General features: G+C 38.7%; 1 protein-coding gene, 2 long non-coding RNA genes and 1 pseudogene across 17 annotated transcripts; 2 read left to right on the top strand and 2 right to left on the bottom strand.

Annotated features, from left to right (window-relative positions):
* Positions 1-38,054: 38,054 nt before the first annotated feature.
* LOC113276408 lies at positions 38,055-41,129 on the top strand. 12 transcript variants are annotated; one of them, XR_003324373.1, is made up of 10 exons: positions 38,055-38,789; positions 38,881-38,929; positions 39,084-39,218; positions 39,295-39,419; positions 39,507-39,589; positions 39,698-39,743; positions 40,136-40,189; positions 40,305-40,360; positions 40,449-40,516; positions 40,825-41,127. It is a non-coding gene; the product is annotated as an uncharacterized LOC113276408 (long non-coding RNA). The 12 variants fall into 12 exon arrangements; XR_003324367.1 differs by having other exon boundaries at positions 38,055-38,326; positions 38,420-38,467; positions 38,627-38,789; positions 39,295-39,743; positions 40,825-41,126; XR_003324369.1 differs by having other exon boundaries at positions 38,055-38,326; positions 38,417-38,467; positions 38,627-38,789; positions 39,295-39,743; positions 40,825-41,126.
* A 4,562-nt stretch (positions 41,130-45,691) lies between these two features.
* Positions 45,692-48,896, top strand: LOC113276407. Of its 3 annotated transcripts, XR_003324361.1 has the most exons (6): positions 45,692-46,042; positions 46,769-47,046; positions 47,493-47,635; positions 48,020-48,150; positions 48,278-48,525; positions 48,759-48,823. It is a non-coding gene; the product is annotated as an uncharacterized LOC113276407 (long non-coding RNA). The 3 variants fall into 3 exon arrangements; XR_003324360.1 differs by having other exon boundaries at positions 46,778-47,046; positions 48,278-48,896; XR_003324359.1 differs by having other exon boundaries at positions 48,278-48,896.
* A 6,716-nt stretch (positions 48,897-55,612) lies between these two features.
* LOC113276405 lies at positions 55,613-57,819 on the bottom strand (annotated as a pseudogene).
* A 152-nt stretch (positions 57,820-57,971) lies between these two features.
* On the bottom strand, positions 57,972-63,676 carry LOC113276404 (protease Do-like 9). 2 transcript variants are annotated; one of them, XM_026526008.1, is made up of 10 exons: positions 63,176-63,676; positions 61,125-61,324; positions 60,853-61,033; positions 60,562-60,753; positions 60,041-60,273; positions 59,794-59,895; positions 59,629-59,679; positions 59,446-59,550; positions 59,243-59,359; positions 57,972-58,341 (listed from the first exon to the last, which is right to left on the bottom strand). In XM_026526008.1, exons 1-9 carry the CDS (start codon positions 63,555-63,557, stop codon positions 59,261-59,263), a joined length of 1,545 nt encoding a protein of 514 aa, XP_026381793.1. In that variant the 5' UTR covers positions 63,558-63,676; the 3' UTR covers positions 57,972-58,341; positions 59,243-59,260. The 2 variants fall into 2 exon arrangements, with proteins under 2 accessions (XP_026381793.1, XP_026381792.1); XM_026526007.1 differs by lacking the exon at positions 57,972-58,341 and having other exon boundaries at positions 58,869-59,359; positions 63,176-63,675.
* Positions 63,677-72,089: the final 8,413 nt, after the last annotated feature.

Raw genomic sequence — 72,089 nt, 5'->3', positions numbered from 1 at the left:
TAATGACACCAAAGTATAGGTATCAATTGAACATGGGATCAGCTAAAATGTAATTCTAGCTCCAATCATAATAAAAGAGTTGGAAATGCACCTGGTCATAGGTGTTGGTATATATAATGTAATGTGTATGTGTATCATAGTAACAACCAATTTTCACATCAACTTTAATGGCAACAAGAACTTTGCCTGGCCAATTCCCTATCTTATCGAGCGCAGCACTGCTCATTTATTTTTTCAAGATAGAACAAAGACGTGGCAAAATCTCTAGATGTACCAAGAGATGATTACACCTTGTTAAATTTCCAAGTAACCCGTGCAAACATGTGGAACATCAAAATGATGAGAATGTAACTGATTGCATATTTTATAGTCTCTAATATATTTGGAAGAAAATATATTTTTGAGAAACTAATGAGTCAATCTAGTGCAATGTAATTCACTATAATATTTGGATTATTGAATCCAATTAGCTCCGACGATGAAATGTTGGAAACTGACTCATACAAGCTTTGGGTATAGCCATAAAGAAACATTGGTTGTGACATGATGATTGTTTTGAAAGAACTCGTACAAATATCACTTTATTTGAGTGAACGAAAATGGGAAAAAGATTGACAGAATGCAAAGTGACGGCATATCTCTCAATAAGTATTTTCTAAATTACTAGATGCACAACCCCCCTTATGATTTTTTGCTTTTAGGTAAGAAAGCATATCACTCATTTTTACAAAGTCTTCAGTAAAACAGGATCGAGACCATCCTAAGATGCAAATGGTAAAAAATCCATATTGCAAAGAAACCAAGGTGAAATTTAGAAAAATATTCATGCAAAATGCGGACCATTAAAGTGACTGATGGATCTGGTGAATATTTTGACATTTTGGACTAGTTATAGTTCCCAAGAAATTTGCGTCTGAAAACTCCTAGCGCATATTACACAATGCAAAGTGCAAAGGCTAACCACCCTTGTTAATGTTATAGAATTTACATCAAAAGGACTTTATGAATATTACATGTTTAATAGGATCAATATAGAGCATCTTATACCCAATGGTCTCGCAGAGGCTACCATCAAAGGTTACAGATGGTGTCTAAGGAATAGGTTATGCGTACCAACCTACCTTTTATTGCTTTGGGGATATGCAATATTACGCGCATCTTTACTTAATTCGTTTTAGAACCCAATATTAGTCAACCTTTTCTGCGTACCAGTTGGTCACCGAATTTAAGCTTGACATTTGTGTTCTTACGCATTTTTGGTTGCACTATATATGTGCCATTACGAGTCCACATCGTACTATGATGGGTCACGAAAATGATTAAGTAATTTTGTTGGATATTTACTCTCAACAATTATCCGCATTTTAAAACCTTTGGCAGGAGATTCCTTACTGCTAGATTTGCAGGTTATCACTTTAATGAGACAGTCTTCCCGTCGTTAGGAGAGATAAGAAAAATTATTTTCTAAGGGAACGACATGAATTGTCGTGGTGTGTTTCCACTGTGTCTCATATTGATTTTTGTACTCCACAAATTTAAATGTGAAGTGACAAAGAATAATAAATTTTCAGAATGTACACTGATGTCGTTAAAGTGACAAGATCACACATACCAGCTGCAAATATTCCTGCAAGGCTATAAATCCTCAATATGGGGTACACCATAGACTAATGTGTTGCAACTACACTTGGCGGAAGTGTAGTTGAGGTCGTGGCTTCATAAAGGAAGATGGAGAGAAGGCACAACCTAATTTGTATCATTAATAAAATCATCTCATTTGATTGTCTCTGACTATGTCCATGAATCAACACTGGAGGACGCTCCGAAGTTGTAAATGATTCTAGAGAACAATGAAATCCTGACAGATTATGAGAATGCACATAAGTCAATGGAAGGATCATGCGTGCATAGTGATGATATAATCCATAAATAGTTGCTCTAGAAATAGAACACAATGAGATCGAACCATGCTTTATTTTGATTAATTTCAAATAATTAACATATTTGGCCTACACAATCCAGGTAGAACTTAGTTCTTTGGAAAATATACGGGTATTTGGTGTGGTAGTGCTAACCAACCAAGTGTAAAGCCTATTGGACATACATAATTAATTTGTCATAAAGCATAATGAGAAGAAAGTAGTCTTAAAGTACAAAGACTCTCCTTGTGGCGCGAGGTTTCTCACAGAGCCCTGGAATTGTTCTCTTGTAATGAACATTATAGAGTTTCGCTACTTAGTTATCTTGGTAATTTCAAAAGGACTTGAAATGCAGCATATGTATGTGGTTGTTACGTATCCCTGAAAGAATCAAGAGATAGAAGATATTTACAAAAGTACTTGATAGACTTTTGTTGCCCAAATCAAATGACTCTAAACCACAGAGTGCGTTTATAGTTAGATAGAATACTCACTTATAGATTCAAGCAATCAGCCGGATGTGGTATACCCGTCTAAGTGGCTATTTGATTTGGAGGGGATAGACAAGGAAGTTATTTTTACCTGCGTATTCATAAGAAAGTTCTTGATTTGGAATTGTAGCTATTTATGTTGATGGTACATACATGATGTGTACTCTTGATGTAATAACAGACTTTAAAAGCTATTTAAAATCCGAATTTGAGATGAAAAATCTAGGGAAAGCTCGATCGAATACTGAACTTGTAGTATATTATTCCACCAGTTTGCATATGTCTAAAGTTGTCAGGCAATTTAACAAAGACATGCATCCTGATAGCACTCCCATGATTAGTCGAGGTTCAAATATAAGTAAGTAACCATTTCATCCAAAGGAACATGACGAAGATGTGTTGGGAGATGAAATTCCCATATCTAAGTACAATAGACACATTGTTGTACTTAGTATAATAATGTACTCTATTAAATTTTACATCCTTAGGGAACTTGTTAGCTAGATATAGCTCCGCGCCAGCGCAACGTCATTGGAATGGTATAGTGAATGTAATCATGTACTTAAAAGTAACCATTGACATAAATTTGTTTTATCCCTACAAAGACATTAAAAGGAATGTTAATGAAAGTGCAATCCAAAAGTTGTTGATTATAAAGGAACAATAATCTTTTCTCCAACGAATGTAATCAGAGGGAGATATGGTAGATTATTTTCTAAGTCATTATCAATATTCAGTTTCAAAAAATACACGACTAAAGGAACTGTCTGGAATCACCCTGAAAGTAATCAGGGAGAGATGTCGATATCAGGGGGAGGATCCAAGAATACGATGTCGACATATTTTACTTCTAAATTTAAGATGTGTTGTACTCTTTTTCCCTTTCATCGAGAATAGTTTTTCCCAAAGGGTTTTGTTACTCGACAAGGTTTTTAGCGAGACAACACTAAACACATCAAGTATGTTGAACGTTGAAGACATAAAGATCGCGTTGATATTACTGAAAATATCTGAATCAAAGAAATGAATGGCGATAATCTGTTAAGAAACGTAACTTCCAGAATCAACAACAGGGTCTTATAAACATTCAATTCACCAAAGTAATGTGTGATAAACTCCCTTTGACTACAGAAGACTAATGAAAATTGTCTGACATCAGGGGGAACATCTAATGGTGTGTTGAACTCTTTTCCTTCACGGAGGTTACTTTTTCCTGCAGGGTTTTATTGCTCGGCAAGGTTTTTAATGAGACAACAACAAATACCGGGAATGTAATTTCCCATTTAAGGTTATTGTCTCTCTCACGAAGATTTTCTTCCCTAGGAGTTGTGAAGCAACTAGTCAACTTCAATGGAGCAAAGTGATCATCTGAAACATATCACCTTTACTTGCATCTGTCACATTGTACTCCTTTCCCTTCGTCAAGGTTTTATCCCACTGGGTTTTCCTTGTCAAAGTTTTAATGAGGCAACGTATACGTATCCAACGATGTTCTAAGTTAAATTAATATTGTACTCTGTTTCTTTAGTTCAGGTTTTGTCCCTCAGGGGTTTTCCTGACGAAGTTTTAACGAGGCAATTAACTTAGACTCATCGATCTTTGAAGATCGTATTGCATGTGATGAACTACATGTAAAATACGAGACAACATGTGAAGTATTACACGTGAAGAGACGTACCAAGGTATTGTCCCACTGAGTTTTTCCTTGTTAAAGTTTTAATGGAGCAATTGTTTTAGACACAATAGTCATCAAGAAGAGAACTACATTTGAAGACCTACATCTGGAGTACTGCATATGAAGTTCTATTGAACCGAACAAGGGGGTATTGTAGGGATTTATATCACGGATGTGCGGCCCAATATAGTGGCTATGGCTTTATTTCTATTGTATATAATGACTGTATCCATGTAACACAGACTACCTCTAATGAATGGAATCTCTTTCTCTTGGTATCTCTTCATCTTTCCCATCCACTGCAACACATAGATCATTTTCGAACAATTTTTAATTTTTTAAATTAATGGAGCTTACCTCTCTGGGGCGCAGAGAACTTGCTTTCAGGTTCATTGTAACAATTTACAAATATGGGCATAAATGGCCAATACGACAAAGCGAACAAGAATAAAATATACTTGAGAAGAAGCAGAAGAAATTTCTGAAGCTATAGGTGTTTTATGTTAGTAAACAAAAAGCTATGAGTATTCATTAATGGAGTATTTACCTTTGGAGGATGCTCAATTTTAGTTTTATAATGCATTCCCCGTATGATTTTTAAGCAAGCTAAGGTGCTATCATAAAACCTTAGTCACCAGGAACTCCTATGGTGTGAGCGTTTTTCAGTGAAAAGTGTGTTTATGCGTACCTCAGTGAGGAACGCGTTGGGAATGCGTTCCTAGCAAGGTAGAAACGCCTTCCTAGCAAGGGAGGAACCTTGCTATAAATTTAACAAATAAAAAGATATTGTGGATATATCAAAGAAGAAGAAAAAAGATCTATTTTTGTAAAGATATAGCAAGAAGATTTTCTAGATTTATTTTGTTTCTTTTGTTTTTTAAATATATTTCTTCTAGCAACAGATAAATAAATATATAAATAACTCTTTCTCCTGCTTATAACCTTTATACCCAGTGCCTTCTATCTATCTTCTATCATATTACGATGAGTGATTCTGATTTACCTACAAACATAGATGACGAAGATGATAACCATGCTTATTATTAGAAAAAGTAAAAATATCGTTAATATATCTATAAAATTTAATTTATATATGATTTGTATTTTACGTTCCCGACACGTTCCTCATTTTTTAGAATTTCACGTATTTTCATTGTGGTACTCGTTCTCGTTCCCGTCCTCGTTCCCGCTCCTGGTGACTAAGCATAAAACCAAATAGAAAAATTCAAAAATAGAAGTACTGAGAGCACACTACGCAAAAAAAAGTATTTATTTACAATGTTCTAATCAGCACACAGTTCTCTTATGAAGCAAGCAACATAGCTCTGAGAAAGTTCTATACTAACGATTTTAGCAAATATAAATACAGGTTTATAATCCATAACCACAAGAAACAAGATATAAAATTAATAACAAGTAAGTACGCTAAGGATTAGTAAATATAAAGTATAAGTTTATAGTTCTAAACCACAAAAAACAGGACATAAAGTTATAAGATCTAATACCCACATTCCAAGCCATATTACTAAGAGGATCATCTCATTACTCTTAACTGGTTTATCCCCTCCGTTTAACTTACAGAAGTTATCCGTGAAGCTACTTATTTAGTCGTGATCAACTGACAGTTCCTTTTCAAGTGCTGCTGCAATAAAGAAAGTGGTACATCATTAAAAGAAAGGGAAGAACACAAAAATAACAATTGAAAAGAAAAGCTTTAATGACAATCAAGGTTGTTAAATGGTGAATCAATTTCAATTTTTATGAGCCGAACCATATGTTGGATGACTGATTATTTATATAAGATAGTAATTTAGTGAATATTTATTATTTTACGTTGGAATTTAGCTTCGTAATATCATTACCTAAAACTTAAGTATGATAATAATAACTTTATGCCGATATAAACTCAAGACCTAATTATATCACCATGTTCTATAGTATAGATCGACGACGCCATACATTGTACACTTACCGTTGTCTGCATCTTTGACAACCAATATCATACATAATATAAAAAGTTCTTTGGCAAGAAAAGATAGGTAAATCTTTCAAAACTACTAGTATTAGACTTGGACTTCTACATCTATCCATGTGTCTCTACAACCTTTTCATTACGACTTAGAGATACACCTCCCAAATCTATATAGGACACCTCAAGTTTCTGTTGGGATCTTGCAACAATAAACAACACGTTAGATGTATAAAAAATAATATGTAAAGAACTAATCTGAAACAACTCTACCGAAATAACTTGAAGAGGGCAGAATCACAGGTTCAACAAGTTGTCCTTAACACATTAGCTCGCGGGTATACTCGAGTTGAGTAATGCTAAACCCCTCACAGCGAAGATATGTCCAGGATAAGGCTGCCCGATATAACTTGAGTTAGCACAATGCAAGTTACCCACTCTTGAACTCAGCAACATAGATGGAAGTAAAACGCCGCACAAACAAAGAAAGAAGATGATAAAAATAATTAGAATTTCGAGTTGTATTTATAGGAAGAAATACTTGCAAATCAAGTTAGGTTTATGTTTTCTTCAAAAACAAGTAAAACACGTAAAAGGAATTTACTCATAAATAAAACTCTTAAGAAATAATTTTGGAATTAATTTCCTAAAGAAAAACTCGCCAAAAATAAATCCGAGACTTGGTGCATGGCATACGCGCATATCGCATGGGTCAAAACATGTATTTTTTTCCCACCCGCTTCACCCATGTTTTATAATACATACATAAGAGTATGATTATATAGTATATCTCCTCTTTAGTTTTCCACAATGTAGGACTAAAGGTTCCATTTCATTCACCCAATAAATGAGTAAGTATCCTTAGACCCTTAGGTCATTAATCAAACCACACCAAGACCATAAAACCTTTTATGAAAACTCATTTTCTCCAACAGTTTCAAACTTAAGATAAAATAATGGACAACGATAACTTGCCTTGGCACTTTTTTTCCAAATGTCTATTATATGTGATCGCTCCAATTAGGGCACCAACTATAGTGATCGCAAGAGTTGGTGTGACATGATTTCTGGACATATTGAGTGTCATGATATTTGTCTCTTCATGTTCCTGAGGATTTAAGACAACATAATATACAGTAAGTTGATGAATAATAACGAATACCGTGACAACCATGCACCAAACAATATGGTTAAAAAAGTTGTGATGAAAGGAGATAGAGAGTGAGGGACAGAAGAAAACCTTGAAATGTTCATAATCATGAACGAGTTTTCCAAGCATCTTGTCAACCCGCTGGAACAATTCAACGACATGTCGAGACTCCTTGGGCGATGACGACAGTGTGTTCTGGAGGTTGGTCTCTGCCGTAACATTGGACAATTCGTCCTTGATGAACATAATAATAATGAGATTACGATTGATCCGTTTTCATTCTAAGACAAAAACAGAAAAAAAAAATGCAGATACAAAAATGAGGTTTAGCTAGGGAGGAGGGGGTTTCAAGAAAATACAGTAAGGGCACCAAATTTCGTTGTAGTGTTTCTGAGACGCTGGTCGATTGTTTTGTATCTAGAACCGTAGACCGTCTTACATATGTTCTTTGCAAGGTTCATCTTATCCATTATTACTCCTATCTTCGATCGATCAATCATTCGTCTGTAAAACAAGGGCTATTAAGCAAAACACAAAATTGGTTTAAAAGACCAAAGTCACAATTCCTGGGTGAAAAGGACATTTAGATTTTGATACTGTTTAAATGAAAAAAAAATGTAAAAATATCCAGGATGTAAACAGTTTCATCCTACCCATTTTCAAATACTTTTTCTTATTTTTAATTTACATCAGGATGCATCCAGTTTCATCCTTGCTATTTGTTAAGTTTAAGTCAGGATGAATCCAGTTTCATCCTTTCTATTTTTTTAGTGTCCATTTCACCCATAATAATTTTTACTCGTCCATTTGAACCATGTTTTAAAAATATTTAGACAAATGACCCATTTTCCGTAAGCAAAACTCTACATATATGGATCAGTAGAACCCACTTTTTGAATATAGATCAGTAGAAACCCACGAAAGTTTCTAAATAGCAAAATGTTTCGAAACAAACCCTAATCTCTCTTAAAAAATCAAAAAAAGACGGCTAAGAAAAGAAATTAGTTTCCTAACAACCAATAGATATATTTTATGGTGTATAAGAGGTGTAATATAATAAATGAGTGTATTGTGTGGCACGTATGCTGTCTCATTTTTTTCTTTAGTTTGATTGAGAACCTTATAAGAAGAGGCATGCTGCCTACAAGCCCGGGTAGTTAAGGCAAAAAGGAAAGAAAAGCATGCTGCCTACAAGCCCAAGTAGTTAGGCAAAAAGGAAAGAAAGGCATGCTGCCTACAAGCCCAAGTAGTTAGGCAAAAAGAAAAGAAAGAAAAATCTCCCGATGTGGATGGTATTAGGGGTGAGTATTTGGCTCATAATCAGCGGATTTAACCGGGACCAATCGCATTTATGCGAATAGCTGACCGAACCGTTCGCTAATGGGTTAGATGCGGATGGGATTTTTGGAAGGGAAAATTAGGGTTAGGTCCTACACATGGGTAACCCATAATATCAGGCCCCTAGTTAAAAGTATTTTAAAACCAACCCCTGAATTAAAATATAATTTTAATAGAAGTCGAAATGGCCAACTTTTCTCTCACACAGACATATTTATTTTCATTTCAGAAGAGAGAAAATAGGTCTCTCTAACACTTATAACTTATCCATATTCATCTAATACTTCAAGATCAAATATGATGATCAATCAATTATGATAGATAATCAAATAAATCTAAATGTATTTCAGGAGAGTTGTTCAAATGTTCATCATCTTATAGGAATATGAATTGTTAGAGCATTGATCTGTCGAACTCGCATGCGTTGCTATCTCAAGCATGTTTATCAATGTTAGTGATCAAAAATATAAGTCTTGATTTCTAGTCTATTATAACTAAGTCTCGGACTAGGATAGAAAGTGTAGTTGAGCTCAAGGACTTCATGGAGATTCATCATACAAGTAAAAGAACTACTCAAGGAACCGGTGGAACTTCTCGACAAAAAGGTATGTGAAGACTTGAACTTAACTATCACTCAAAAGTATATCTACTCTATTCCTACTCTTTGAGACAAGAAGTCGTATGCTATATATATAGACTTGGATTATACACATTTGGTATTTCGAGTCGAGTATACCTCGCCTATCTATATCTCGAAATATGTGTTGGTAAGCTTTTCGCTTCGATCAAGTTTATCTTTACCATGTGACGAAACTCATGATATGTTTCAATCATCTTGAAAATTACTTTGACGAGAAATGGTGTAACAACTACATAACGTCCTCTAAAAATGTTTCAATGATTGAAATGAGAGTCTAGATTACATAACCAATGGTGGACATAAGCATTGTTGTGGAAACACATTTATGTATAAGTCGTATTCCTTGAACCAAAGTTTGCGAACTTTGTTGATCAAGAGAACCGGAAGAATGGCGTGAGCCAAGTCCGCGAACTGCCGAAGTTCTCAAACCCGAGAATTTCTGCTGGAGTTGACAAACTACTTGCGTGAAGCTAAGTCTGCGAACCGGAGAAGTTCTCATACCCGAGAATTTCTGCTGGAGTTTGTAAACTCTGCTCGGTAACTTAAGTCCGCGAACCTAGTCTGCGAACTTGAGAAGGTTATATATATGAAGATGATTTCTGAACTTAAACTTAAAAAGACGAAGGAATGCAGTTTGAAAACCATGGATATAAAAGTTCATAAACCGATTCAAGTGAATCAAATCATCTTTGGTTCAACTGTGTCTTGTGTAGTTGTTTGAGGGTGAAAACAGTTTCTGCTGGTTTCGGTAATTTCGTGTGATGTGGGTGAGAAACAAATCTAAACCCTAAACAATGTACTGCAAGGGACTACTTTAGATTCGAGATATAAATCTGTACAAATCCAGCCTAAACCAATAAATAGTCGTTCCAGACTTGTTTCGGTCACAAAGTGGAGGAGAAGGGTTGGTTTTGGGAAGGGAAGCGAAGAGAGTGTTGAGACCAGAATAGTTGATTCTGGAAGAGTAGTTGTTTTGTGACTTGTATCAGAAAGTGGGAAGCTAACAGATGGGAAAGCTAGGAAACCTTTTCTGATTGTTGTATGCTCCTGACCAAAACTTGTTGTTCAGTGGAAATAGGTAATGCCTATTTATACAAGTCGAAGTGAAACGTACTCTGGTCTCATTAAGAAATGGAAAACGGGTGAGTAAATGGTAGGAGGTGGTAACTGGTAACGCTTGGAATTGATGTTCCATAAAAGAAAGTGTTTCACCATTACTCCCTGTATTTACTAACCGCCTCATCCTTATGACACTTTCTTATAACGGGCGTAGTGTGCGCCGCACGTTGTAAACCGCCAAACCAATACCCAATGAGCATCCCCCAGTTTGTGACATGCATTGATGTCTCGAGTGTTTTCATGGAAACATGTAGCACTTTGTTGTTGTCTGGCAAGTTGAGCTTGGGAGACTTGCCGGCTCGATGGTGACCTTCGACGACCAAGATTTTGCATCTTAAGAGGAAAGGTAGCCGTTGATTATTGCAACCCTTCGTTTGGTAGCCAGTGGCATGATTAGCATGGATTTAAAATGGCCTAGTTTAGGCGCGGCCAAAAGTTAGGGCCAAAGGTTTCCATGCGTTAGCTAGTAACCTTGGACGGCTAAGATCTGCACCTTAGATGAAAAAGTGACCGTTGATTGTTGCAGGCCTTCGTTTTGGTAGCCGCATAGGGAAGGTCGTCATGGTATGGCGCGACAAGGTGGTTGGCATTCCATTGGAACATGTGGCATGACATGCTTTGGCGCGGTTTGGCGTAGCCAAAACTAGGGTTTTGGGCCAAAGGTTACCATGAGTTGTCTGGCGACCTTGGACGGCTAGGATTTGCATCTAGGATTGAAGGGTGGTCGTTGATCGTCGCACGCCTTTGTTTTGGTAGACGCATAGGAAAAGCCGGCATGGTATGGCGCGGCAAGGTGGTTGGCATGCCATTGGCAGCGCGGTTTGGCATGGCCAAGACTAGGGTTTTGGGCCAAAGGTTACCATCCGTTGTCTGGCGACCTTGGACGGATAGGATTTGCATCTAGGATTGAAGGGTGGTCGTTGATCGTCGCACGCCTTCATTTTGGTAGTCGCATAGGGAAGGTCCGCATGGTATGGCGCGACAAGGTGGTTGGCATGCCATTGACACATGTGGCATGGCATGCCTTGGCGCGGTTTGGCGTGGCCAAAACTAGGGTTTTGGGCCAAAGGTTACCAGGCGTTGTCTGGCGACCTTGGACGGCTAGGATTTGCATCTAGGATTGAATGGTGGTCGTTGATCGTCGCACGCCTTCGTTTTGGTAACCGCATAGGGAAGGCCGGCATGGTATGGCGCGGCAAGGTGGTTGGCATTCCATTGGCACATGTGGCATGGCATGCCTTAGCATGGCCAAAAATAGGGTTTTGGGCCAAAAGTAACCATGTGTTGTTTGGCGACCATGGACGGCTAGGATTTGCATCTAGGATGGAAGGGTAGTCGTTGATCGTCGCACGCTTTTGTTTTGTTAGCCGCATAGGGAAGGCCGGCATGGTATGGCGCGGCAAGGTGGTTGGCGTGGCAAGGTGGTTGGCATGGCATGCCTTGGCGCGGTTTGGCGTGGCCAAAACTAGGTTTTTGGACCAAATGTTACCATACTTTGTTTGGCGACCTTGGACGGCTAGATTTGCATCTAGGATGGAAGGGTGGTCGTTGATCGTCGCACGCCTTCGTTTTGGTAGCCGCACAGGGAAAGCCAGCATGGTGGGGCCAAGGAAAATGGCGCGGATGGCTTGGCATAGTGGGTCCAAGGGTTTAGCACATACGACTTGGCATGGTGGGGCCCAGGCAAGGTGCGGTTGGCTTGGCATGGTGGGGCCAAGGGTTTGGCATGCCATTGGCGCATGGTGAGCCTAGCATGGTTTTCCATTGGAACAGTGGTACGGCTGGCATGGTTAGCATGCCTTGGCGCGGATATGTGGCTGGCATGGTTTACCATTGGCACAGTGGTGCGGCTGGCATGGTTGGCATGCCTTGGCGCGGAGATGTGGCTGGCATGATTTGCCATTGGCACAGTGGTGCGGCTGGCATGGTTGGCATGCCTTGGCGCGGAGATGTAGCTGGCATGGTTTTCCATTGGCACAGTGGTGCGGCTGGCATGGTTGGCATGCCTTGGCGCGGAGATGTAGCTGGCATGGTTTGTCATTGGCACAGTGGTGCGTCTGGCATGGTTGGCATGCCTTGGCACGGTAGCATGAGAATTAGGGTTTGGCATAGATGATGTCGGTCAATGTTATGGGTTCTGTCGTGGAACATGACACATAAAAAAAAGGTACCTTGGTAATTCTTACGTAGGCATGCTGATCGATTCAATAAATGTGTTAATGGTCATAGTCACGTCATGTCAGATGTGCGGTTTTACGATTTTAACCCTAAGCTAAAAACCACCATCAACATTAAGTCTCCTGCTTAGCTCGGAACGGGAGCGACGTTGCGAGGTAAGCATAAGATGGTGACAGGCTATGACAAAAATCGAAATAACAAGTCGTGAAAAGATGGTCAGGAAGGTCCGACTAATCTTTTTCGAGAGGTAAAGAGAGTTTGTGATTCCCGTGTTGGCGGCCTTGCATAAATTGTACTGGTGGTGCGGACCGTGGAGTGGTGAGATGAAAATCGTCGGCTTAGTCTGGCCATGCATCACCTTGGCTGGGTTAGGGAACATCGTGATGCTGGCTTGGCGAGTTTGTTGGTTTTTGCGCGACAAGTCATGGCGCGGCATGATGGTGCAAGGCATGACGCGGTTTGGCGAGGCAAGCACGGCGCATACGGTGGTGCAAGACATGACACGGTTTGGTGAGGCAAAAAATGCGCGGATGGCTTGGCCCTGTAGTGACTTGTCTTTGCGGGCATGGTTGTATCTTTTCCTTACGTTACTCACATAGGAAGTTTTTTCTTTATTCAAAACCCCGCAAGTGTTATGCACGCAGAAAGGGGGCGTTATTCCTTCTCTTCATGTCACCTTGTCGGGTTTTTTTTTCAAGTCTCGGTGCTGGCGGCAGAGAAGTAACAATGCGGGAAAGCGTGTCTTAAACATGTACATCCACGTTTTCTCACCAAACCCTAATTTACCTCACTTGGCCAGGCATTCCCTTATGTTCGCTAGTAGAAAACGGTCTCATTAGAATCTGATATCACGCCTCAATCCGCGGCTGGTAGGAGGCTTTCCTTTTCGGGACCTCATCGCTTTGCTGGTTATAAGAGATGATCTTGAATCCTTCATTTGCACAGGTCGTGCTGAAATAGTGTCTATCCTCTATTATGTCTCTGGTTTTGTAGCGCATAATGGGATCTTCCAAGACAGACATGTCTCCAATTTTTTGTGGAGAAACTTTGGAATCGACGAAAACCAGTCTTCTTCTCATGGGGAGGCGTTGAATATAATTGAATCTCTGTTTCGTGAAGCTGGCGAAATCATCCGGGACATACCTTTGGAGAAATAAAGGGAAAGCGGCGAAGCATCCCAGTGCATTGGGAGGATTTGGTGCAACAAAACCTCTTCACGGCCCACTGTTAGGGAGGGACAGTTTTCTTCTCAGTTGAAACGGCGGAAGACCGAGCTTGCGAAACTATTAGGGGAAAATCAATGTGGCTCCCCTGTCCAGGACGGTGTCATAACCCTTGATTCTGATGAATCGGGAAATTCTCCTCGAAAGGTCGCTGAGAAGACTTCCGAGGCAGATGACGATGTTTCAGTTGATGAAACTGAAACAACTTTTGGAAAAGATGGTGAAACTTTTGTCGGTGGCATTGGAGAAGTCGTGATGGCATATGTTGGGTTGGTTGCCGAGGCGGATGTCGGTAAAAAGACGGATGATGTTGCTGCTGAGACGACTTCCGAGTGGGATGTTGAGGCTGCTATTGCTGATGTGGCTTCCGGATGGAACCTTTGCTGCCCGAAAGATTGTTAGGGAAAGTGTTTGAAAAAAAGCTCTGACCGAGGCATTGGCAATTCACACATTAAATTTCTATGACTAGCTTCTTATTCTTTATTGTTTCTATTCGTCGCTTAGTTGTCCTGATATTTTGCAGACTTTTTTTTTTACCTTCCTTGTATTCGCGGCGAAGTTAGGGTTTCTTCAATTATCATCCCGCTTTCGGTTTCTGTCTTCGAATAAAACTTCTCATTTTATTTTATTTTTGAAAGACCCAAGCCTTCCCTTAGAATGGGTTGGTGTTTCTGGTTGTGATTGGATGGTTAATGGCTTCTCAATGATTTGGGATTTGTTTGGTATATTTTTTCTGAGATTTGGAAAACTCATTCGAAAAGAAATGTATGCCTTTTGAATAAAAACGAAACCCTAAAGAAAAATACAAACGGTGCATTCATCTTGGGGAAATACAAATATTAAGCGGGAGGAGAAATTGCTGAAGAAATACTAAAGGGAGGGTGCTGGAAGAGGGTAGTACAACGTTTTAGGGATTGAAAAGCTTGAGCCATCGCGAGTGAACTATCACACCTCCCAGATTGTCTGTGTTGATGAGCTTGCACCAACCTCCCAAAAGAACATCTGCCACCAGATATGGCTCATCTTATTTTTCCTTGGGTGAATCGGTCCGAACAGCTATCTTTACCGTCATCTTCCCAACTTGAAACGAGTTCACTTTGACCACCATATCTCCGATTTGAAACGAGTTCGGGTGTTGTGTAACCGTTTGAATCTTGGTCTCGTCAGTTTCTATGGCAGCTTCCAAATTCGTTGTAAAGCGTTTGAATGGCCCAACCCCCCACTCACATCTCTTGACAGCGTCCGCGCCAGTAATCGCGCTGAGTCCCCATGACGGAATAGGGGAAGAAATAAATGGTTGTAGAGAAGATCGTTCGGCCAAACTTACTTGCGTTTGGAATCTATGAGTTAGCGCCAACAGGTCATCTCCAGGTGTCCCGGTTTTATCGGTAACTCGCCGATGCGGTAGCAAGTGGGATGGTTTGTTGGAGATTCTTTCGAGCATTGACATCGGTAGAGGGGATGTTCCCAATTTCGCCTTGTTGTCGAGTACCCACAAGTGCCCCAATATCATGACGTAACCCAGTTCTTTGACAATGTGGAATTTTCTATGCGTTATAGCATCTCCCATCTTGATCTCAAGGTTAATGTAGTCGTGCGCGTTCAAGGCTTCCCCTCCCGGGTTCTTAATCACGTATGGGGAATGGGTAGCCTCTTGTTTCGTAAATCCTGCATCTTTCAGAGTCTTTAAAGTAACAATCTTGAAGTCAGAGGTCGTGTCAATTAGCGTGTGGTCGAATTAAATACCTCTTAAATAGGACGTGGTCAGCAGTCCCCGGTTTTCCTTTTCGATTACGCTCGCTGAGAGAGCTTGGGCTCTTGGCATGGCTTCCGTGGAGGGAAAAAGGCGTTTACCCGACACGACACGATTGAGATCCGTGAAGATATCTTGGCACTGCACCTTGGAAAGGTAAATAATTTCGCATACGTGTTGCATCATGGATCGCACAGTCTCGTGCACGGAGTCCCTAGAGACTCCACAATTCCTCACCATAAGTGGGTCTCGATGTACTCCCTCATTTCCTAGTTGAAGTTCACCTGCTTCTATCTTTTCTTTGAAGATATGCTTCAGTCTATTGCAATCACTGGTTGGGTGGTGAACAAATATGTGGTAGTGGCAGTATTTGGGGTTTTCCATCTCGGCCTCAGTCGGTGGGCGTCTGGGAGATGGTAGTCTGATAACATCATCTTGAATCCATGCTTCTAAGAGATCGATCACCTCCTCAATAGGAAACAGGAAATCCAGGGTATTTCCTTCAGCTTCGTGATGACGCATGGGAGATTTAGCGGCGGCCTTCCGTGGCGGAGTTGCTCGTCGTGCTGGTGCTTCGCGTTTAGGATGCTGGTCTGCAGCTGGGGCTTTCCTTTTTCCTCCTTCGTTTACTACGCTCACTAAGGAGGGATAAGCTTTGTATTGTTTGTTGATGAGACGTCTATTCCCGCGAGTTTCGCGTACGTCTTCGGCTCTGGTTGGTCTAGATCTTTCTAATAATGCTGGTGTTGTCGTTGCTGATCTCCTGGCAGCCTCATGGAGCTCAGAGAATGTATGGAAACGCAGGTTCTCTAGCAAGGGGCGGTAAATGGGAGCCATACTGTTGATGCATGAATTCACCAGTTGTTGCTCGGTCACGTTTGGGTCATGACAGTCTAGTGCTTGAACCCTGAATCTCTTAACAAAATCATTTGGATGTTCGTTGTCCCGTTGGTACATCCTTTCTAGGTCCGAGAAGGTAACTTGTTCAGACACAAAGAAGTACTTTTTGTAAAATGCGGTAACCATGCCACCCCAGTTGGGGATGCTGTTTGGCGTGATGCTGTTGTACCATGTGTACGCTCTTCAGGTAAGCGATTTCAAAAACTCCCTCAGACGAAGAACGTGATTGTATTCATGTTCGCCTAGGGACTCCAAGAAGCGAGAGACATGATCACGTGCATTTACGGTGCCATCGTACATGGTGAATTGAGGAGAGGAGTATCCTCTTGGAAGAGGAATTCTTTGTATTTCAGGTGGGTAAGGAGGTTGATGCTGATGCATGTCTATTTCATCATTCTTGATTCGATTCCGGAGAAGTTGTTCCAGATCCTCTCGTGTGACAAAATTGGATGGATGACTTCTTTCCAATGGGGTTCTGGCACGAATCTCCTCGTCCGCGGAGACGCGTTCCGCCGAGGTGCTAGCGCCGGGGGTGTTGGAGGCGTTTCTAATCAGCTCTGGGGGGCGTGACTCACGCGGCAGCCGCTCTGTCAAGTCTTTTAAAAAGACGAGTACTTCTTTCTGTGTCGAAACCATATCCGTCTGGGATCTAGCGAGAACCTCCTGCCGTTCCATCAAATCAGCGATGGTGATATAGGGTCGGCTTTCTCTGGTTCCTCTGGTTTTTCGTCTTGTTGGTGGGGTAGTTGGAGTCTTAATGGTGGTTGGAGGTGCCATGTTTGAAGAAGCGTTAGGAGCGGTAGCGGCAGCTCTGACCCTGGTGACTGGTGGCGTAATGCATGAAGGAGCGCTTTCAGTACTGCCAGGATTAGCAAGTTGCGCAGGGACATTATAGGCGGCAGCGGCTCTGGCCCTGGTGATAGGCGGTGTTACACCTGAAGGAGTGCTTTCGGTGTTACTGGGGTCAGTAGGTGGCATAGTGATGCTATTGGAAGTAGCATCAACACCAGGGACAGATTCTGCGTTTGTGTTCTCGACAACTGATCCGGATCTGAGTTCCGCCATGTTGGAGTTGGAAGTGAAAGTTGATATCGGAAATTTGGAAATCGATATTGCAACCGAGAGAATGATCTCCCACTGTGGTCGCTAATTGTTTGAGTGTGAAAACAGTTTCTGCTGGTTTGGGTAATTTCGTGTGATGTGGGTGAGAAACAAATATAAACCCTAAATAATGTACTGCAAGGGAGTACTTTAGATTCGAGAGATCAATCTTTACAAGTTTGGACTAAACCAAGAAACGGTCGTTCCATACTTGCTTAGGTCACAAAGTGGAGGAGAAGGATTGGTTTTGGGGAGGGAAGCGAAGAGAGTGTTGAGACCAGAATAGTTTATTCTGGAAGAGTAGTTGTTTTGTGACTTGTATCAGAAAATGAGAAGCTAACAGATGGGAAAGCTAGCAAACGCTTTCTTATTGTTGTATGCTCTTGACCAGAACTTGTTGTTCGGTGGAAATAGGTAATGCCTATTTATACAAGTCGAAGTGAAACGTACTCTGGTCTCATTAAGAAATGGAAAACGGGTGAGCAAATGGGAGGAGGTGGTAACCGGTAAAGCTTGGAATTGATGTTCCGTAAAAGAAAGCATTTCACCATTACTCCCTGTATTTACTAATCGCCTCATCCTTATGACACTTTCTTATAACGAGCGTAGTGTACGCCGCACGCTGTAAACCGCCAAACAAATACCCAATAAGCATCCCCCAGTTTGTGACATGCGTTGATGTCTCGATTGTTTTCGTGGAAAACATGTAGCACATTGTTGTTGTCTGGCAAGTTGAGCTTGAGAGACTTGTCGGCTTAGTGGTGACCTTCGACGGTCGAGATTTTGCATCTTAAGAGGAAAGGTAGCCGTTGATTATTGCAACCCTTCGTTCGGTAGCCAGTGGCATAAAAGCATGATCAGTATGGATTTAATATGGCCTAGTTTAGGGGCAGACAAACGTTAGGGCCAAATGTTGCCATGCGTTAGCTGGTAATCTTGGACGGCTAAGATCTTCACCTTAGATGAAAAAGTGGTCGTTGATTGTTGCAGGCCTTCGTTTTGGTAGCCGCATAGGGAAGGCCGGTATGGTATGGAGCGGCAAGGTGGTTGGCATGTTATTGTCACATGTGGCATGACATGCCTTGGCGCGGTTTGGCGTGGCCAAAACTAGGATTTTGGGCCAAAGGTTACCATGCATTGTCTGGCGACCTTGGACGGCTAGGATTTGCATCTAGGATTGAAGAGTGGTCGTTGATTGTTGCACGCCTGCGGCTGGCATGCCATTGGCACATTTGGCATGGCATTCCTTGGCACGGTTTGGCGTGGCCAAAACTAGGATTTTGGGCCAAAGGTTACCATGCTTGTCTGGCGAACTTAGACGGCTAGGATTTGCATCTAGGATTTAAGGGTGGTCGTTGATCGTCGCACGCCTTCGTTTTGGTAGCCGCATAGGGAAGGACGACATGGTATGGCGCGGCAAGGTTGTTGGCATGTCACTGGCACATGTCGCATGACATGCCTTGGCGCGGTTTGGCGTGGCCAAAACTAGGGTTTTTGGCCAAAGGTTACCATGCGTTGTATGACGACCTTGGACGGCTAGGATTTGCATCTAGGATTGAATGGTGGCTGTTGATCATCGCACTCCTTCGTTTTGGTAACCTCATAGGGAAGGCCGGCATGGTATGGCGCGGCAAGGTGGTTGGCATGCCATTGGCACATGTGGCATGGCATTGCCTTAGCGCGTTTTGGCGTGGCCAAAACTAGGGTTTTGGGCCAAAGATTACCATGCGCAGTTTGGCGACCTTGGACGGCTAGGATTTGCATCTAGGATGGAAGGGTGGCCGTTGATCGTCGCACACCTTTGTTTTGGTAGCCGCATAGGGAAGTTGGGCATGGTATGGCGCGGCAAGGTGGTTGGCATGCCATTGGAACATGTGGCATGGCATGCCTTGGCGCGGTTTGGCGTGGCCAAAACTAGAGTTTTGGACCAAAGGTTACCATGCGTTGTTTGGCGACCTTGGAAGGCTAGGATTTGCATCTAGGATGGAAAGGTGGTCGTTGATCGTCGCACGCCTTCGTTTTGGTAGCCGCACATGGAAAGCAAGCATGGAGGGGCCAAGGAAAATGGCGCAGATGGCTTGGCATAGTGGGGCCAAGGGTTTGGCACGGACGGCTTGGCATGGTGGGGCCAAGGCAAGGTACGGCTGGCTTGGCATGGTGGGGCCAAGGGTTTGGCATGCCATTGGCGCATGGTGCGGCTAGCATGGTTGGGGCCAAGGTAAGGTGTGGTTGGCTTTGCATGGTGGGGCCAAGGGTTTGGAATGCCATTGGCGCATGGTGCGGCTAGCATGGTTTTCCATTGGCACAGTGGTACGGCTGGCATGGTTAGCATGCCTTGGCACGGAGATGTGGCTGGCATGGTTTGCCATTGGCACAGTGATGCGACTGGCATGGTTGGCATGCCTTGGCGCGGAGATGTGACTGGCATGGTTTGCCATTGGCACAGTGGTGCGTCTGGCATGGTTGGCATACCTTGGCACGGTAGCATGAGAATTAGGGTTTGGCATAGATGATGTCGGTCAATGTTAAGGGTTCTGCCATGGAACATGACACATAAAAAAAAGGTACCCTGGTAATTCTTACGTAGGCATGCTGATCGATTCAATAAATGTGCTAATGGTCATAGTGACGTCATGTCATATGTGCGGTTTTACGATTTTAACTCTAAGCTAAAAACCACCATCAACAGTAGTACATAAGATTTCATTGCAATTGAACAACTCTATAACTAGTTCATTTGAACTAGTTATGGTGAAGAATAACATGGTTGATATGAAATGTGCATATGACTAACCTTTTGGTTAACTATTGTTGAACCAACAAGTGCATACGTTTGGGTACAGTTAACAAACCTAGAAGCGTGCATTGTCAAGTGTGTGTAACATGCTAAGTTTTCGATCTAACGGTTGAGAAATATTAGCTTGAATCTAAATCAGGTTTTCATTTAATGGTGAATTTTGAATGCTTTGTTACTAAGCTAACATTGATTGCAAACCCTGATTTGAAAGACTATATAAAGGAGACATCTAGTATTATGAAAAACTGATCCCCACACCTTACTGTGATACTAGTTTGCGTGCTAGAGTCGATTCTCCTTTAACCTTTGGTTTTCTTCTTCTAAAACCAGGTAAACGACTTAAAGACTTCATTGGGATTGTGAAGCCAGACCGATACTAATTTTATCGTAGTTGTGTGATCTGATCTTGCATCTTTTATCGTACGAGTAAAATCAGATTGATTGGCTTGAGATTGATATCTCTGATAGGCAAGATATAAAAACTAATCACAAACATCTCCGTCTCATTGTTTGTGATTCAGCAATATCTTGTTTCGCTACCATACAATTAATATTATTGTGAGGTGATTGATAACTCTAGGCTGTTCTTCGGGAATATAAGAACGGATTATAAATTGGTTCCTGTTCACCTTAATTATTATCAAAAGATGGAACAAAACCTTTAGGGTTTATCTGTGGGAGACAGATTGATCCTTTGATAGACTTGTCTGTGTGAGACAGATTTGTTTATTGTCAAAGCCTGCGATTTTGGGTCGTAGCAACTCTTAGTTGTGGGTGAGATCAGCTAAGGGAATCAAGTGCACAGTGTCCTGCTGGGATCAGAGGCGTAGGATCATAACTGTACCTTGGATCAGTGGGAGATTGATTGGGGTTCAACTACATTCCAGTCCGAAGTTAGCTTGGAGTAGGCTAGTGTCTATAGCGGTTTAATACAGTGTGTGTTCAATCTGGACTAGGTCCCGGGGTTTTTCTGCATTTGCGATTTCCTCGTTAAAAAAATTTCTGGTGTCTGTGTTATTTCAATTTCCGCATTATATTGTTTTATATTTATAATTGAAATAATACTGGTTGTGTGTTAGATCATCAATTAGAGTAATCCAACCTTTGGTTGTTGATTGTCATTGATCGATCCTTGGATATTGGTCTTTGGTACCATCCAAGTTATTCCTTGTGTTTGATTAAAGACTCGTTGATTTCTATTAGCTTGAGTAAATCAAAACAAGAGAGAGATTTTAACTCCTTGAGATACTTTTACCTAGATTGAGTCTGACTGTCTAGTTGATTCTCTAGAAAGTATTTCGGAGTTAATCCATACATATTGCTAAGTGAAATATTGGGTGGTGTTGTTAGACCCCCGCTTTTTCATGTATATGAACCATTTGAAGAAAAATCGGTTTGGATCATAATTGTACAAAGTACTTATACAAGAACCAATTCATGAACATAATGCCATGGTTTGTAATACTGGGTCACATACCTTAATACATTAAAGTTCCGGGGACTTCAATTTCCAAAAGAACCTGAGTTCATGAGTATGAAAAACACAGTTTATCGATTTTAGAACATAACCCCTTTGTTCGCAAACTGAGTACGCGAACAAGAGTTCCGGACTATGGCTTTGTCCAGCCGTTCGCAAACAGTGAACGCGAACAGGAGTTCCAGACTTGGCCTTGTCTAGTCCGTTCGCAAACAAGGTACGCGAACACAAGTTCCGGACATTTTCACAGATAAACCAGTTCGCGAACAATAGTTCCGGACCTGAACTAGACTTACGCAGTTAGTATACAAAGTATACAACATGTATTATATCCATACATTGTAGTTCTAAAACTCTTATTTAATCATTGAAACATCATTGGAAGACAACAATGGTAATCTCGCACATACAACTAACTTCAAGTAATTTTCGAATGATTAGTAGATCAATACGAAACTTCCCAAGTCGATATCAAATGATTGTCTCACACAAATCATATAAGATGTTTCAAGATAATTTTCACATGATCATCTTTTGACTTAATGTTTAGTTTCCAACAAATAAATTGTCTCCAACTAAACCCGTCAAGAATACGATGAACTTAGTTAAAGCTAAAAGCTTTCAACACATATTTCGAGAAATAAATAAGCGAGATAAACTTGGCTCGAAATATCAAATATGTATAATGTAAAAGTCTATATAGCTATACGACTTAGTCTTATTAGAAGATAAAATAGAATAGACTTCTAAGTAATAGATAAGTTTTAGTCTCACATACTCTATCACTCAAAATTTTATCTAATCTATCTCCTATTTGAGACAAAAGTCGTATTGCTATATATCCTTCAATTATACACATTTGCTATTTCGAATCAAGTTTATATCGCTTATCTATTTCTCGAAATATGTGTTGGTAAGCTTTCGCTTTGGCCAAGTTCATCTTTACTCGTGACGAAAGTCATATTGATTATTTCAATAACTTGAAAATCGCTTTGATGAAATAGTTTGTGGATAACAACTATCCTCTAAGAAATTTTCAATAATTGAAATGGTAATTTAGAACAAGTAACCATGTTTGGATATAAACATAGTGTGTTGTCACATTTGTGTAAAAGTCTAAAACCGGGAACCTAAAGTATGCGTACCCGTACGCATACCGACGGTTTTTTTAAATTCGGGTAATTAAGTATGCGTACCCGTACGCATACCGGTGGAAGGTTCACGTCTGTGAATTTCTGCTGGATTTTGAAAGTTAAAAACAAACTCAATCCGGCTACTTAAGTATGCGTACCCGTTTGCATACTTAAGCAGGTTACTTTCTAAATCGGTTTGTTCATGAACTAAAACATTTACATAATAAGGAATACAATCTTTGCAAACCGTGGCTATAATGTTCATGAATTGTTTCGAGTGAATCAAAATCGATTTTGCTTCGATTTTTTCTTGTATACTTCTAGGAGATCTAAGCAATTGAACAACTCTCTAACTATTTCATTTGAGTCATTTGAACTAGTTATGGTAAAGATGAATAAGGTTGATATGAAAGTGCTCATATGGCTAACCATTAGTTAACTATTGTTGAACCAACTAAGTGTACACGTTTAGGTACGGTTACTCAAACCTAAATGAAGGTATATTTCATTTGTGTACAACAAGCTAAGTTCGATCTAACGGTTGAAATATATTAGCTTGAATCTATTCAGGTTTTTATCTAACGGTGAATATTGAACGCTTCGTTACCAAGGTAACTTAGATTTCAAACCCTGATTTGAAATCTATATAAAGGAGAACTCTAGCAACTGGGAAACCTAATCCCCACACCTCCTGTATGATACTAGTTGTATAAGCTAGAGTCAATTCTCCTTTAACCTTAGCTTTTTCACGAAACCATGTAGGTTAACGACTTAAAGACTTCATTTGGATTGTGAAGCCAGACCCAACTATTTTATCTGTAGTTGCGTGATCTGATCTTGTTGTTTTCTATCATGATTGAGTACAATCGTAATATTGTCTTGAGATTTATATCTCTGATAGGCAAGATTGAAAAGTAGTCACAATCGCCTTCGTATAATCGTTTGTGATTCCACAATATCTTTTTTTATTAATCAATTAAGATTATTGTTAGGTGATTGATAATACTAGGTTGTTCTTCGGGAATATAAGTCCGGGTTATCAGTTGGTTCCTGTTCACCTTGATTTATCAAAAGACGGAACAAAAACTCGTAGGTATATCTATGGGAGACAGATTTATCTATCCAATAGACTTTTCTGTGTGATACAGATTTGTTTATCAAGTCTTCGACTTTGGGTTGTAGCAACTCTTAGTTGTAGGTGAGATCAGCTAAGGGAATCAAGTGTGTGGTATCCTGCTGGGATCAGAGATGTAAGGAACGCGACTGTATCTTGATCACTGTGAGATTGATTAGGGCTCAACTAAATTCCAGACTGAAGTTAGCTTTGTAGTAGGCTAGTGTTTGTAGCATCTTAATAGAGTGTGGTGTTCAAATCTGGACTAGGTCCCGGGGTTTTTCTGCATTTGCGGTTTCCTCGTTAACAAAACTTCTGGTGTTTGTGTTATTTCTTTTCCGCATTATATTTTGTTATATAATTGAAATATCACAGGTTGTACGTTGAATATATCAATTGGTAGATCTAACCTATGGTTGTTGATTGAAATCAATTGATCCTTGAACATTGGTCTTTAGTACCGTTCAAGTTATTTCTCTTGTATTCAATCAGGATCGCAAATTCTTATTTGTTTGATTGTGGATTGAATTGAGAAATTGAGATATAACTCTTTGATATACTTTTCTTAAGATTGAGTCTAACTATCTAGTTGATTCTCTTGAAAGTATATTGGAGTTAGTCCATACAGATTGCTAAGCGAAATATTGGGTGAAGTTGTTAGAACCCCGCTTTTCCAATTAGTATCAGAGCAGGCAAACACGTTTAAGACCTCATAATTCTGTGTTTGTAGGGATCTGACTCTGTGGAAAAAATTTCATCTATTGCATTTACGCATACCTCATAGGTATGAAAAACTCCTCAAGAAGTTGTTAATCTTGAGATGGAAGAAGATTCAAAAGGATGTGATTTTGTTCAAGAACTTGTCTTGAAAAGGATGATTAAAAGGAAATAGTACAACTCCTGGGTTGGAGAATCTATCAAGGATTTAATTCTTTTTCAGAATGACTCTAGGGTCGAGTTTTCAAATCTTCAACTGCAAATAAATTAGATTATTGATGGACAGTCCAAAATCCTTGAAAATCAAAACATCTTAATCAGGAATCATAAGAAATTCATCATGGATTGTGTTAAATCTAGGCATCTTGCTCGCATTGTTGATCGGTAAGTGAATGCTCTTACCCATGAACATGATCTCTCTACGGTCAAAAGAATCAAGGACATCAGTGATACCTTTTATGATGGACCCTTTCAAAGGTATCATGTTGTGACTACTCGTTTTCCCGTAGTCTACGTAATGTATACAGCTCAGAGGATCTGATGCTAAGCAGTATTGATACCTCTGTTGAACTGAAAATGCTAAGTTATAAAGGATATTCAAGATCACAATAATAATGAAGAACATAAATATAATGTAAATCTTCTAAGTTATCATGATACACAAGAGATTACGTAGTTCGACATTTTTCTACGTCCACGGGGTAATGAGTGATTGTTTTGTATTAAGTTGTGGTGGTTACAAAAGATCTTAAATACTTCCCAAAGTAATAGAGAGAACTCAAGTTGAAGTAAATACTTAAGTTCTAAACATTAAAGAGGTATAAGCTTAAGACTAGATCTTCTCTCCTAGATCTTGAATGCCTCTAGTTTTTTGGTGAGGCTTGGTATTTATAGCCCCTTCTGCTCTAGGTATATCTTTGCTTCCTCTGGGTCCATCGTTTGCTGATATACCTTTCGTACCAATGGTACCTTCGTCCACCGCATGATTTCTCCAGTCGCATTCCGCCACCTCAGCTGACCCACGTTCCTTCGGGAACTACCCAACCTTAGTATAGGTTTTACCTTCGTTCACCGCCATCTTCTGCCAATCGGGTTTTGCCACGCCTTCTCTCTCCACGTTCCTTGATTCATTTGTGTAGATAAGAGTTTTATGCATTTAATGCTGATTAGATGCGTCATCAACCTTTATCCCTTCGCCACCTGCCTCTTTGTAGACTAGGCTTTTACTATTCTCATCTCAACCGTCGAGGTCTCCTTTCTTTGGGCGAGATAAAGTAGATATGCGAAGGTATCCATTGCTACTCAGGTTCCTCTGTCTAGCGAAGGCTACATAGTTGGATTTGTGTACAACCACTAAGATCGTGACACGTGCTGCACAGAATATTGGTACTCACGGTTTGTCCCCTTTCTTTCATATTCTACCGTTTGGTAGAATTGGAAGAAAACTTCCGTTACGCCGCCATTTTTGCACGTACCGATTGGGTGGTCCCTACATGTCCTTTCATACAATAAATTCCCCTTGAATTTCGGGACATCCAAATTTTTGGATTCTCCAGCCACCTATAAGAAGGGAATAAAGATAAGGAATTTTTATTAATTCCCTTTCTTCTTCTTCTTCGAACTGTCACTCTCCATCTCTTTCACTGAGATTCTGCTGCTAACTGCTCCTCATTCCTTTTGATTCTTCGAGTGCTTTGGCTCCACAGTTGATCGTACAAGTAAGTGATACTCGTTTTTTAGTTTTGATTTTCTTCATGCTTGGCCTTGTGTCTCCTTTTTTGACTAGGGGGTTACTGATGTTGATGTTATAATTGCATGTGAGAATTATTGTTCTTTTTTACTAGCTCGTGCTGTATGAGAACTTGGGTTTCCTCCCATTTTGTATTTTGATGATAATCCTGCCATGATTGTTCTTCGTCTGCAATTTTGATCATGCGGTTAATGACCCTTGATTTTGCACCATGATGTGTTTAAACTGTCCCCTTTGGTTGGTTAGTAAAACCCATGCCCAAAGTACGTCAGTTTTTGCCCCTAATTTGCTCTTGAATGAACTGCAATTTTCCTCTGCCATTGTTGATGGGGAAGTTCTTCCTGTTGGTGTTAGGAGTTATGAGGCTCCCGAAGAAGCCTACGTGTAAGGGACCGAAGGTATCTTCGTCGGCTGATCCTCCCCCGCAAATGGATCATCCTGATGCTACGCCATCTCCTCCTCCTGAGGATTCTGAGGTACCTGCTGGGACTGAGATGGCTATGGTCCCTGAGGAGTCTGCGGACCCTGAGGTTGAAGAAGTTGTTGTTGAAGATCTTTCTCATCCTCCTCCTCCTCATTATCAGCTTCAGAGGCTTCAGCTGCGTGACAAAGATAGCTTTGCTCATCTGTCCATTGTTGAGATTGCTAAGTCTTTTCGTCTTCATAAGTTTGAGAATTCCTTTGTCAACGGCCCTGATGTTCTCACCGAGTCTCTTATTCGAGATTTTCCTTACGATGAGAATAATCTTCTGATTAGTGTTGGCCAATTGGCCGCGGGTATGCTCCTCTCTTTGTTTATTAGAAAGGATCCTTTCTATTACGACGTCTTGTCTACCCGGTATGACCCGGTAAATAAGACTCAGGTCCGAGGAGTTATGCAGTATACTGGTAATTACTGGCATGCCCTTCGTGAGAGTTGGTATCGTAGCAAGGGAAAGACTACTTTGAAGTCCTATGACCCCTTTGCTGAAGGGATATCCAAGCAGGAGGATTATACCCCTGCCAACTTCAATGCTACATATGCCGATGCTACTCAGAAAAGTAACCTTCTTCCTTGGAGTGTTGGCCCTCGTCGCATTCATGTTACTGCTAGGCATATTAGGGAAGGTAATAGCCTTCGCTTGCTGGATGAGATTGATAAGACTGGTTTGACTACCATCCCTTATTCTGTTAGGCTTCCTTTGCTGAAGTATGACCGCATCCGTCTTGATCATGATGACCGTTGGGATCGTACTCCTCTTCGTGTGGTTGGTCCTTGGGCCTATGGTTTCACCACCACAGATCCTTCTGTCCCTCGTTCAGCTTGTTCTTTGCCCGGGAAGTATGATGGGTATCTGCCTTGGATTTTTAATCTTGTTGCTTCTCATGAGGTACCTTCGTGTCTGCTTTGGTGTCTTTGTCTGATTTTATGATGGTTTTCTTTTGCAGAATTCCCTTGCTTCTTCTGCTGGGACTGCTCCAGGCTCTGCTGGTAACTCTGTAGCCACAAGGAATAGGAAGAGAAAGGCTTTGGTTGAAACACCTGCGGAGGTAAGGATTATTATCATACCTTTGTGTTTGTAAGTTCCTTAGTGCCTTGACCCTGATTCTTAGCTGATGCATGTGTTCCTTTATAGTCTTCCCAGAGGAAGGGTAAATTGAAGACTGTTATTGATCTTGATGCTTTGGATGAGGATCCTAAGTCTGTTGGCGAGGTACCAGGTGACGAAGACATGGAAGATATCGAGGATACTGGCCTCAGCCCTCATTTGGATGACATTGAGGAGGATTTTGCCAAAATAACCCTAGTCCTGTCTGAGATGCCTCAGTTGAGGGTGAGAACCTTCTTGTTGGTACTGGTGCTCAGTTGGTCGAGCCTGTTAGTGTCCAAGCCCCTGCTCCTACATTGTATTTGAAGATTCCTTCGTTCTCTGCTCCTAGCAAAGCATTGCCCGCTATTTCTTCCGCTGCTGGAGCTGTTGTTGTGGCTTCTAAGAGTCTCCCTTCGTCTCCTACCACCTCCCTTCAGTTAAGCGGTTCGTTTGCTAAGGTTGTTACCCCCACGGTGAGGGATGGTAATTAATACTCGCAACCGAAGAAGAATGTTGTGATTTCACTAGCTATCTTCTCCTTCAATGCTGCTCCTGCTTCACTAGGGAGTGCTCAGTCTGTCTCTACTGCCCATGTTAGCAAATCTATTGGAACCCCACCTTCGTCACCATACTGGACCGTACTGGGTAATCTTCCTTCTGCCAGTGACATGGATTTGGACGGTCCTCAAGCTCTTCCTTCTGTTCCTAGATCATCCACCATGTCGTGTCTTTGTCGTGGTGAGGGTTCAACAGTCTTGCCCCATGTCCGTGCTCAAACGAACGAGGGAGTTGCTACTGAATCTATCCAAGGTAAGCTGTCGGAGAGATTGAGCTTAGGTAGTTCTGATGACGCTATTCTTGAAGCCATCCTGCGGGATTACAAGGGTCCCTTTTCTGTTGGAGTTGATTATCATCATCTTGGTAGTTCTTTCGAGATAGCTTCGCAGCTGGATGTGTTATCTCCCCAGTATCGTGCAGCTAAAGACTTGTTCTTTGACCCTGATTGCCTTCACTCCAGTCAGAGCTTTGGTGAGATCCTCAGGGGTAGCATCCAAGAGATGGAGGCTTTCATGGACACCTACGCCAATTTCCTCCCTCGTCTTTCAGCATTCTCAGTAAGTGATTCTCACCTCATTGTTTTTCTTCTAAATTTGATCCTCTGTCCGCTCTTATACTCCTTCGTTTGCAGCTTTGCAAGCAGATCGATGTTGGCTACACCTTATTTAAGGTTTATAGAGCTAAGTGTACTAATTTGATTTCCCTGTTGGAACGTGCTCGTCAAGAATATGCGCTTGCTATTGCACAACATCCATCGTCTAGTGATGCTGCTTCTGTTGCTAAGATATCTTCGTTGGAGGATGATCTAAGGAAGACTCAGAGATATCTAGAAGCTTGCTTATTGGATCTTGAGAGAGCTAATAATGTTGCCAAGGTTGTTGAGGATGGGCGTAAAGCTGCTGATTCTGCCTTAGTCCTTGAGTCCTCTAAATTCATAGGTTTGTTTCTTCTTCTCTTTAGATTTTTCTTCATTTTCGGTTGCATAGTCCTAAGACAACCTTCGTCTGTCAGCCAGTAGCTCTAGTGAACTTAGGTATATCCAAGATCAAGTGGCCAAGTTAACCTCCGATGTTTGGTATTGTCAAAATAAATCTGATAGGCTGATGAACGTAACCGTTCATAATGAGACCCAACTTTCCCTTGAGTCTGCCCATAATGCGGACTTAGTGAAGCATATGGCTTTGCTTCGTAAGGAGTGTGATGAAGCCATTAACTGGAAGGAGAGTCTCATTTTAAAGCAAAAGGAAGATATTTCTTTAGTCGAGAAATGTCTCTCAGCTCAAGAAATTATTCGCAAGAAGTATCATGCCGATTTTGAAGATGCTCGTGCTTTCTTAGCTAATGTCACTGCGGAACGTAATGTCTTGACTTCTGAGGTTTATTTCCTTAAGAACAAACTTGTCGATGCCAGCTCTGTGCCTTCTTCCATGTCTCATGCATCTTTAGTAAGAAGGTTTGAAGAGTTAGAGAGTGTGTACCAAGCTTTATCCTCTGAGAATGCTTCGCTCCGGATAGATGTTGATAATCTCCGGACGGAAAGGTATACCCTTGTGGAAGATCTTGATGCGGCTGAGGTGGATCTTGCTGAGGCTCAGCATAGCTTAGAAGAATCCCTTAGCCATGCCGGAGGTATCTTAGGATAATTATTTTTCCGTAGCGTCCTTTGTGTCTTCAACTGCTTTTTCTTGTTGCTGATACCCTTCGTATCCGCAGGTATCCAGGAGCAGTTGGTGGGTGAAAATTCCAAGATTAGCCGCCTTGAGGGTCAGATATCTGCGTTGGAAATATCTCGCCAGTTTGATGCCGCTGCTAAGTTCAAGGCTGAGACGCTTCGACAAGCTAATGATCAGCTTAACGCTTAGATGATGGAACTCCGCCAGAAGTCTTCTTCGGATCTAGAGGATTAGGCTTCACATATGAAGGTGAAATTTGAGCGTTATGCCATTGATTACATCAATGATGCCTTTACGGAGGCTGAGCTCTAGGCTGAAGGAGTTGTCTTTCGCCGTCTTCCTTACCCATGATCACGTTATGCTGGCTTTGTTTCCAACTGAACTTCTTTGTTGTATTATGCACCCAGCTGAGGGGCCTTTGTTGTGTCCTTTCCTTGAAACAACTATTTGTGACGTTCTGAACCTTTGTCATCTGCAACTTTTAAGACATGTTAGTCGTATTTTGGTAACACTATTATGGTACCTTTATTATTATATGAATATATGTATATGTGTTGTGTCTAATCATTTGCATATTCGAGTCATCACAAGTTGCTAAGGTGTGATTAACCTTTGGTGTAAAATTCATTATCCTACCCAAGTATCCTTTGGCCAGAAGGTACCGTGGTGGCGAGGGCTCCTACGTGGGCAATAATTTTCCTGTAACCCTACGCGTTCAGCGCGATGGCTGCTTTACTTCGACAAGGTATCTCTCTTTGTGGGATATATTGCTTATTATTTGCCTTTTAGTTGAATTCATTTGACCTTAGGATCCGAGATTGACATATGCGCAGTTACGTTGTGCCTTGCCTCATCGTCAATTCTGACGGAGGGTGTTTATTCTAACCCAGCTTGTATTTAATCAACATGTACTTTTTCTTAGCAAAAAGTTTCTTTCATTGATTAGTTAGGTTTATAATAAATTTGATTAGGTATAGAACATGGTGGGCCATTGCCCCTTCCTTTCTTCACATGAGTAATAACCATTCACTTACGGGTAGTACTTCTTTAGGTACATTGCGTTCCAAGGGTGTTGCAATACTTCTCCTTTGAGGCTCCTTAGGTAGTATGAACCTTTCCAGTCAATATCGTGTATGATGTAGGGTCCGTACCATATTGGAGCTAGTTTTCCCCACTCTTTCTCCCTTTGATATGGTGGTATTTGACGTAGTACGTATTCTTCAACCACAAAGTTTCTAGTAATTACCCGTTTGTTGTATTCGCGAGCTAGCCTTCGTTGGTAATTTACCATCCTTTGAAAAGCAACTTCTCGCATTTCTTCAATATCATCAAGCTTTTCCAGCATAAGATCCGTTGTCAGGTTCTTTTCCCATGCCTCCGTTTTTGTTGTTGGCGGTATTATCTCCGTCGGGATGACGGCTTCGGCTCCGTAGGTTAACAAAAATGGAGTTTCTCCCGTGGTTGTCCTTCTCGTAGTAAGGTAGGCCCATAGGACATTGTGCAGCTTCTCACACCATCTTTTCTTGTATGCCTTCAGCTTCTTTTTTAAGTTCATTGCTATTGTCTTGTTTGTGGCCTTCGCTTGCCCATTGCTCTTAAGGTATATTGTAGTAGACTTGTTTTTCTGAATGTTGAATGTGTTAAACAACATTTCTATGATCTTTCCTTCCAACTGCTTGCCATTGTCAGAGACTATGGCGGCTGGTATTCTGAACCTGCAGATGATTTGCTCAAACAAGAATTTAAAGACATCTCTGTCCCTAATTCTTGCCAAAGCCCTTGCTTCCACCCATTTGGTGAAGTAATCTGTAGCCACGATAAGGTACCTTGTTTTGGATGTCCCCTCTATCAAGGGTCCAACAATGTCAACTCCCCATTTGACGAACGACCATGGGACGATGACCGAGTTAAGCTCCATTGCTGGTGCTTTAATCTTCCTAGAAAATCGTTGGCATCTTTCGCAACGTCTTGTTACGTTCTTTGCATCTTCGTCCATGCTTAGCCAATAATATCCTTGAATTTTGTCTTTGATCGCCAAGGACCTTTTTCCACTATGATTTCCAGCTTATCCGCTGTGTATATCATGCAGTATTCTTCTACCTTATGTTTGTGAGAGGCATCGTATCAGAGGTCCAAGAAATGACCTTCTATAGAGTATTCCATCTCGTAGGCTATACATTGCTGCCTTTGATTCGAGTTTTCGAGCTTCTTTGACATCTGCGGGTAGGGTACCTTTGACAAGGTACTGGTGAATTGGGATTCTCCAATCGTTTTCCGCTTCGCCTTCGTTGCTTTCGTCTGACATAGACTGATCTTTGTCAGACTCGTCGGCTTCGTTAACTGGTTCTTCCATTCCTTCATCTTCTTCTTTTTCTGCTTCTCTCATGGCCCTAGTTTGGACCGCTAAGGTTTCCTCAACTCCTGAGGTTAGTTCTTTTATTGAAGGCTCATATATTCTCCCAATTTGGATAGAGGTAGTGTTTATGTCCCTCAGCATTGATGATATGAATGCTAAGGCATCTGCGTGTCTGTTGCCTTTTCGACAGACATGTCTGAATGTGACCTTGTTGATCTTTGATGCATGCTCCTGTGTTAACTTCAGGTACGAAGACAATATTGGATCCAGAGTTTGATATTTGAGCTCAATTTGTCTAATGACCAATTGTGAGTCACTAGTTAAATGAACATCCGATAAGCCCAGCTCCTATGCTAAGCGTAGACCATGTATGACCACCTCATACTCCGTGATGTTGTTAGTGTATTATTCGAATTCTAACCTGAAAGCATAGATGAGTCGGTCTCGGATAGGGGTTGTTATCACAATTCCCATGACTGCTCCTTCTCCGTTTGAGGAGCCATCGACGAAGATTTTCCACCTTCGTGAATTTTGCGGTTTGAGGAGGTCTTCTGATTCTGGCTTATCTTCCTCCATTCTTGGGATGTCATCTATCTCTGCTTCGTCGTTGAGAGGTAGGTCCGCTAGGAAGTCTGCTAGGATTTGTGATTTCTCAGCTTTCCTTGTTTCGAAGATTATGTGAAATTGTTTGATCATGTCGTTCCATTTTGCCACTCTTCCAATTTTCTCCGTGTTGTCGAGGATTTGACTTATTTGAGCTTTTGTGAAAACCCGAATGGTGTGTGCATCGAAAAATATCCTTAGTTTCTGTGTTGCCACTACTAAGGCATATATGAGTTGCTCCACCTTGGTGTAATTACGCTCCGCTGAACTGAGTGTCTTGCTGATGTAGTATACGGGCTTTTCTCCCTGCTCTTGGTCTCGTACCAACACTGCGCTCACAGCGTAGCTTGTTGCTGCTAGGTATAGAGTGAGTATCTCACCTGGCTCCGACTTATGCAGAATGGGTACGGATGCTAAGTATTCTTTGATCTTGTGAAAAGCTTGTTCGCACTCTGCGGTACACATGAACCTGTTTCCTTTCCTTAGCGTATCGAAAAATGTTTTGCATTTATCTGACGATCTTTCTATGAATATTCCCATGGAAGCTAAAATTCCATTTAGCTTTTGTATTCCTTTTAGAGTTTGTGGAGATGGCATCTCTATTATTGATCTGACCCTTTCGGGGTCTATTTCAATTCCTCGCTTAGTTACCAAGTAACCCAAGAATTTTCCTGAGGTAACTTCGAACGTGCATTTGTCCGGGTTCACCTTCATGTGGAAGTTTCTCATGGCTTCGAATATTTCCCTTACGTCTGAGAGATGGTTTTTTGCTTATTTGCGTTTGACAAGCATATCGTCTACGTAGACCTCCAATATTTTTCCTATCCAAGGCTTGAAGATTTTGTCTACTAATCGTTGGTACGTTGCCCCCGCGTTTTTTAGTCCAAAATGCATCCTTGTATAACAATACAGGCCTCGTGGGGTAAAGAACGCAATATGCTCCTGATCTTCTTCTGCAAGGGCTATTTGGTTGTATCCTAAGTATCCATCCATAAAGGATAGTCTTTGGTGGCCTTCGGTTGCGTTGACCAGTTAGTCAATGTTTTGCAGTGGGTAGCTTTCCTTGGGGCATGCTTTGTTGAGATTGCTAAAGTCGATGCAAATGCGCACGCCTCCGTTCTTCTTAGGTACGATTACCATGTTATATATCCACGTGGGATATTTGACTTCTCTGAATCCATCTGCGAGTAGTTTTTGTAACTCTTTCTCTACCCCTTCGTGGTAGATATCTTCCACTTTACAGATACGTTGTTTAAACGGTGGTATCTCCGGTCTGAGCCGAAGGTGGTGTGAGACCAAATTCGGGTCAATTCCTGGCATGTCTTCCATTGACCATGCAAAGACGTCTGCGTATTCCCTTAGTAACCCTTGTAGTTGCATCTCCTCTTCCTCTTCAAGTAAAGTTCCGATGTTGAGCATTTTTTGTTCTGCCTCTGTTCCGATGTTGATTTTCTTCGTTGGTTCCACCAGTGAGCAGGTTTGTTGCTGAGGTCGTTGAGGAGTGCTTTTCTGTAATTGTCATTTGGCGGAGACGTCTGCCCCTGGGCTAGCGGAGGTGCTGGTTTCCGGAGCTGAGATGGATTTGGGTGTTACCGAGGCTCCGTCCTGCACTTCCTTAGTGTTTGCCTTACGTCTTTTTCTTTCGTGCTGTTGGGCAGCAGTTCTTTCTTCGTTGAGTCTGATTTCCCCTAGATTGCATAGCCTTGCGTCTTGCTGGTCGCCTTTGATTTCCATTTCACCCATAGGTGTAGGAAAGCGTAGGTATTTGTGATATGTCGAAGTTGTTCCTCGCAATCTATGGACCCATAGCCTGCACATGATTACATTGTAGGGTGAAGGTGCTTCCACCACGCAGAAGCGTGTGTTGGTTACTAAGGGTCCTGCATGTACCTGCAAGACAATTTCCCCCTTTGGTCTAGAGACTGCTCCATTAAAACCATATATTGTGCAAGTGGAAGAACCATTTGCTCTGCGGTCAAACCCATGCGTAGGTAGGGTTTGTAAAATAGCACATTTAACGAACTGCACCCATCAACGAGGACCTTCATGACATTCCATACGTGTATTGGAAGAGTGATTACTAATGGATCATTGTGCATTTCAACCTCCTGGTTTACGTCCTTTGTTGAGAAAGTTAATGGCGTGGCCATCAATTCCTTCCAAGTGCTAGTAGGTGGTCCACTTAGCTTGAATACCTCATGGGATTATATCTTCTTTCGATTTCGATCTAACTCGAGGATTTATTCGAGCATTTATTCTTGACCTCCATTGGAGAAGGTGATCATGTTGATGTATTTGCCGTCCTGAGGCAGTTCTACCCTTTTCTTTGGGGTCTCCTCAGTTTCCGCTGGTTGTAGCTATACGTACTCCATGAATTTTCCTTCGTCGATGAATCTTTGGATCACATTGCGTAAGTGGTAGCACATATCAGTTGTATGCACATAGTATTGGTGGTATGCACAATACTCCTTGGCCTCCTTCGTTTTTTCTGGTTGCTTTCACCTAGTATTAGGGTAAGGAAATCCTGGCTTCGCTCCCTCCTTGCTTAGGATGTGAGAGAAAGTTGTATTTATCTTCGTGTAGATTTTATCCATAAATTATTCTCTTCCTTTTCCTCTTTTTCCGTCTCCGTATTTGGATCGTTTGTCTCAAGTGCTAGTTCTTCCCCCGACTTCATTTTGTCGCTTAGGTATCTCCGGGATTGGCTCCAGAGAGTTGGTTCGCTGCGGAGCTGTTGTCGTCTTTGTTTGTTCCCCGGGGTTGTCCTTCTGGATTTCTTAGAGTATGATGTAGCGGTCTTGGACAACGCTGAGCTTGCCTTCGGAATCGAGGGCTCTGTTGTGAGGATCCACGAAGATGGCTGAGGTTCTATCAAGTCTGTACTTATAGAAGTTAATGCTAATTTCTGGATTGACTTTCCCGATTGCTTGCCATGTCTTTTGCCACCTGTCTATGTATTGCATCAATGTGTCCCGGGGTCCGATAGCTAAAGAAAATAGCCTATCTAACCCTGCCTTTATTGATTTGTTGTACATGTATGTCTCCAAAAACACCGTTGACAATTGCTCGAAAGAGTCAATTGAGTTTGCAGGTAAGTTGTCATATCAGGCTAGTGATGATCCCATCAAGATTGCAGGGAAGTACCTGCAGAGTACTACCTAATCTCTTTCCCAATGGGCAAGGACACGAGTGTAATACTGTAGGTGGCCTGCGGGATCTGAGGTACCGTTGTATTCTTGGAACGTAGGTACTGGGCATTTCAGAGGGATGGGTTCCCTCAAAATGCGAAAAGATAGTGGGGACGTGGTTGCTTCTTGGAGCACTTCTTCTAGTCTTGGGCCTGCGTGGCCAGTTTTTAGGTCTTGTATCTCCTTCCGCATTTTCTCCATTTGCTCCATAACCATGTTCACATTATGAGCATCTTTGGAAAATTCTTTGTCGTAGTAGGATTCAGATGGCTTGTATTTTGAGTCCGTTTCGTCCGGATCGTGGTGCGCTTTCCTGGCTCCCTTAGGTTGATTGGCCTTTGGTGGGTTGAGATCCACCCTTCGTCTTCCTGAGATAGATCCATTTTCACGGCTCTTTGGTGGAGGGTGAGTTTGGGAACCTTCGATCTGTATGTCCAGCATACCTTTGAGGTTCTAGTTCTCTTGGGCCATCTCGTGCATTGCGTCCTTGTTTTCCTTGTTACGGAGTAGCAAGGCTGCTATTTGTGCCGCCATTTGATCTTCGTTATGGGCTCCACTTCCCTGAGGAGTGTTGTCGGCTGGATCTTCAGAGTTTTCTGCTCCTTCATCTACAATTAGTGCGTCTGGATCTATCTGTATTGGGGTTAGGTTTCCCAACCCTCGTCCCATAGGAGCTAAGGTTCTGGGTAAACCTGCGTTGGCCGCAGGTGGCTTTGTAGCGGTAGGATGCTCCCGTAACGGCATGTCGTAGATTGGTTGAGCTCCCGATCACTACACCAAATTCAGGATTTAGCAACCCACATTAGCAACAGAGCTAGAACTGTTGACAATTAGCAACGAAAAACAACAGGGCTAAAGTTTAGCACAACTATTTCCTGTCGCTACTAGCAACTGCGGGTAGTTTAGGCATGCGAGTCACGTGTGTGCCTGGCAACACTTCTGGCTCTTGTTCCGCCCATATTTTTACCTGCTTAGATGTGTATTGGGATTAAGTCCACCCCTTGACCTTTTGACCTCTTAGATATTTCTTCACTTAGAGCGTCCACAGTGGGAGAGTAAACCCAAATATTTGGTCTTTTGAACAGACGTAGTGGAACGTACTATCGATCAAATTTTGATCAACGACTAAAACCCAGAGTATATTTGGTTTGGGACCAAGACTAAACCCAGATATAGTCGAGCGTTGATATACTTCACGCCCCACCACCAGGCGGACATATAGTGCACGTCCCACATCAGGCGTTGGTATAGTCTACGCCCCACACCAGGCGTTGGTATAGTTTACGCTTCACATGGGGCGTACGTAAAGTCTACGCCCCATTTTTTTTTTTTTTAATTATTTTGTATGGGGCGGGCATTATACCCCCGCCCCATTCTTTGTTTCCAAAATCATTTTAGTGGGGCGGGCATTATACCTCCGCCTCACTTCTTTCATCTTTTTTTTTAGTGCACGTCCCAATCAGGCGTTGGTATAGTCTACGCCCCACACCAGGCGAACGTATAATGTACGTCTGACCAAATTTAGTCTTTCCACCGTAACGTCACACACCATACTAAACCCAAAATTTGATCTTTTTTTCCCTCTTTGGTCTTTGGTTATACTCGAACCATTGCAGTTGCTCTTAGCTTCTGCTTTTATTTCATTTGTTTGTTTTCTCAGATCTCCCAGCCTCGCCTCTTTCCTCTTTCCTCATCGCAAAATCCATATCTCAGAAACCTCATCAATCTCACAAAAGATCCGTATCATGAAAAATCCCTCTTTTAATCCCATGAATCTCATCTCTGATTTCCCGATCTCTTTAGAACTCGTTCATTCACCTATTTCCTTCACAGAGTTTATGGTATGAACCCTAATTTACCAAAACAGAAATCAAAACTAACCTTTGACAGGAAATCTATAAGCATTTACTGAGTTTGGGTAACCTAATCTCAGGTAAGATAACCTATTTTACGAATTTTGTATATTTTGATTTTATAAACCCTAGAAATTGTTTTTTGATTTTTGATTTTGAAATCGCAAAAGAAGATCGAAAATAAATCCGGGAAGAGTGGGGTACCAAATCAAGAAAATCGAGTATAACTCTAGCCCTATCAATTATTTTTGGTTATGAATCTTGATTTGAGCTTATTCATCCTTGTTTTAAGTTTTTTGCAAGATGTGTTTGTTTGATTTCAGATTTATGAAGTAATTTTGTAAATAATCTTGTGTACATCTCTGGAGAGTCGTATGCAGGGGTATACGTGACTACTCTGGCTTCTCAAGTTGTGAAGGGTGACTATCCTTACTGATCCGATGAACTGTGACTTATACTTGAAAAACTAAAAGCACAATCTTAGCAAAAATGGGATCTTTTTCAGGTCTTGCAGCCGGTATAAAGCCTGCACTGAACTTCGAGGTATGATTTTCTATGGTTCCAAATAAATAAGTTTTGAAACTGTCTCGTGTATGACTATCTTTTAACTAAATTCAAACTCATTTGACTACAGGGTTATATGATAAAAACTGAGGCAACTGACTGGGAATCACTCTAAGATGGTAAGCCCTGTAGCAATTAATCATGTACTCATGTAAGATGTCCATATGTTACAATGGTCATGATACTAGTAGGCTGAGTCAGTGAAGAGTATGCAATGTATAATTTATGTGAAAATACTCAAGTATCTTAAAGTTTGTGTAATATACCTTTCAGGATTAAGCTGTATTTCTCTCTTGAAGGTTGAGGGTAGCTTTGGAGCTGTCAATGACATGGCAACCACAATGGTGCAGAAGTTCTGGGATTCTGCCCTCGTTTAGACCCACTTGAAGATGATTATGACACCCAAAGGTATCATTTAATACTATCTACTTTTATAGTTTCTGTAGGTTATTTCAGGCACTAATGCTGCTGCAATCTCCTGCAGTGAATCCGCATTTATGGCGTCAGATAGTGTAGAACCAGGGATGTCTTATCCGTTTCTTGGTTTAGGAAATTCATTTGCCTTCAAATTTGAGGATCATAAGGGTTATCTACATCTGCTCAATTGCAGTATGTGTTCTCCCTGACTGTATACATGTGGAAACCATATCGTGCTCAGTAATACAATAACAAAATTATTGTTTTTGAGTTTCACAGGTACTGTGAATTTGGAGGAGCTTGTATCTACCGTTATGCAGAGGATATGAACTGACAGTGATCAAGATCATCCATAGTTTTTGGTATGCTTGATGTTTTATGTTTCCCTTATTTCTCAACTTTGTTTGGGGGCATATTAATTTTCAGTGTGAAGATGATGAAGGGAATAAAGTTTTACTTACAACTGATAGTGAACTTGCTGGAGCTATTATCCATGCTCCAACAACGGGTTTGAAGGTAAGCATTTTTTTTCTTTCAGGTTGTTGCTTTATAAATTCCTCGTCCCAAACTAAAACATATGCATTTTCTACTATTACTTAATTATCTCATGGAGTTCTCATCATTACTCTCTGATAGCAAATCATATGTTCCTTTCATTCTGTTTATTTCTTTCTTTCTTTCTTTCTTTTATTAGTACTATATATTTTATTTTTTTGCCTTAAATTATAAAAGGAATTAGCATTTTATAAGAAGCTTGATTGCCTGGTGATAGTTGGTCTGAAAATAATTAAGTTGGTAGCATGCCATTTGTATATTTAGTTGGTAGCATATTCATAGCTTCTGTCAATTGGTAATAGACTAATAGTGGTACAGTAAAAAAAATTATGTTGTTTTTTTGCTTTTTATAGGCACAACTGGGATTGTGGATTACACAAACAATGACGAGATGAAGTATGTTGTAGGTACAGTTTCTAATGAAATCTTAATGAGTTGTGGATTGTTATTTCGTGGCAACTTCAAAATTCACTCACGTTTGCTATTCTATAATTTGCTAATGTCATTCTTTTCCGGTCGCAGTGTCAAAAAACTCGATGACCGAGTTCAGGTATACTTTTTCGGAAGCCTACATTCAGGTATGATTTCTTATTCCTTCAAAAATCTTGGTTTAACTCTCCTGTATTTCAAGCAAAGTGAACTATATATCTTTTTTGCTCATTATAGGTCAAGGAGTATGATTCCAAGAGTAACTCTTCTGGATGATTTATTAGAGAATCATGTTAAATAAAAAGGTGAGGTAGCGGCCATGCTTCTCCTCTTCAATTTTTTTAAGCTCTACATATCTAACTTGTACAGATATTTATTTAGAGCTGTCCGACTCAGTAGCATTGCCACTATATGTCAAAAGGACTGTTATCCATGTCGTGATACTTCAGTTACTTTTAATTTTTAAACTGTTGAAGTTGTATTGCTTTCTGTAATATTGAAGATTCTAAGCTTTATATAGCTGGCACTGTCTTCTGTTTTCGCTTCAAATAATTGTCTTACAGAGTTGAGCTTAGGTATTTGATGTATCTTGAAAATACTTTGTTTCTTTCAGACTGCCAAATACAAGAAGGGAAGTTGGAGATTGAACCAGGTAACCTAGACTGGCATGTCCTACCAGTGATGAGAAGCAATTTCGGCTTTGCCTTCGATGAGGTTGGTCTTCTAAAACGGATTCAGGTTAACATATGTATCAATATGTTATCATATTTGTATGATTATTCTTTGAGTTACGATAAACTAGGTCACTTCAACATAAAACATTGTATGTCACGTACAATATTTAATTCACTTCATCTCTGTAACATTGTATGTCTCCAAATGTGATACTCAAAACTTCACATTGTGAATCTTTTTTTTTTAAATATAAATCATTTAATGAATCTGTGGGTTATTAGATTGCACAATTACAACTGATGAATAAATTATAATCGAATGTTGGTTTTGAGGAATTGAATCACCAGAATGGGAAGAATCAGGGTGTTGCAGGATAAAGGGGGGGATATCGATTTTGACTAGGTCAACGTAGACTTGACCTTTTATTCTAATTTCAAAACTTTAGCAACGGCAGAAAGATGTTGCTAAATCTGAACCAGAACAGTTATATCCAGTTCTAATAAAAATATCCCGGAATAGCTCTAGAATTAGTGACAGAGAAGCAACAGCTTACCCTTGTAACTAATTTATAGTTTCGCAACAGTTATTTCTGTTGCCATCGCCGCTAATGACCAAATTTCGCAACAGAGCTAGAGCTGTTGCGAAAAACTGCGACAGGGTGTTTCGTAACGGCAAAATCTGTTGCAACCCCGGTCAGCAACAGAAACAAGCTGTTACTAAACGTTAAATTTGGTGTAGTGGATGTCTGTCCCATCCCTTCAGAAGGAATAGGTGATTTGTTAGCAATTGTTCGTCTTGCTATTTCGCTTTTCCCGTCCTCTGCTTCATTCCTTTGATTTGCTTGAGACGGCTTTTGGGATCTTCCTCTTGTGATTGTTGGTCGTGAGCTTGTTGGTACATCATTTGGTTTCTGCATGCCTTCGGCTTTTGTTATCCTACGGTCACAGAAAAGCGAAGAAACCTGCTACTTGGGTACCTTCGTTAAAAGTAGCAATCAATGCTCTGACACAAAAGACGGATAAGCAACTTTTTCAGAAAAATGACTGAAATAATGTCTTTGAAAGACAGGTATTAAATGTTTATGACACCCTTGGAAAAGACAACCTTAAATGTTGAAAACCAATAAAGAAGGGTGTCAGATCTCGTGAAAAACAAGGTTATTAAATGCTTTAGAAGATCTTTCTACCTTAAAATCTCACTGAGATTCCTCTGTCAGTCAAAGGTTCTCAGATCTGAAATATGCTCTCTTAAACAAGGGTAGTTTTAGTATAAAACAAAGATTTTGGCTTTTTGTGAGCACGCTTTTTTGTGAAATTTTTGTAGATATGTAACAAGATACGTCTTTAGAGGCTATGAACTCGAAAAACATACTTACATAACGGATGAACAAATCGCTAGAGAGTGAGATTCATCGTTTAAAAAGAACAGATCTCTTCATTATAGAAGATACGTAAGTTAAAGGTAAAACTATGTCTAAACTCAAGCTCGTGAGCCAAACACGGTGGGCGCCAAACTGTGACTACTCGTTTTCCCGTAGTCTACGTAATGTATACAGCTCAGAGGATCTGATGCTAAGCAGTATCGATACCTCTGTTGAACTGACAATGCTAAGTTATAAAGGATATTCAAGATCACAATAGTAACGAAGAAAATAAATAGAATGTAAAAGCTTCTAAGTTATCATGAGACACAAGAGATTACGTGGTTCGACATTTTTCTACGTCCACGGGGTAATGAGTGATTGTTTTGTATTAAGTTGTGGTGGTTACAAAAGATCTTAAATGTTTCCCAAAGTAATAGAGAGAACTCAAGTTGAAGTAAATACTTAAGTTCTAAACATTAAAGAGGTATAAGCTTAAGACTAGATCTTCTCTCCTAGATCTTGAATTCCTCTAGTTTGTTGGTGAGGCTTGGTATTTATAGGCCCTTCTGCTCCAGGTATATCTTTGCTGCCTCTGGGTCCATCGTTTGTTGATATACCTTTCGTGCCAATGGTACCTTCATCCACCACATGCTTTCTCCAGTCGCATTCCGCCACCTCAGCTGACCCACAATCCTTCGGGAACTACCCAACCTTAGTATAGGTTGTACCTTCGTTCACCGCCATCTTCTGCCAATCGGGTTCTTCCACGCCTTCTCTCTCCACGTGCCTTGATTCATGCGCATAGATAAGAGTTTTGTGCATTTAATGTTGATTAGATGCGTCATCTACCTCTGTCCTTTCGCCAGCTGCCTCTTTGTAGACAAGGCTTTTACTCTTCTCATATCAACCGTCGAGGTCTCCTTTCTTGGGGCGAGATAAAGTAGATTTGCGGAGGTATCCTTTGCTACTCAGTTTCCTCTGTCTAGCGAAGGCTACATAGTTGGATTTGTATGCGACCACTAAGATCGTGACACGTGATCCACATAATATTGGTATTCACAGATGTGATCAAAGAAACTTGATGTTTTTTATGTCTAGGAAACTTTTTATGAGAATTTATTCTTGTGTTTTAAGAAGGATAACTAGGGTTTGGAATAGCAATTATTGTGAGTACACATAGCTATTGCCAACGCTTTCATCATGCAATGTTTTTAGATTTATTTATTTAAATTTTAAAGTTTATTAGGAAGATGATTTTGCAGTATTAATCTTTATGGTTTTATATATTACAACTTGTTATGGGATATGTGTGTTTGCGTCCGTGAACTATGATTTTCCGATACGTGGTCAAAAGTTAATTCTTTCATATGTCAGTATGCAAGTAGTGACAAAAGATTGAATGAACTTTTGAGAAACAAAAGTTAAGCCTATTATGTCATTATGCAAATATTGATGGAAGATAGGATGAACTTTTGTTTACAAATATAAATCTATTATATGTCATTGTGCAAATAGGGATGAAAAATAGAATGAATCTTTGTTTATTCTGCAGTATTGATCTTCCCTGATCCATATCTTTATGTAAATATTGTGCAGCTCCGTAAGTTCTCTTATGTGAGCATTTCCGATTAATTTAATCGTGGATTTACTTGTGGTTAACTTAATTGAGATTTTTGGATACAAATTCAGGTTTCATGTGATTTGTTAATGTCCAAAGAAATCCTTCTTTTCTTGTAAAAGTAAGGTCGCTCTTGTTGTTCTTTCGGGAATGACATTTTATGGGGGAGAGTTATTAATTAAACTTGTGCTTAATTGCCAAATCTTTGTGGGGAGTGCGGCTGTGGAATTTTATAGGGGTTATCTTGTATCTTTATAAACTCCTTGATGAATGCATTTAGTTTAGGCTATATGATTGCATCTAAAAAGTTGATATGTGCTTTTCTTTTGTTCATGAAGTATCTCTATGGAAATTTCATTAGGATCCCACTAATTTTCGTACCTTTGCCAATTTGATTGACAAAATGGGGGAGACTTAATGTGAAGTTCACACTACAAATACATATGGTTTTCGGATCATTATGTAAGGAGGGTGGTTTTCATGTGAGATGAAGTATTGACTAAGGGGGAGTGATACATATCACCATAGTATTGTTGTCAAAGTTGTGATACGATTGAACTTTGATGTCGTGTAATAATACCATGACACTGTATAACAATGATTGAGAGCTATTGTTTTCTCATTGTTATAGCTACGGATCTTCAACAACGATGATGTTGAGTTGAACACATTTACATTCATTGGAGTACTTGGAAGTGACGAAGATTTCGAGTAATATTGAAGAACCAAGGAGATCAAGCATTTGGATGAGAAGCTACAAAGTTTATTTATTTTGTATTCCATATGTATTGATATTTTTGTCACTAAAATTGAAAAAGGGGAGATTGTTAGAGCATTGCTCCGTCGAACTCGCAAGCGTTGCTATCTCAAGCTTGTTGGTTAAGTTTAGTTGCCAAAACTATAAGTCTTGATTTCTAGTCTACTTATAGCTAAGTATCGGATTAGGATAGTAAGTGTAGTTGAGCTTTAGACTCCACGAAGTTCATCGAATGAAGACGAAGAACTACTCAAGGGAACTTGTGGAACTTCATCAACAAAAGTTATGTGGATACTTGAACTTATCTATCACTCAAAAGTCTATCTACTCTATCACCTATAAGTCTTGATTTCTAGTCTACTTATAGCTAAGTATCGGATTAGGATAGTAAGTGTAGTTGAGCTTTAGACTCCACGAAGTTCATCGAATGAAGACGAAGAACTACTCAAGGGAACTTGTGGAACTTCATCAACAAAAGTTATGTGGATACTTGAACTTATCTATCACTCAAAAGTCTATCTAATCTATCACCTATTTGAGACAAAAGTCGTATTGCTATATAGACTTCAATTATACACATCTGATATTTCGAGCCGACTTTATCTCGCTTATCTATTTCTCGAAATATGTGTTGGTAAGCTTTCGCTTTGGCCAAGTTCATCTTTACTCGTGACGAAAGTCATATTGATTATTTCAATAACTTGAAAATCGCTTTGATGAAGAATAGTTTGCGGATAACAACTATTTTAACATATTCTAAGAAAGTTTCAATGATTGAAATGAGAGTTTGGAACAAGTAACCATGTTTGGATATCTTACTAATATAAAGAAAAGAGGCTTTTTGGTACGACCTCAAATTTCCGTGATTAATCTTTTATGCTGTCCGTCAGATCAGATGATTTAAAATCTCGGAGTTTGATTATAGCCGTCCATCTAATGAGGATTTCGGTATGATATTTATGAATTGTGAGGGCTTATATTAAATTACTTTAATTTGTAAGGACCAAAAACTTAAAAATATATATAAGAAATCTCAGGCACAAATTTCACTTCTCTCTTTCGGTTCTTCGACTTAGGTTTAGTGGAGAAAAAAAAAAGGGTTTCGAGGAGAAAACGCAGATGAGAGCGATGATATATGTTCTGATTTAGCTCCAATATTCAATCTTCTCCAACTCCTACTTCAATTCAAGCTTTTTTCGTCACATCTACTAAATTATTAACCTTCATCTCAATTTCCCATTGAACTTAGGGTTTTCCCATTGAGTAATTTAAACAACAAAAATTGAGCTGAGAAAAAATGGATTGAGGAACTGGAATGCTTCAACTACACAGGTATATATGAACACCAGATTTCTAAGGGTCGGATTGATGTTTGAATCAACAGTATCAAATTGGGGGTTTCGATTTTTCTTTTCCAGGTTTGTACGAAACTATTAATTCCAGCTTTTTGTAGTAATAACATGTTTCAATCATTCCTTTCAATTTGGGTTTTGTTAGATTCAGATACCTCTCTCACTTTTTTTTTAATCCCAAACATAAGACTTTGTTTTGTAATATTTCTGTTAATCCTCCTTCCTTGCGAATCATTCAGTTGGGGTTGAATGCATATACTGACATTGGAATTCCAATTGGTTAGTGAATATTTGGACATTAATAGTCATTGACCTGATATGTGTGTTACTGTGTTTGAGTACCAATCCCTCCATCCTTGCATGAATCTTATTGTGTTTTTTTTCATTACTGTTTAAATGTTTCTGGGGTTAGTGGAATAAGGAGGCTGCTTTAGTTGCTTCTGTCCTTTCTCGACGTTCACAACCTTAATTCCCTCCTGTAATAAGAGACTAATGGATATTAGTAGTTAGGGCTTACACTGTATTTATTTTCATTTTGAGTTTTTACCTTCATCATGCTTGATATAATTCTTGAATGAGAAGGTTATTTCCATATGTAGTAATGACTCTCTATTCAATTTTGTATCCTTAGTTTATCATCTTGGCATATAAGCATATTAGGCATTCAGCATCAGGGAACAAAATTTTGGCATATAAGCATTAGCCTCTTGAATATTTTGACCCAGATATAAATTGGAGCCTGAATTCATTCCGATTGATTCAATTGTTGTTAGTACTAATGTCTTCTTACAGAAAATGCAGCTGGCTAAAACAACCAAGAAAAATTTGCTTTGAATGCGTCGTCATTGATCATGACCCTGAAGATAACCTAGATAAGGATTCTGAAGATAGGGATTTGAAAGGAACTAATAAAGAAAGTAGAAATTCAACTGTTATAAGTAGAGTGGAGAAAAGCGAACAAAGAGAGATTTGGTATAAAATTCAATACAGAGAAGGTATGGGTGGTAATAATGTTCAGACTTCAGAGTAACGTTTCTACCAATAGGAGGGGTTCAATTGCTGCTGCTATTGTAAGTTGTTTCTACTTCGTCTTCATGATTTGGATTTTTTTATTCTGGTTGGGTACTTCTTCTCGAGTGTTTTAATGGAAAGTTAGTTATAAATTGAAATGTGATTAATATTCAAAACCATGTTAGCTATTGCTTAATCTAAAGTAATAGATTCGCAGCTGTGATGGTGTTGATATAGATGGGGCAGAAGTTAGCTCTAAAATTGTATGTTAATGTTAAATGGACACAATTACATGAGCTAGGTTTTCAACTGGAAAATAGGGTACTTCCAGAGTATCAATTGACAACTGAAGGGATTCTCAAGCATAATTGGCTGGTGAAGGTGTAGTTAGGCAGAGAGAACTTTCTGCTTTGGCACATGGCTGAACTTTGTTTCTTCATCTTGGCGTTCATGTTTATACTCATTCTCATGGTCATAACTTCCTTCTCCTGTTACATATATGCAGGTGGTTGTAGCTGCAGAGATCTGGGGAATCTCTAGGTGGCATGGTCAGGCAGCTATCGATGGATCAGTTTGACTCCACAGAGCGCCATAACGGCTAAGAATCTATTGGATAGACAATTATATGTCATTATGGTGGCTTGGAAGGTAAAATTTCAGTCACAATCCTTAGTTCCTTTTGAATCTACCAAAAGGGCCATAACTTGGAGCTTCCTTATGTGTTTTCCTTAATGAGAGCGCAGACTTTATTAAACTGATTCTACATATTTGGAGTTAGCTACAACATTACCTAATTGCAGGTATTGCCAAACAAAAAAAAGGTATTGCAAATAAAAATGTAATTTGTGTGTTCTTTTAGGATGGCTTTATTGGCGAATGTGATTCTAAGGTTCTAATTCCCAGTCTTCACAAGTTTAAATGCCGCTTAATAGACTGACATAGTTAACTTTGCCATACACCTTTTTTCGGGTGTCAACCTAATACATACTGTCATTCTGGTAGTACTCATAACCGATATTTGTTTTAATGTAGCCACAAATGATGGAAGCAGATGACTACATGTTGAAATTGGCTAGACATGCAAAGCTATCAGATCATCTTATGATAGCGAAATTCACCAGATGCACATGCCGGATGCTTATATGTGGGTTTGTTTGAACTTTGTAAGTCAATATTGCTCTAGACCAACCACCTAATTTCATTAGGCTTAACTAAATCCTTTTCCTCTGACCGATTTCATATAAACTAATATGCAAGGTATGTTATAATTTCTTATTGTTCGGTGTGCAGGTTGATTTTTTGCTTTGCATACACTCTTTCTTACTAAGAAGAAGTGATGAGAGTGGTAATACTTGCTTAATTAGTATCTCCTTCAATTCATTTGCCATCTGTAATTTTACTCAAGTCGGTTTTTGTTGTCCAAATAGTCCTATTTGGGATTGTTTGTTTTGAGTTAATTTTCGATTACGTCTAACATTATTATTGTTTACTCCATTTTTCTTAATTGGCCTGCGTTGAAAAGCATATTGATGTTCAAGGTATGAATGTTTGTATCACTCTTTATACCAAATGATCCGTATCTATAGTAATTGACATCAATATTAACTGCACTAATTTGCTTTTATTTTAAGTAATGTCAGGCCATTGGGTGTGTGACAGGATTCACAGGAACATGGCAGAACATGAATGAATCTTTAGTTTATGCTATTTTTCACTTGAACTACAAAATTATTGAATAAAGTGTTGGATTTTTTTTTGAACGAAATGGCAGGCGCGGGCGCATGCGTGCATAGTGTGTTCTCACATTTGTGTAAAAGTCCAAAACCGGGAACCTAAAGCATGCGTACCCGTACGCATACTGGCGGAAGTTTCACGTTCGTGAATTTCTGCTGGAGTTTGAAAGTTAAAAACAAACTCAATCCGGCTACTTAAGTATGCGTACCCGTTTGCATACTTAGCAGGTTACTTTCTAAAATCGGTTTGTTCATGAACTAAAACATTTGTATAATAAGGAGTGCAATCTTTGCAAACCGTGGCTATAATGTTCATGAATTGTTTCGAGTGAATCAAAATCGATTTTGCTTCGATTATGTCTTGTATACTTCTATGAGATCTAAGCAATTGAACGACTCTCTAACTAGTTCATTTGAGTCATTTGAACTAGTTATGGTAAAGATAAATAAGGTTGATATGAAAGTGCTCATATGGCTAACCACTAAGTGTACACGTTTAGGCACGGTTACTCAAACCTAAACGAAGGTATTCATTTGTGTATAACAAAATAAGTTTGATCTAACGGTTGAAAGATATTAGCTTGAATCTAATCAGGTTTTTATCTAACGGTGAATATTGAATGCTTCGTTACCAAGGTAACTTAGATTTCAAACCTTGATTTGAAATCTATATAAAGGAGAACTCTAACAACTGGGAAACCTAATCCCCACACCTCATGTGTGATACTAGTTGTATAATCTAGAGTCGGTTCTCCTTTAACCTTAGGTTTTTCATGAAACCCTGTAGGTTAACGACTTAAAGACTTCATTGGGATTGTGAATCCAGACCCAACTATTTTCTCTGTAGTTGCTTGATCTGATCTTGATGTTTTCTATCGTGATTGAGTACAATCGTAAGATTGGCTTGAGATTTATATCTCTGATAGGAAAGATTGAAAAGTAGTCACAAACACCTTCGTCTCATCGTTTGTGATTCCACAATATCTTGTTTCGTTAATCGATTAAGATTATTGTGAGGTGATTGATCATACTAGGCTGTTGTTCGGGATTATAAGTCCGGGTTATTAATTGGTTCCTGTTCACCGTGATTTATCAAATGACGGAACAAAAACTCGTAGGTATGTCTGTGGGAGACAGATTTATCTATTCAATAGACTTTTCTGTGTTATACAGATTTGTTTATCAAGTCTTCGACTTTGGCTCGTAGCAACTCTTAGTTGTTGGTGAGATCAGCTAAGAGAATCAAGTGTGTAGTATCCTGCTGGGATCAGAGACGTAAGGAATGTGACAGTACCTTGATCAATGTGAGATCGATTAGGGCTCAACTACATTCCAGACTAAAGTTAGCTTTGTAGTAGGCTAGTGTCTGTAGCGGCTTAATAGAGTGTGGTGTTCAAATCTGGACTAGGTCCGGGGGTTTTCTTCATTTGCGGTTTCCTCGTTAAAAAAACTTCTGGTGTCTGTGTTATTCTTTTTCCGCATTATATTTTGTTATATAATTAAAATATCACAGGTTGTGCATTGAATCGATCAATTGTTAAATCCAACCTATGGTTGTTGATTGAAATTTATTGATCCTTGTACATTGGTCTTTGGTACCGTTCAAGTTATTTCTCTTGTATTCAATCAGGCTGGCAAATTCTTATTTGTTTGATTACAGGTTGAATTGAGAAATTGAGATATAACTCTTTGATATACTTTTCTTAAGATTGAGTCTAACTGTCTAGTTGATTCTCTCGAAAGTATATTGGAGTTACTCCATACAGATTGCTAAGCGAAATATTGGGTGAGGTTGTTAGACCCCCGGTTTTTCAATTACAAAATAAATACACTTTGTAGCTTATGATCCATCATGCTTGATTTCCTTGGATCTTCAACTTCCTTGAATTCTTCGTTACTTCAAGTTCTCCATCGATTATGAATGTGTTCAACTCAGCATCATTGTTGTTGAAAATCCGTAGCCATAACCACATGAAGAAAGTTCTCAAACGTTGTTATACAATGTGTATTACTATAGTGAATCAAAGTCTAATTTCATTACAACTTTGAAATAATATTATGGTCATATACAAACCACTCCCCATTACATAATTATTCATAAACCATATGGTATGTAGTGTGAACTACTAAATAATTCTCCCCATTTTTGTCAATATAAATTGACAAAGGTACGAATATTATGGGATCACAATGAAATTCTAAAAAGATAATTCATGAATAAAAGAGAACATATTTCGATGATTTCACATAGTCAAAACTTAGTGTATTTATCAAGGAGTTTATAAAGATACAAGTTAACTCCTGCAGAATTCCACAACCACTCTCACTACAAATATATGGCAATTAAGTACAAGTTCATTTAAGAACTCTCTCCCATTTGATGTCATTCCCAAGAGATAACATGAGCGACCTTACTTTTACAAGAAAACAAGGATTTCTTCATACATTAACAAATTACATGGATTTGTATCCAGAAAACTCGAATAAATTAACCACAAGGAGACCTTATTGATTAATTTAATCAGAAAAACTCAACATGAGAAAACTGACGGAGCCATACAATACTTTCACATAGAAGTGGATAAGGGAAAGATCAATATTGCGGAATTTTCTCAAGAATTTCATTCTATCTTTTATCAATATTTGCATAAAGACATAATAGACTTAACTTTTGAGCATATATGAGATAAGCACAGTTCACGAACGTAAACACATATATATCACATAAGATATTTGTAATATATAAAACCAATAAGATTAAATACTGCAAGATCATCTTCCAAATAACTTAGAATTTAATTAAATAAATCTACAAACATTGCAAGATGAAAAACGTTGAAATAATTATGTGTAATCACAATAAGTGTTATTCCAAACTCTAGTTCTCCTTCTTAAACATAAGAATAAATTCTCATAAGAAGTTTCCTAGACATTATTTGAAGTATAATAAGAAACATTTCACTTACTTTAGAGACTCTTCTCATATTCCCTGTATTCATCAAGTTCATCTTCGATCAGATCAATCCTGGATTCAAGATTATCGTTTTTATCCTCGAGTCTTTTGGTTGAAGATTCGAGTTCATTCTTCAGTGCATGTACTTGTTCCAAAAAAAGATTCATAGATAGAGAGAGCTTATTAAGATGGGAGGTTGAGGGATTCTCACAAGAGGAGGAATCACTTTTGTCTTGACCTAACTCATTATCAGAAGAATCAAAATGAACTTTCCTAGAAGGGAAGAGGACAGTCCACACATCATATTCTTTACTGGAAAGACTTGATGAGGACATCATAAATGAAATGCTTGCTCAGGAAATGAAATCTTCAACCTTAAAAGGAAGAAGATAAGGAGTACTTTACCAAAATAAAATTTTACCAAAACCCTAAAAGAATTTTGGATAACCCCGAAGTGATTCGTCAAACAAACTTTGTACACATGCCCAGGATGTGTGCAAGCTATTTTTCACGAACATAAACACAAGAAACGGTTCTTAGCTCAATAAACCAATTTAGAGCACATGACATAGATACAGGAACAAGTTAATCATGAGAAAGATTCTCGTCGAGCTCATGAATTATGATATATCGAGAGAAAAAAAAATCACACCCCTCTTGGAGATTATGGTTCTTGTCCACGGGAAAACAAGAACAAACTCAAAAACTATTACAACTTGTAGTTTCTCCCATTCAGTAAAGGATCGGGTAGTTTCTCAAGAGGTGAGGAAGATTTCCTTATTCCTTGTCTATGATTTCTCTTAATTGAGGAATGACCAGTAAGGGACATCTTCCTTTCCCACAACGTTCTGCATGCTTTGTTTATCGATTTTTGCAGACTATGAATGGTTCTGAAAATATATTTCGAAAGTGATGTTGATTTCTTATGAGATTTTCTTCTCTTCTTCTGATAAAGTAAATTACTAGAAGAAGGCTTTTCAAGAACCTTTGTGCAATCCATCTTTAGGTGATCCTGGTTTTAACACAAGGAATACTTAGGATTTATTGTGCCCTTGTATCTTATCACGCCTTTCCCTTTACAAGAATAGCTTGAATGTGACATGTTTTAAGGAGTAGTATGTTGATTGAGTTTAAAACATTTTTGAAGAGAACCGATCCTTCTTGTCGTGATCACGGTTGCAAGATATCGCATTTTCTTTTCTTAATTTTTTCAGTTGAGATTCCATATTTTCAATCCATTTAATCCATGCTTCCTTGTACAATTTAAACATACTCTTCATTGAGTACATGTTAGAGCACTGCTCGGTCGAACTCGCAAGCATTGCTATCTCAAGCTTGTTTCTCAAGCTTAGTTGTCAAAACTATAGGTCTTGATTTCTAGTCTACTTATAGTTATGTCTCAGATTAGGATAAAATGTGTAGTTGAGCTTTATACTTCACGACGTTCATCGATTGAAGACGAAGAACTACTAAGGGGAGTTTGTGGAACTTCATCAACAAAAGGTATGTGGATACTTGAACTCACCTATCACTCAGAAGTCTATTTCTATTCTATCTCATATTGAGACAAAAGTCGTGTAGCTATATTGACTTTATTTTAAACACATTTGGTATTTCGAGCTGAGTTTAACTCGCTTACATATTTCTCGAACTATGTGTTGGTAAACTTTCACTTCAATGATAGACACATTTTTGTATTTGGTATAATCTCAATTGTATATATTGTTAGTGCTCGATTTTGTATTTATTTTCGGTTTTTTTGTCTTTGTAGGTGTTTTTGGAAAAATAAGATTTTGCGGCGAAATTGGCTCGAAAAGTGTTTTTTGCGTTCATGGGAGGACATTCGCTATTCGGACTCTCACTTTGGATAAGGGGTAACCTAATTACTAAGGGGCATCCCATTTCTAGGCAACTACTATTTGCACCCCATCAGTGGTTGGGGGAGACCACCTTTCTTCACAAATTCAAAAAAAAACTAAATTTGGCGGGAAAATTGTGCTCACATCTGCATGACTTTGTTGGAATGGAGTTGGAGAAATTTAAGGAGATTCAATTTCGTATTTCGTATGGGATGGATTCTAAGGGCGTAAACAGGACTGGTATGTGGTTCAGATTCGATTAAATTGGAGTGCTTAATTAGTTCTCGTGAAAACAGAATAAGAGGATCTATAGTCCGGTTCTGTTGAGTGGCGTGGAGGAGTTACATGAAGTATTAAGAGTGTATCGATGGCAAGGGTCCTATTCTACTGTCAGGAACGAGTTTCGTAAGAGTTTTAACAACTCAGCAGACGTGCAGAAGAGAAATAGAAGGAAATATCTTCGAGTTGGGTAAAACAGGAAGTTAGCATATTTTCGGGAATTCCTGTTCATTAAAGGGAAGGTACGTGTGAAGTTAAGAGAGGATATATTCTCGAGAGATTTTACTCTCTGTTTTGAAGAGTATTAACCAAATCAGAGAGGCGTGAAAGTAAGGAAAGCAGCAGGAAGTTTCGGAACTTGGGAGAGAAGAAGAAGGAAGATATTCTCGGGATTCATATGACCTGTGGTATATAAATAAGAGGAGAATATCACAGAGGAGGATTATCGAGTAGTTTGGGTCCTTTACGTAGTTTAGGGGAAGCTCTGATACGAAGAAATCACACTGCAGAGAAAGTTGCAGCAGCAGAAGGAAGAAGACGAAGCTGAAGAACATTGGACAGACGAAGACAGTCGCAGAATCCGTGGCCTTTTCTTTCAAAATTCAATCACTTTGTAACAATTTCTGTAACAATTATTCAGAGTTCGCAACAGTTCTGCGTTAGGGCACTCTGTAACAGTGATTCGTAACAATTATATCTGTTACAAACACGTTGTTTAATACCTTCTCCTCTTTTTAATCAACTTTTGAGCAACAAACATGTATTTTGACCAAGTGGTTAATATGAGGAGCTAAACCCCATTGTTGAGGCGATAGAGGAAGCTATTTTTCCAACAAAAAGTGGTATATTCTTATTTATTTATTTATCGCAATTATTTTTATGATTGTTTTGCCTTGATTGAAAATTGTTTGAATGATTCTTGTTAAGCAATTGTTATTTCTTTTGATAGAGCATGCTTGGACCTAGGTTTTTGATGTTCTATGCTTCGGATTTACACCTGTTACTTTGAGAATCTACTTGTTGCAATAGTTTAGAATCAAATTGAACGAAAAAATTGCATGAATATGAATATTGGATTAAATCACTTTGAATTTGGAAAATAGTGGAATCTTAGCCTCAGTGTTTCTTTTAGTATTGATATCATCTTTGATTGAGTTTGCTATAATTTTTAGTGAGTTTTCTATTTTAATATTAGGATTGAAGTCTAATTAATATCCTTCACAAGTCTGAGAATCGAACCACTTTTACCACTATCTACAAAGCACATCAACTTTTGGCGCCGCCGACGCGGACTTGTTTTTAGAGTTTTAGATTATTATTTTTTTTATTTATTTTCATTTTTTAGTTTTTATTATTTTTGTCTTTTTTTATGTTTTTGGGTATTTATCTTGTGTCTACGGGTTCTGGATCATAAAGAAAATTGAGCCAAGGAGTTTGATGATTTCATAAAGACTTGGAGCTAAAGATTAAAGCAAAAAGAACAGAAAAGGAGAAAAAAAAAATTATTTTTTATTTTTTTTAGACAATTTTAGTTTAGGGTTTGTTTATTTTATTTAAAAAAAAAAAACCTGTATTAGGGTTTATTATTTTTGTAATTTTTCTTTATTTTTTTGGACTTTTGGAATTTTGGACTTTGGGACATTTTTTTTTTATTACCCTACGGAAGGGTACTTTAAATATAAATTGTTTGCAGAGGAGGAAAATTATGATATTGTCTCTGCACCTTGAGTTCGTACACTAGACATCGGAATCAGTGGCCCGAATCGACTACAACCGATTCAGCCCCGTCTGGAACGGGAGGTAAGATTCTAAACACTCGCGAAGCCCATTAATACAAAAACACATCCATTAGGAAAAAGTAACTACACACCCTTTGGAAAAAACAATTGCTCCAAAGACTTAAAATGTTGCAAAGTTAATAGGGTAAAAGAATAGGTGTGACACTACAAAGTTATGCTATGCGCACCTCGGAATGGAGAAACGGAATGGATACTACTGTAAAGACAAATCCAGCAACAATGTAATATGAAGGAGGGTTGCCTTTGATGTTTGCGGGGATGAGCCGTTTGCGAGTTGCTAGTTTTATATTGAACTCGAGAATCTTTGAATCACGGATAACTTCAATAATGGCATTTTCTCCCGTGTATTTTTGAGAAACAAGATAGCTGAAAGCAATACATTCTCCATGCGTAAAGAGGACTGAAAACGCCAAACGGCATGAGTTACTAAGCTTTGAAGAACATAGAAGCAAAAAGTTATTTGTTTTAGATCAAAAGAGAAACCTAAGATTAATTCAGTGAACTAAATCTGAGCGAAAACTTATGAACAGTGACTTACCTGTTCCATCATTAGCAATATCAATTCCATCAAAGCTGAGAATAACATCGGATGGTCTCAAAAACTGGTATTCTGGAGATGTGGCTCAATTCTTGTAACACGAACACCCTTCTGTTGTGAAGTCATCCCCATCGCTGCACGTAGATCAGGATTTTCCATCTTCTGCCACTCGACCCCGAGAGTTGGGAAACCTGGCATGAAACAATTTGTTCAAAGTGTATATGCACGAAAAGTAAAATAAAATTTATAATGACTGAAGTAATGATTGTACTATGTTTTTGATCTAAAAGTACCTGTATACTCCTCTTTCTTATCATAATCTTCAATGAAGTGCATGACAACGGTGGTTGGAATAACGTAACCCATATTCTCTACATCCTCGCGTTTAATTGTCTGGAATGCAATACCCACACACTTTCCCTTATCACTAAAAGCAGGACCCCCAGAATTCCCAAAGTTTATAGCCGCATCAATCTGCCAAAGTAACTCATAAATGAAAAATATCAGCACAGTAGAACAGTGTAACTCATAAAACAAGGATATAGTCCCAAAATCAAGATAACCTGCAAACCCAGTAGCTCAGTGGATCCATGCTCGTAAGGGAAGATCTCCATGCGTGAAACAACTCTGCGTGTGACAGAAATTGTATCTCCACCAATTGGGTAGCCAACAACAGTGACTGCATCTTGGAGAGCAGGCAAGGACCCAAATTCAACTGGTGAAACACCATCCCAGAACTCATCATCTTCTACTGTCAGCATAGCTGGCATATCAAAATTGAACCTTTCTGATCAATATTCTGAAAATGCAAAACATGTATACTAGGGGGTTTTATGAGAAACCAAAGTATATGCAAATTGTCCATCGCTGATTACTAGTAGTTTCTAAATTGATCCGTCCCCAGATAACCTATACAGATGTATATGTAATATGCGTGAATCTCTAATCTAATAGGACTGAAGACATTCAAATCTTTAGTGAAACCCATATCATGCTGACACCTTGAAATTATGAGAACCAAAAATCATATTGAGGGAGAGAAATGCGAGAAATACCTATATCACACTCGTTCCCAATAGCCAACACTTTAGCCAAGTACTTCACATCAGACCCACGTTTCTTGAGCTTCACCTGAGTATAATGTTCTACTGAATGCGCATTTGTCAAGACCTTCCGTCCACTTATAATGAAACCACTACTAGTTGAGCTATATTGTTGTTCGCGTTGCCATGGAAGTGAAAAATTAGGGACAGAATGAACACAAAACACTTTTACAACTGCATCCATCAAAGGCATCACCTTTGCCACATCTGCCCTTACCGCGAGCTTACCATTGGTGGCTACAGATGCAGCAAGCACGCAGTCCTCGTGGCTTTTTACATCCACAGAAACCATATTCCCAATATCACCATTAGTGTTCACTCCCATGGCAGCTGATCAGATTTTAGCAAATTGTTTGTTTGGAAATTAAAGAACTCGTCCACTGCTTCCGTTTCCTCTCGCTGTATCCTGATTCACTATTTATGACTCACTGAAAATAATATACTTATGCAAGTGCGGTTGGTTTCCTCCCTTGTCAAATTTATTTTGTTTTTTTAAGGTTGAAGAGATTCATCATGGTGCTTGGTGGGGATTCTCTCTTGGGTCTGACAGGTCTAAAATACTAGAGTTGGCAAACCAAATTTGAATTGGGGTTGTTGAAATGAGTCATTGTTGTGTTTTATCTTGTGAAATCATTCATAATCAGACTAAACAAATATTTCTTCCACGTTTTTTCTCCATATCTTGATTTCGTGGATATTTCTTCGAAATTACCAAGCTCAACTAGGATTAACTTTTTGATAGGAACAAAAAAAAAAGTAAAAACTAAATAAATAAAGCCTCACAGGGCAAGAAAAGTGAATTGCTTGAGAGGCAGGAAGCATCTTGAGGATATATCCCGATAGGTGCATAAAGATGAGCTAGCAATTGCACAAATGTGATGTGAGACGTCACAGAATTTGATCAAGAAAACAAAAGTTTTTTGTTTATTAGAGAGGGTCAGGGAGCGCGCAGTGAATGAGGAGAGCAAAAGTTATAATCGACTCATTAATTAGGACCTACTCCATATATTTTGTAAGTCGGATTTAAATACGATTCCATACCTAGAGAAGAACCTCCGCCTCTTTCTCTTCCAGTAGTTCCTGGTGTTCCCTATGTAGGAGGAAGAAGATCTTTAATTAGAACATTAAATCTAATTGCACATCTTTATTGCTTTTTCTTTTTCCATTTTATTTCTTTCCCCTTGTCAGGTCTATTCAATTCCAGGTATCGGACTACAATCCTAAAAACTGGTCTAACTTTACTAACTTTATCCTTAAATAGAAAGCTTCAAGTTTCTTTTCCTGCTTCACTCATGAGTTTCTTTTGGGGGGTTCTAACTTCCAAGTTTCAGATATCTATTGATGTTATTCATGATTGACTAGTTTTAGAATAACCAAGTTTAAGAAAGCTTCAATATTTGCTTTCGTAATAGAGATTACTGAATAAAAACAAAATGCGGGAAAGCAGTCGTAGAGCAAAAAGAAGTTTGAAGTGTTTGATCTATGTTGATTCAATATGTATGTTTGGGTATATGAAGAAGGGGTATTTATTTTGGTTCAAATTAGGAAATAATATGTTGAATTGATATGTTGAATAGGTGCCTGACTAAGATTCTTGCTCTCCCTCAGAGAAGAAAATAACAGAAACCAAAATAAAAAGTGTCACTTATGATAGTTATTTTCCTGACCTTCTTTCTTTCGACAGCAAAAAGAAAGAAAAATGTACTATCAAGGTTACAATTTCTTGTTCTCAACAATTAATTTTCAAAACTGGCAAGGGATAACAATTTGATTCATGCCATCCTCCATCACCAAATAAATGAATAGTTGCGATGTAGCACAGAAACTCACTTCTGTTGTGTGTGTGTGTGTTTGTGGGTCTTCTACAAATCTAACGAATTTGAAAACCTCCACGTGTTTTATATTTTCTGGAAGGGCATAGTCGAATGTCACTACTCTAAAGAGTTTTGAGTAATAATAAATAACTTGGGTAGTCGAGTGATGCTGGGTACCTCTCTCCCATTACTGCTTCATGTCTTGAGATCAGCAGACATTGCTGAAGGTATACAATGAGTTGAAAGAATATCTAGTGTTGCTGCCTTGGCTGTTTTGGTTTGCAGAACAACTATCTGCACAGGAACAATCATGATGAGAGAAGAACCATGAAATGTGTGGGTGTCTGTGTGTGGGTGAGAGAGAGAGAACAGAAAGAGACCTGCTCGTAGTCCAATTCGAACTTCAGATATTCATCATCACAGTTCTCGACCATGCTCGCCAAATCCTTCAGATTCTTGATAGGCTTATCATTAAAAGCAAGAACCTGAACAAGTATGCATAAGAACCAAAGATACAAGGAGAAAAGACTTAAAACTTGTAGTATCTCATATCCTGTTCTTACCTGAGTATTGACAATGTCTTCGTATCCGATGTTTATGTCAGATACAAGCACCTAGACAAATCGCCAAGACCATCAACTATTAGTTCTTAAGGTCAAACTACAATATCATTAAAATAAGAAATTGGCAAACACAAAACTAGAGGAAAGAATGAATGAAAGAAGAACCTGAGATATCACCACAAGCTGTTCATCTTCTGTCTCCGCCATTGCATACAAGTGCTTGTCCAGCAGTTTGACAGGTGTGTTATATTCATAATCTTTTCCATACTGGTAAATCATAAAAAACAAATATTAATAGATGTCGCGAGAAGTACACACACATCCTAGCAAGAAAAGGTATAGACTCAGATTAAATGATTAAAAGATATAAGAGAATCAGATAGTAGAAGTGACATTATAAAGTTAATCACACCTCAGAACGGAGATATGGAACTGATACAGCGGCAAACACAAATCCAGCAACAATGTAATATGAAGGAGGTTTTCCCTGTATGTTTGCTGAAATGAGCCGTCTGCGGGTTTGTAGCTTTATATTGAACTCGAGAATCTTTGAATCGCGCAGAACTTTAACAATGGCGTTATCTCCGGTGTACTTTTGTGAAACAAGATAGCTGAAAGCAATACGCTCCCCGTGTCTAAAAGGGACTGCAAATATCACCAAAAAGGTGTGAAATAGCACCCATACAAAGGGGCAACAGTTATTTATATACTAATACTAACAAAGCTTTCGAAGTCAAAAAAGCAAAAGTTCAACACATCAATCTTAGTAATTCATATTGGTGTAGTTCAAAATAGGGCTAACTAATGGGAAGTGAATAAGAACAAGATAAATAGAGATGAACAATGAAACAAATGTCACGATGGAAGATGAAGGAACAATATAAGTTTACGATTACTAAGGAATAACACGAGACGTAATAAAGACTTGCTTACTTGTGCCATCATTGGCAATATCAATTCCATCGAAGCTGAGAATAACATCAGATGGCTTCAGAACTTTATATTCTGGGGATGTAGGTTCAATTCTTTTGATGCGGACACCCTTCTGATGTGAACTCATCCCCATTGACATGCGAAGATCGGGATTTTCCATCTTCTGCCACTCAATTCCAAGGGTTGGGAAACCTGGCATGTATATAAATGATTAAAGTAAGCACGGACACAAGCTCCTAAAGTCTACAGAAATTTTAAGACAAGCCAACGAAGAATATACTAGGGTTTTACCTGTATATTCCTCTTTCTTCTCATAATCTTCGATGAAGTGGTTAATGACAGTTGTTGGTATCACATAACCAATATTCTCTACATCCTCATGTTTAAGAGACTGAAAGGCAATACCCACGCAATTCCCCTTATCGCTAAAAGCAGGGCCCCCAGAGTTTCCCGAGTTTATAGCTGCATCAATCTGTAAAAGTAACTCAGGAATTAAAAACATCAGAACAACTCGGCAGTACATAAGAAACTAAGGAAACAGTTAGAGCCCAAATCGAGAGAACCTGCAATCCCAATAGCTCAGTGGACCCATATGCATAAGACAAGATCTCCATGCGTGATACAACACCACTTGTGACAGAAATTGTATCTCCACCGATAGGGTATCCAACAACAGTGACTGCGTCTTGGAGTGCAGGCAAGGACCCAAATTCAACTGGTGAGATACCTTCCCAGAACTCATCATCTTTGACTGTAAGCATCGCTATTGAATCACGAAGGAACATATTGGTTGTCAGTATGAGATTGTAAATATGAACTACCTGTACTGGTGGTTTGCATCAAAGATGAAAAATCAAGATATCATTATATAAGCTTAGGTTCAAAAAATTTACTCCAAAAGCTTTCAATGGTCATCTAAGTCTAACTACAATCATAATATCTGTTACCAAATACATACAGAAGATATGCTATTACACTTCTTCTAAAACAGAGCCAACAATGCCACAAAAGAACTGACAACTTGAAAAATCCACTAGATTTAGTACTTTGGATCAAAAAAATTGTCTTCTAAAACAGAGGGAAGAATGCCACAAAAAAACTGACAACTTAAAAATCCACTAGATTTAGTACCTTGCACCAAAAAAAAAATTATCTACATGATACATGTTGGAAATATATTCATTGCTAGCTTCTTGTTCTTTTGATGTGGTAGTTCAAAAACGACAAACTGAGCTTTCTTAACCTTACCTCAAAAGCATAGGACTACTTCAGCTAATCATGTCTATCTGAACCATTTCCTTAATATAAATCTGTAGGAAGGGATGGATCAAATCAATGAGATATAAGAATAAAGTGAACAAAGCTTCTAACATGAGAACACTAATTCATCAAGTTTTTTGAAATTTCTCCTAAAATAGAGATATACCTAAAAGGTAGATACAAACAACTGGTAAGGCTAACTGTAGATTCCATAGGAATGTAATTCAACTCTAGTCTGTTTTCACCAACCCGTAAGACATATTTATCACAATACACTGCAACTATATAAAATTATTTTTTAGTTTGCCCAGCACACAAAGCACATGAGGTCTTATGAAAGTTTGCATTAACATTGCTCATTACTCTAAACGATAATGACCACTCCAACTACCCAATCCCAATGTTATCATCACACCATCTTACATCCTTCTCTACATACAGATACCCAAACTAATGCACACACTCTCCTCTACAGTTTCAACAACCAACATCATTTTCATGAAAACAAAGTTTAATTTATTAGATATAAGAACAAGGTAAGCAAACATTCTAACATGAAAACAATAATTCATTATTCTTTTTCAAGTTTCTCCAACATTAGAGATAGATAACACCTGAAAGGCAGATACAAACTACTAGAAGTGCTAATTACAGATTCCATATGACGCAATGCAACTCTAGTTTGTTTTCACTAATCCATATTACCACAGTACACAAGTAACAATACAACAACAGACATTATTTCTTGGGCTATTGGTGCTTTTAATATGGTAATTGAAAAAATAACGAACTGAGGTTTCTTAACTTTACCCACAAAAGAGGAAGCACTGCTTTAGCTAATAATGTATTATCTGAACCATTTTCTTAATATGAATCTGTGGGAACGGATGAATCAAACAATGAGATACAAGAGCAAAGTGAACAAATGTTTCTAGTACTTAAAAAGTAAAAACGGTGGAAGCTTTTTGATCTCTTTCGCAACACATATTGAAGATACCTAAGAGCGCATATATAAGTGACTAGCAGTGGTTAATTTAAGATTTTAAAGGTAACTCAACTCCAGTTAGTTTTCACTGATCCATAAGCCATATCATTATACACCAATCCCTTTATACAGATACCAAATTATTTTACTCTACTCTCCTCTAAAGTCCCATCAACCAAGATGAATCAATCAAACATTACATTCCACAAAGAAGATTTCAAAACCAAAGATGTTGAAACCAAATCGAATACACTTTTTTACTATACAATTAAACCCATATCTCAAAATTAAACCTATACAATTAAACCCATATCTCAAAATAATACCATAATCACAGAAAATAAGAGGTTAGACAAGTTTGTTTTTTACCTATATCACATTCAGTTCCAATAGCTAATACAGTAGCCAAATACTTAACATCAGACCCACGTTTCTTAAGCTTGACTTGTGTATAATGTTCAACTGAATGTGCATTTGTCAATACTCTTCTTCCACTAATTATAAACCCACTACTACTTGAACTGTACTGTCTTTTTCTTTGCCATGGTAATGAAAAATTAGGTTCAGAATGAACACAAAATACTTTGACTACAGCATCCATTAATGGTACCCCTTTCGTTGTTACTTCTGTTGTTGCAAAGTCTGACCCATTGTTTTCGATATCCATAGATGCAGATGAATTAGAGGGTTCTTCTTCTTCGGTTGATTTTTTAGGGTTTTTCTGACCTCTTTTTCTCTTTCCGTCTACCATTGTAAAACCCTAGCTACGGTGAATACAAAGAATAACGAACTCACAGAGTGGGTTTTAAAGGGTTGTTAACTTGTTACATAGGGCAGCGCCAGCCCCCAGATAGAGGAGGAAACTGATTAGAATTATCAATAGACTAGTTTTTGGGTAAGAGGAAGACCGTGGACAATTTTATATGGACATTATTTTATAAAATTTGACCTAAAAAAAATTAGAGTCTAAACAACAATGATTTCGAAGTCAATATTTTGGTAATATGTTTTTCCTATAAAAAAACTCTATAATCGTATAAAAAATGAACACAATTCAAAACGTACAACACCACCATCTACCACTTTGAAAATCAACAGTTGAAAATTAGCAGTCGGAATTAAAATCGGTAGACGGTGAAGTTTGGTATCTCGAATTGGACTCATTTTTGGTAGGACTCTAGAGATTAATAAGAGAAATTATCATCAAAATATGAGCTCCAAATACATTGTCCTTTGGACTCTAAAGAAAAATTGGTACAAATCTTGTTAGTCCATATATAGATCCTCCCTCGGATAAAGCCATTTCTTTTTTTTCTGAAAATAACCAGATATATATAACAGAGAAATAACTAATATGTAGATTCACACTCATTTGGAATCAACTCTAGTAGAGTTGTCCGTCCGATGACTGAATCTGTGTGATTAGTTACTTCCGAAACAGATACAACGTTTGAGTTCATATTACATTGCTCATAAGCTTTAACAGAATCAAAAGTAATAGATGGAATTAAAAAGGAAGTGAAAAAGCGGGGGTCTAACAACACCACTCAATATTTCGCTTAGCAATCTGTATGGACAAACTCGAATATACTTTTAAGAGAATCAACAAGACTCAATCAACTAAAAGTATATCAACGAGTTTATATCTCTCTTCTTGATTTGATTTACTCAAGCAAGAACTGCGAGTTCTAATCAAATACAAGGAATAACTTGGATGGTACCAAAGACCAATATCCAAGGATCAATCAATATCAATCAACAACCGAAGGTCGGATTTCCAATTGATTGATTCAAACGCACAACCTGTATTATTTCAATTATAAAGATAAAACAATATAATGCGGAAATAGAAATAACACAGACACCAGAAATTTTGTTAACGAGGAAACTGCAAATGCAGAAAAACTCCGGGACCTAGCCCAGATTGAACACACACTGTATTAAGCCGCTACAGACACTAGCCTACTCCAAGCTAACTTCAGACTGGACTGTAGTTGAACCCCAATCAGTCTCCCACTGATCCAAGGTACAGTTGTACTCCCTACGCCTCTGATCCCAGAAGGATACTGCGCACTTGATTCCCTTAGTTGATCCCACCCACAACTAAGAGTTGCTACGACCCAAAGTCGAAGACTTGACAATAAACAAATCGGTCTCACACAGACAAGTCTATCAAAGGATCAATCTGTCTCCCACAGATAAACCCTAAAAGTTTTTGTTCCGTCTTTTGATAATAAACAAGGTGAACAGGAACCAATTGATAATCCGTTCTTATATTCCCGAAGAACAGCCTAGAGTTATCAATCTCCTCACAACAATCTTAATCATATGGTAGCGAAACAAGATGTTGCGGAATCACAAACAATGAGACGAATATTTTTGTGATTACTTTTTATATCTTGCCTATCAGAGGTATCAATCTCAAGCCAATCAATCTGGTTGTATTCATATGATAGAAGATGCAAGATCAGATCACACAACTACGATAAAAGTAGTATCGGTCTGGCTTCACAATTCCAATGAAGTCTTTAAGTCGTTAACCTGGTTTTAGAAGAAGAAAACCAAAGGTTAAAGGAGAACCGACTCTAGTATGCAAAGTACTATCACACGTGAGGTGTGGGGATTAGTTTTTCACAGATACTAGTGTTCCCCTTATATACTCTTTCAAATCAGGGTTTGCAATTAAGTTACCTTGGTAATAAAGCAATCAATATCCACCGTTAGATGAAAACCTGATTTAGATTCAAGCTAATATTTCTCAACCTTTAGATCGAAAACTTAGCCTGTTGCACACACTTGACAATGCATGCTTCTAGGTTTGTTAACCGTACCCAAACGTATGCACTTGTTGGTTCAACAATAGTTAACCAAAAGGTTAGCCATATGAGCATTCCATATTAACCACGTTCTTCTTCACCATAACTAGTTTAAATGATTTCAAATGAACTAGTTAGAGAGTTGTTCAATTGCAAGGAAATCTCGTGTACTACACAAGACACAATTGAAGCAAAGATGATTTGATTCACTTGAATCGTTCATGAACTTTTATACCCACGGTTTGCAAACTGCATTCCTTAGTCTTTTTAAGTTTAAGTTCAGAAATCATTTTCAGATATATAACCTTCTCAAGTTCGCAGACTAGGTTCGCGGACTTAAGTTACCGGGCAGAGTTTACAAACTCCAGCAGAAATTCTCGGGTATGAGAACTTCGCCAGCTCGCGGACTTAGTTTCACGCAAACAGTTTGTCAACTCCAACAGAAATTCTCGGGTTTAAGAACTTCGACAGTTCGCGGACTTGGCTCACGCCATTCTTCCGGTCCTCTTGATCAACAAAGTTCGCAAACTTTGGTTCAAGGAATAGGACTTATACATAAATGTGTTTCCACAACAATGCTCATGTCCACCATTGGTTATGTAATCTAAACTCTCATTTCAATCGTTGAAACATTCTTAGAGGACGTTATATAGTTGTTATACCATTTCTCGTCAAAGCAATTTTCAAGATGATTGAAACGTATTATGACTTTCGTCACATGGAAAAAATAAACTTGGTGAAAGAGAAAAGCTTACCAACTCATAGTTCGAGATATATGTAGGCGAGGTATACTCGGCTCGAAATACCAAATGTGAATAATCAAAGTCTATATATATAGCATACGACTTCTTGTCTCAAAGAGTAGGAGATGGAGTAGATAGACTTTTGAGTGATAGATAAGTTCAAGTCTTCACATACCTTTTTGTCGAGAAGTTCCACCGGTTCCTTGAGTAGTTCTTCTACTTGTATGATGAATCGCCATGAAGTCCTTGAGCTCAACTACACTTTCTATCCTAGTCCGAGACTTAGCTATAATAGACTAGAAATCAAGACTTATAGTTTGATCACTAACATTGACAAACATGCTTGAGATAGCAATGCATGCGAGTTCGACCGAGCAATACTCTAACAGTCTCCCCTTTTGTCAATTTTACTAACAAAACTATCAATACATATGGAATACAAAAAAGATAAAGAAACTTTAGTAGATCCTATTCCACATGTCTAATCTTAAACATTCCTCGAAATCTTCGTCACTTCCAAGTACTCCAATGATCCCAAAGGTTTTAAGTTTAACATCACCGCCGTTGAAGATCCGTAGCTAAACAATGAGAAAGCATCAGTCTCGATCATTGTTATACAGTGTCATAGTATTATTACACAGTTTCAAAGTCCAATTGTATCACAACTTCAACAATAATACTATGGTGATATGTATTACTCCCTCTTAGTCAATACTCCATCTCACATGGAAACCACTCCCCCTACACAATGATCCGAAAACCATATGTATTTGTAGTGTGAACTACATATTAATTCTCCTCCTTTTTGTCAATAAAATTGGCAAAGGTACAAGAACGGGATCATAATGAAATTTCCGAAAGAGACATTTCATGACTAAAAGAAAAAATACATACCAACTAATTTAGATGCAATCATAAAGCCGAAGCTAAATGCATTCATCAAGGAGTTTAAAGATACAAGATAACCCCTCTAAACTTCCACAGCCGCACACCCCTCAAGATATGACCATTAAGCACAACTTCAAAAGAACTCTCCCCCATTTGATGTCATTCCCGAAGGAACAACAAGAGCGACCTTAATTTCGAAAGAAAAGAAGTATTTTTATTGGACACAAAAAACCATGAGAATGATTTCCTATATGCAAAAATTCAATCAAATTAATCACAAGTAAACCCATGATTAATTTAATCGGAATACGCAATCAAATTAAACACAAAAAGTGATCAATTCAATTGATTATGCTCAACATAAAAGAAATTATGGAGACACGAAAATACTCAACTAGATTAATTACAAGAGAACCCATAATTAATCTAATTGGAATACACAACCAAACTAATCACAAAAGTAATCAATTTAATTGTCATTTGTTTTGCTCGACAGAAGAAAACTTACTGAGCAGTAACTAAATAACCAAACAAGATGATTAATTTAGTTCAATATGCTCGACATAACATATCTCACGGAACAACAACAAAGCTAGAAATAATCAACTTGGTTGTATAATGCTCAACATAAGATACATTACGGAGCCTCACAATAATACGTAGAATATGGATCAGGGATGATCAATGCTGCAGAATACACAAGGATTCATTCTATTTTCCATCACTATTTGCATAACGATATTTAATAGACATAATCCTTGAAAACAAAAGATTTTAACCTATCTTCCATCAAATATTTGACAATATAGGCTTAACTTTTGTATTTGTCAAAAGTCCATTCATTCTTTTATCAATACGTGAATATCGACTTACGAAAAACTTTTCTTTTGACAAAGTATGGGATAAACATATTTCACGGACGTAAACACCATTATCCCATAACAACATTGCAATATATAAAACCATAAAGATTAATGCTGCAAAAACCATCTCCCGACCAGTTTTTAGAATTTAAACAAATAAACCTAAAAACATGAAGATGAAAACGTTGGACATAGCTACGTGTAATCACAATAATGGCTATTCAAACTCTAGTTATTCTTCTAAACAAAACAAGAAATAAATTCTCATCCGAAGATTTACTAGGCATAAAGACAAACTCATAATGCACATATAAGATGATTTGTCCTTAGAGGGTATAATCAACCTTTTTCGCCTGGATTTACACCAAGAATAGATACCAAGGGCGTATAAAAGGTTTTCTTAACAAATAAGAACATACAAAGTCATTAAAGACTATGCACCATAGTTCACATAAAATGATTATGAACATTCAAGAATCCCATAGCAATGCGTACTACAGCCCATTCTTGAACTTCCTTCTTTGTGATTCACCAAAAAAATTCTTTTTAAGGCTACTAATGAGCTTAGAAGAGTAGTACTCCAAGAATCCAAGTTCCCAAGTCCAAGAGAATTGGAACAAGTGCGACGAAACGGAGCAAAACACTCAAAACAAGAGACGGGACAAATACAAATATTAACTCATCCAAAATCAATAACTCTCATCTCCATTTTGAAGATAATTCAAAGAGGAAGATAATTCAAAAAGAATGAGTTCATTCCGAGTTCGGACGAAGAAGTTACGGCCAAAACAAGTCGACCGAATATCGACGTCTACAGGCAAATATGCATACGGGTTTGCAAACGAATTTAGTCCGCGAACTTAAAACCCTAGATTTTGATTTTAAAAGATGGTAAGCATACCAGGTATGTGTACCATGGAGTCCAAACATCCCGAACTACTATTTTCAAAGCTAAACACTTAAGAACCTTAAACACAGATCAGGTTAGGTAGAAATGAACGATAAGCAAGGTACATACATCATTATAAGTACTCTAAACAAAATAAAAAAACACAAGCCTTGCTCAAGTTTATAGACATACCTTTTTAGAAGAATCCAATCAAATTCTGCAGCCTTACCGAACATAATCTGTGCGCCCCAATTCTCGTGCTTCCCTCACCGTATACATAGCAGGGCGTTCATTGGTGAGGATGCACTTACAACATAATCAAGTTGTGTTGAGGTGAACAATATCTTGCTCACCACAAGTGGCTTTTGAATTATCATGAAAGAGATCGCTTTTAGAACCTTTCACATCAAAATCCATCTTTCCAAAGAACTTGTTAATTTCTAACATCATGGATACTGCCTTCTCCATAGTCATGGAATTTTCTGGGAGATCATTCCTTTTCACACTCAAAACATCATCAACTTTCTTTAGTATCCACTTCTAAGTGCGTTTAGGAACAACTGGAACCTTCTTCCGATTACTCTCTTCTAGAATTCTCAGAAGAGAATTGGATTGACTGTTCTTTTGCAAGTTAGTCTTTCTCCAATTGGGAGCATCGGATCTTGTCTTCGTCTTTACGAAGTTATCCTTTTGATAAACATTATGATTGTGAAAAGGATTCGTATGACGTTTATAGGCAAATCTAGGTTTATCACAGCATTGATTCCTTTTCTTAAAGGTTGGACAATTACAACCTGTAACGTTAAGGGGATTAGTCTTAACATATGATGTTGGTTTCACAACTTCTTGTGATGCCCAAACAAGAACATCATGAAGTTTCTCATTCCTTATACGGAAACGACATCTCCTTTCCATGTGACCTTTATTTCCGCAATAGTGGCAAACATAAGGAATGTTCTTACCTTGATCCGTGTGTGCTGACTTTGGAGGTTGATATACTTTTCTCTTTTGAACCTTAACTGCCGGTTTAGGTATTTTACTTTTTCCATCAGTGGAAACCTTTTGTTGAGAAGAATCACTAGACTTGACAAATTTTACCTCTTTGCTAATACTTGGAGCATATATTTCCTTATAGCCTAATCCTCGTGTATCACGATGATTTTTACTTGCTCCTATCATAGTGGTTAATTTGCTTGAATTAGTATTGAACTTTTTCAAATCATCTTCTAACATCTTGATTTTATCAAGATCAGCAGCTAAATCAGCCTCAAGGCGTTTTTCTCGAGCGAGACAAGCACTTTCTCTGTCATCAAAACTAATTTGTTGAGAGTTAAACCTTGCTTCAGATTCTGCAAGTTTCTCTTACAACAAAAAGTACTTTTGATAAAGATTATCACATTCAAGTGACTTCATACGTAGGTTTTCCTCAGAATCCTTGATGATCGATTCGTTAGAACGATTCGAAAAATAAACATCTGCGTAACATCTTCTCAATTTCTTGTTTTCTCGACAGAGAGGAGTCAGGAGAGGTGAGACATGAGAAGTTGTAATCTTCTTCATATTCCACGAATCCAAAAACTTAACATACTCTGAGACTTCCTCATCAACATCTCTATCAATATCTGAATCACCTTCAACATAAACTTCATCCAACTGTTCTTCTAGGAGAGCTTCCCAATCAACACTTTTGACATCAAGAGAATGTTTATATATTGACTTAGATGTGACAGTTCTCTCAGGTGAATCCAAGCTTTTAGAATCATCTGGTAATTTTTGAACTGGTGCGTTATTAGAGATAGACTCGTCCACAATCAGATCGCTACAAACACAGACTTATAAGTCTTTAACGTGTTTGCCTGCTCTGATACCAATTGAAAAAGCGGGGGACTAACAACACCACCCAATATTTCAGTTAGCAATCTGTATGGACAAACTCGAATATACTTTTAAGAGAACCAATAAGACTCAATCAATTAAAAGTATATCAACGAGTTTATATCTCTCTCTTGATTTTATTTACTCAAGCAGGAACTGCGAGTTCTAATCAAATACAAGGAATAACTTGGATGGTACCAAAGACCAATATCCAAGGATCAATCAATGACAATCAACAACCAAAGGTTGGATTACTCTAATTGATGATATAACGCACAACCTGTATTATTTCAATTATAAAGATAAAACAATATAATGCGAAAATTTAAATAACATAAACACCAGAAATTTTGTTAACGAGAAAACCGCAAATGCAGAAAAACCCCAGGACCTAGTCCAGATTGAACACACACTGTATTAAGCCGCTACATACACTAGCCTACTCCAAGCTAGCTTCGGACTGGACTGTAGTTGAACCCAATCAGTCTCCCACTGATCCAAGATATAGTTGTACTCCCTACGCCTCTAATCCCAGCAGGATACTGCGCACTTGATTCCCTTAGTTGATCTCACCCATAACTAAGAGTTGCTACGGCCCAAAATCGCAGGCTTTGACAATAAACAAATCTGTCTTCCACAAACAAGTCTATCAAAGGATCAATCTGTCTCCCACAGATAAACCCTAAAAGGTTTTGTTCCGTCTTTTGATAATAATCAAGGTGAACATGAACAAATTGATAATCAGGTCTTATATTCCCGAAGAACATCCTAGAGTTATCAATCACCTCACAACAATCTTAATCGTATGGTAGCGAAACAAGATGTTGCGGAATCACAAACAATGAGACGAAGATGTTTGTGATTACTTTTTATATCTTGCCTATCGGAGATATCAATCTCAAGCCAATCAATTTGATTGTACTCGTACGATATAATATGCAAGATCATATCACACAACTACGATAAAAGTAGTATCGGTCTGGCTTCACAATCCCAATGAAGTCTTTAAGTCGTTAACCTGGTTTTAGAAGAATAAAACCAAAGGTTAAAGGAGAACCGACACTAGTATGCAAACTAGTATCACACGTGGGGTGTGGGGATTAGTTTTGCACAGATACTAGAGTTCCCCTTATATAGTCTTTCAAATCAGGGTTTCAATTAAGTTACATTGGTAAAAAAAGCAATCAATATCCACCGTTAGATGAAAAC

Source organism: Papaver somniferum, chromosome 4, assembly GCF_003573695.1.
Source record: "Papaver somniferum cultivar HN1 chromosome 4, ASM357369v1, whole genome shotgun sequence".
NCBI classification, from domain to species: Eukaryota; Viridiplantae; Streptophyta; class Magnoliopsida; order Ranunculales; family Papaveraceae; genus Papaver; species Papaver somniferum.
Note: the sequence above shows the minus strand (reverse complement) of the source record. Positions and strands in the feature narration are given on the sequence as shown.

Bases quoted from the DNA above. Each gene is read 5' to 3' on its own strand.
- LOC113276404 (XM_026526008.1), bottom strand. From the start codon at position 63,557: ATGGTAGACGGAAAGAGAAAAAGAGGTCAGAAAAACCCTAAAAAATCA. The intron at 59,896-60,040 runs GTGTGATTAACT...ATGATTTACCAG, and splicing joins TTCCATATCTCCGTTCTGAG to TATGGAAAAGATTATGAATA. The intron at 59,551-59,628 runs GTAAGAACAGGA...ATACTTGTTCAG, and splicing joins AAGACATTGTCAATACTCAG to GTTCTTGCTTTTAATGATAA.